The sequence below is a fragment of the Gobius niger genome (assembly GCF_951799975.1).
Source record: "Gobius niger genome assembly, chromosome: 18".
NCBI classification, from domain to species: Eukaryota; Metazoa; Chordata; class Actinopteri; order Gobiiformes; family Gobiidae; genus Gobius; species Gobius niger.
In genome coordinates this window covers 9675733-9736376 of record NC_136869.1, presented here as the reverse complement: position 1 = coordinate 9736376, position 60644 = coordinate 9675733, and the positions used below count along the sequence as shown (strand labels likewise).

General features: G+C 40.9%; 1 protein-coding gene across 3 annotated transcripts; it reads right to left on the bottom strand.

Annotated features, from left to right (window-relative positions):
- Positions 1 to 5497: 5497 nt before the first annotated feature.
- sh3kbp1 (SH3-domain kinase binding protein 1) lies at positions 5498 to 56589 on the bottom strand. Of its 3 annotated transcripts, XM_079576584.1 has the most exons (19): positions 56239 to 56586; positions 42973 to 43130; positions 26285 to 26402; positions 24114 to 24220; positions 23900 to 24038; positions 22445 to 22524; positions 22044 to 22136; positions 14390 to 14453; positions 13599 to 13693; positions 12039 to 12140; positions 11895 to 11946; positions 11747 to 11818; positions 9974 to 10112; positions 9820 to 9890; positions 8445 to 8551; positions 8101 to 8220; positions 7415 to 7620; positions 7269 to 7332; positions 5498 to 6241 (listed from the first exon to the last, which is right to left on the bottom strand). In XM_079576584.1, the coding sequence occupies exons 1-19, from the start codon at positions 56240 to 56242 to the stop codon at positions 6203 to 6205; spliced, it is 1830 nt and encodes a 609-aa protein (XP_079432710.1). In that variant the 5' UTR covers positions 56243 to 56586; the 3' UTR covers positions 5498 to 6202. The 3 variants fall into 3 exon arrangements, with proteins under 3 accessions (XP_079432710.1, XP_079432711.1, XP_079432712.1); XM_079576585.1 differs by lacking the exon at positions 11747 to 11818; XM_079576586.1 differs by lacking the exons at positions 9820 to 9890; positions 9974 to 10112; positions 11747 to 11818 and having other exon boundaries at positions 56239 to 56589.
- Positions 56590 to 60644: the final 4055 nt, after the last annotated feature.

Below are 60644 nucleotides of genomic sequence, written 5' to 3'. Positions count from 1 at the left end.
TGGGACTCCAAAAAAAAAAAAGACACATAAACAAATCAGGACCCCCAAATAAAAAAAAAATGTTAAAGATATTAAAAGTTAAAATACTGGAGTTACTGTTCACATTAAAACACTTGGACGCCACAGTGTGTTAGATGTTTTTACCAGCAGTAACTCAGCAGCTAACGGAGCTGTTCCACCGCTTTTTTTCTCCACTTTTTATACTGCTTTTAGCTAATGTTAATCAATGGAAATGTATGCTTAGGGGATCTCCATGGTAACTGTGAAATTTCCGGAACTCTATTATATTGAGTTCAATATGTTCTTGCTTCAGCTCCTTTTGAGCAGAATGTGAACTCAAATAAACAAAACTAAGTTATTGCGCCTTATGCTACTTTGGGCGGGAAAATACTTAGGTCTACATACTTTTAAATTAGCTTAAAGGGACTACATGCAAGTTGGTCATTTTTATACTCACTACTGCCATCTCAGTTCTTACGTATAACTGCAGGTTCTATATTAAGCTCATGCATGATGGCACTTCAGACTGACAGTGCAGGATTTTAGAGGCAGTTGTGGTAGGTCTGGGCTCATGTCCTACACATTAGGACATGTAGGGGGAGGAAAATACTTAGTTTTAATTTTCTCAAACTCTGTATAGTCCCTTTAATAAATATTTAAAGTGTTCATTTTTGGTACCAGCTTTTTTTTTTTTTTTTTTAATCTTGAAATCATCTGGGGACTCCCAACCTATAGGCAACCCGTCCCCCACTTTTGAAACCACTGGTGTAGCCTAGTTTTAGGTGTATTCATTTTGTTTATTTTAATTATAAGTAAATTGGATTCAAAGTGTTCAATGTTGACCCAATTATAAAATTATACTGCAAAAAAGATTTTTTTTGCTGACATGATGACTGCAGCGTTGTACTCTATAGTTGCCTGACTCACCGCTGTATCCCTCTGTGTATAAAATAATATAAAGGGGTATCATTCTTGTCTCACCAGGCTAATACTCTACCATGCATAATTTTTTTTTTAACTTTTGCTGCAGAAATTGACACAGATTGTAATTTTTGAAGCGGTATAAGAGGTTTGCAGAATTCACTGCAGTCATGGCATCAGTGTTGTCCTGCACCACCATGCAAAAGACAATTTTAAGGCACATGTTGTCAATAAGCCCTTAGACAAGACACTTCTCTCATCACTCGAGCCTGATTCCTTTCTAACTTAAATTAGTCTTAATGTTTCTTTTCTTTTCTTGTAGTTCCAGTGTGGTCTCTTATCTTTAAAAAAAAAAACTGGACTGCAGGTTTGTGTTGTGCTGGTGCTCAGTGTAGCTGCTGGATGCACTTGCACTCCCCTCTGAAATGTTATCTGTGTCCGCTGTCTAAATATAAACAGCATGACCTTATGGCCTCAATAAACTGCCCCCAAACGGCCATACTGAGTTTTGGTCACTTTCAGGTCAAATGCTTATAAAATACAACTAAAAATATGACTTTTTAGAATCCATTATTGGCCTGTGATGTCATATTTGAGAGGGATATGTTGCCGGACTGTGCTCTTGGATTCACTCGGTTACAGATCCATTTTTACACCGTTAATACATCTGTTAAAGTTTTGTAAAAGATACATGTGTGTGTAGTCACCCACTTAGGTTATTAAGTAACAACATCAACAAGTGATCTCATTACAGTAAACTGGAAAGCATGAGAAGTGCTAGGCTACTATTACTATTGTGTGAGTATAAATAGAGGGATGGGTAAAGTGCACAGTTAAGTCTGTTTATTTATATTTATATTTTCATTTTCATTTAATCAACCCATAAAATCAACCCTGGACTGATCATTGGAGGTTAAGAATAAGCCTCCCTTCCTTTTTATGCATTGCTGATAGGAGTCTGATTATTTGTCCAGTGACTAATACAATAGAGTGAATGTGACACTTGGGATTATTGTGAAACAGCAGACTGGGTAATTGTCGGTTAAAGGACCGGCTCAGTCATTACTTTCACTTCTGCTTTTGGAAACTAGAGAAGCGAGTTAAACTTTGTAGAGCAGCAATATTCACGCCCTTATTAAAATATTCTTTTCATTCTGATCTTTGTGCGTGCCCCTGGAAGAGCTTGGTCGCTTCTAACTTCACCCTGTTTGGAGCTATAGGAATATACTGCCAAATGCTAACAACGTCTTTGGTCTTTTTGCGTGACTGAGGGCACACAGTTCTTCCATACTGTGATATGTTCTTACCTGAGTTTAGACGAGTTGATGCGTACCTGTCTGGTCTTTGTGTGCATGCCCGTGGAAGAGCGTGGTAGCTTCCACCTTCACCTCCGTTTGGAGCTATAGGAATATGCTGGGAGAGGCCAAATGCTAACAACATCTTTGGTTGTTTTGCATGACTGAGCGCATGCACAAAGACCAGACTGTTATGCATCAACCCGTCTAGGCTCAGGTAAGAACATATCGCAGTATGGAAAAACGGTGGCCTGTTCCTTTACAGAGACTAGATGCAAGTTGGTATTTTATACTCACTACTGCCACCTCAGGTCTTATGTGTAACTGCACCTTCTATATTGAGCTTGTGCATGACAAAAACTTCTTGAGTGACAGTGCGGGATTTTAGAGGCAGTTGTGGTGAACAGGTCTGAGCTCATTCTACACATTAAGACATGGCTGGTACATGGGAGGAAAATACTTAGTTTTAACATTTTTAAACTCTGTATAGTCCCTTTAGCCATTTTGGATGAAACAAGAACAATTTAATTTCCCTTTTTTTTTACCCACATAAATTGGAAAGTTGACTATCATATTACTGACATATCAGTGCAACCTTTGGCTTAGGTATCCTCAGCTTTGTCGCTTCCTGTGCGACTGGGGAAGAATGTGTGAGACACTGACCATCAACACCGGAATCCCTCAGGGCTCTGCTTCTCTCCCTGCTATCTGAAATAGTACCTATTAATCCCAGCTCAGAGCTCTCACACCGGAGGTCCATTACTCTGTATAACAAATAAAGAGTCCCACACATACAGTACATAATAGCATCTTTATTACACTGAAATATAAAAGTATATATTTATTTATATATTTCACTATCCTGGAGAGAAAGAACCAACTCAAGAGAGAAGAAAACCATCTCGCAGCTCATTTGTAGCAGTATTTTTGAGTTGTGTTTGTGTCATATAAAAGAAAAGAAAAACAAACAACTAAAATAAAATCATTTTCAAACAGGAAGGCCACAGTGACGGGTTGCCATAGATTCTGTGCACATTGAAGGAAGCCAAACACTCGTCGATACACGCATGCATACACAGATTTTTTTTAAAAACACGCTATTTCCAGGACCTTTCCATGACTACATTCCTTGAACCCTGTGATAAATATTGTAAGAGTCACCCGCGACCCGAGAAGAGCTGCAGACGTGAAAAGGACAAAGACATCAGTTCAATCCTGGGGGTGGACAAAATGAGGTGCAAAAATGCAAAAAAGTAAAAGGCAATGACACGACATGTGTAGTTGATCAAATGCGTTCAAGTAGGTTTTTAATTTGCAGTCAAATATGAAGAGGGCAGTTTGTATTTTTCTGTGGGTGAAGGGGAAAACTCATAGGAAGCTACACTGTTTTAAGACTTTGTAAATGCAGGAAAGGCGAACAGAAACGTCAGAAATTGTTACTCAATAATATTAAGAGAAGCATTCCTGCACCAACCTAAAACATGCACAACAGGTTAAATCCTTCAGCTTGTCCCAAGATCTGGAGATGGTTCCCCCAGGTGCTACAAAAGCGTGCTCAATGCTCAGGTTGCCCCAAAAAGCATCAAACAACGGCTGAAACCGAAAGCTGATCTCCTCAATCCAATCGAACTTTATTTCAGACTCACTTTTAAAGGGGAGGTGTTATGCTTTGTCTTTATCACTATCTCACACTTTGTTGGTTAGAAAATGCTATATTCCATCTAAAACAGCTGAAACAAAAATATCCAGTAGTTTCACTTCCTGGTTTTCACGCGATCTCCTGTAAGCCCCTCCCACTCCCCTCCTCGTCGTTTCCTTTGCTGCGCAGGTGTTTCATTAAAGAGAAATAAGTCTGTGCAGTTCGTGTGGCTGTAGTGACCTATGGTGATTATTTTATATTTGCGATGAAATGATTAAAGGGACTAGATGGAAGTTCACATTTTTATACTCGCTACTGCCACCTCAGGTCTTACGCGTAACTGCAGTTTCTATATTAAGCTCGTGCATGACGACAGTGCAGGATTTTAGTGACAGTTGTGGTGAATAGGTCTGGGCCATAGATATAATATAATAAGGATGAGCGGGTCACATTCAGCCCCAGTCATTGTAAAGGTTCCCGAGTCGTGTGTGAAACTTAATGGCCGCTCTATCTCCTCCTACGCAGCCTGTCCCTTAAAAGGGCAAAAAGGCAGGAAGCCCTGCACTCGCGTCCCATTAGAATCAATGCTCCCAAGTGTCTCTTGGAGTCGCCCCTGGCCACCAGGGGGTGGTATTGCAGCAATGTCAGCTCCCCACCATGAGGACCAAAGAGAATATTCCTTGCCTATTGGTCTGGGCTCATTCTACACATTGGGACATTGCTGGAGCAAGTAGGGGGAGGATAATACATCACTTTAACATGTTTAAACTCTGTCTAGTCCCTGTAAGATAAACAAGAGATGGTGAATGAGGAAAGCATTTCCAGATGTGCAGGATCTCAGGAAGAGCTGTCTGGGAAAAGGACAAGCTTTTTGGGAGCTAAGAATAGCCACTGGAGAAGATTCTAAGATAAGGGATGTGCAAGTGGGTTGAAATACATGTACTGTATGTTTTTGATGAGAGAACAATATTGTAACAAAAAGCTGACTTTGCATAACACCTCCCTTTAAAAACAACACAGCTGACCAAGTGCATTACGCAGCCTAAGAGCAATAAAACAAGCAAATGGTCTAGTAGAACTAGATAAACTTCATTGTACAAGTGCACACTTAAATTGTAACAAATTAAGGCAGACATAAAGGCCAGTAAGAAAGTTAAAATGTTAGACTACCCTGTAGCACCCAGACTATTTAGTCATGATGTTGTGGTAAAACAGTGTGCTTATTGTTTCTAACATAGGTCTAATATTTGACTGCCAATTAAATATTATAAATAAAGTAAGACATTGCAAGTGTTGATGTTTCTAACTCACCATCCTGCAGTGTACCATATAGAAACATCTGTGCGTTGTTGGCGAGTTTACACACTGTTACAGTAAGGTCCTCACTCAAAGTCTGTTTGGGCTTTGTTCACACAAGAGGCACAAGTGGCCCACGTTTGATAATAAATGTTACCATGCCAACCTGCGTGAAACACTGTATCAACAGACTGTGGTTGAACGTACAGAGTCAATCAATGAATTAATCAATCCCTTAATTGTTCGTTGTCCCATTAATATTTTGTAGCATCAAGATTGGTTTTCTACAAACTTTTGAACTTCCTAAAATGAGTGAAATCTAAATTGGAATGACCTCTTTCAAAGTAATTTCAAAAGTAAGGAATACTTCATGATGATCGCTTATCTGTGTCCCTCGATACGAAGCACACAAATCCTCAGCCACTTGTGAAGCCTGGTGTAAACAAAGCCCTTCCAAATGTACTTCCTCCCTCTCGCAGACTGTGTACATTACGAGTTGAAGGCCTCTGAGTGGGCACAGAACAGCACGAAGTCTCCTGAGCCGCCCGTGGCTACAGTGGTCCATCACACAAGATTAAAAAACACTTCCTCCAACATGGTACCAGTGGGTTTGCTCTGTGGATTGTAATGCTATGGAGCCGTGTATGCAGAGGTGGAAGGTCCCGGTCTCTGAAATAGGAAGCTTTTGGGAGACATTGTTGTTTTAGTGCATTTTAGGACCTTTCAAAGTCTGTGAGCATCGGCGCAAATATCAGACTGTGTGGATGTAACAGATTAATTTTACTTATTATCAGTTCTCTTTCCACCTCTGCATATCGAGCAACCGAAACACTTATACTCAGTGTCATGGCGGGTCTCAGAGAGTAGTAAACATAAAAAAAAAGTGCTTTCTTATTAATAAAACACTTTAAACACAGGATAAGGCGTTCTTTTTTTCAGGGCAGGTGAGACGGAGAGCAGGAGTTGGTGAAGTTTTGGCACAAACTGAGATTTGGCTGAAGTTGATTTTGGCTGAAGAGTGACGACAATGACAGACAAGACGACGCCAGGCTCATTTCAACAGGGTCTTCTTTATGCGCTCGACCTCCATCTGAAAGAAGATTATCCATGAAAGAGAGTTATTTTACGTACTGCATAAATGAAACATGGCTGAGCAGTTTAAGTAAATGTAGTTACTAGTATCATGCAAGTATCATGAATTACTGACGCTTTTAAGCTCTTAACCCCCACCCCAAAGATGAGAATTTTTTTTAGAAAAAAGCCACAAAAGAGCAAGCAAAAAAATGACAAAAAAGTGACAAAAAAATTACGAAAAATGTGCCAAAAAGTGACAAAAATGCGATGAAAAAGTGATGAAAAAAATTACCAAAAAAGTGATAAAAAATGACAAAAATGCTACGAAAAAGTGACAAAAAATGCGACAAAAAGTGACAAAAATGTGATGAAAAAATGACGAAAAAATGTTAAAAAAGTAATAAAAGTGCGACAAAAACGCACCAAAAAAGCGTTGGAAAAAACCTGTCGACAACATGGCAAGGAAAAAATCCATTTAGATCAGTTTTGTAGGTCTTAGCTTTCAAATGAGGCGCTACACTGGCCTAGAGGCTCCAGTCGAGAAGCTTTTAGATTTGGGTAAAGCTGAACTGGATAAAATGCACTTGGTGAAGGTGGGGGTTAAGAGGTTAAACGTTTGTCTTTCTTGCAGCCCTTTGTAATTTACGTTTTAAAATTTGAAATAGTGTCTGTGTAAAGAAAAGACAGTAAGGAGAATGGGCTGATCAGGCCAGGACCGCCCTCTGCAGGCAGCAGTGGGAATGACATGTTATAAATCATTTTAGCTAATGGCTGCTGGTAAATCAATGGGACTTTGAAGGCAGACCTGCTCAGGACAGGTGTGGTGATGGATTATGGCCTTGAAAAAATGGGGAGGACAGTTTTGTCCAGAGAATCCAGCATTTCAGCACTAGATGAAAAGTAAACGACTGACTGCTACCCCATGTATGACAGCAGCACTACAACATGGTTAAAAGCTCAAAAAAGCCTATTATACACATGTGTCCATTCAGTTAAAAGCAATAAATCTTCACTATAAGGCCTCTACTTTTACTCGCACAGACCTGTAAACTAATACGAATCCTCTTCTCGTCGTCTAGAGAGGAGGCCAGCTGCTTCATCTCCAGTCTGGAACACAGAGATAAACAATGCAATCTGACTCTTGAACAGAATAAATAAGATTTAAATCGAAAGTATATTGGGTCCAGACCTGTGCTGTGTCTTGAGTTGCTCCACAGACGCCCGCAGGTCCCGCAGCTGGGTCCTGAGCTCTTCTACAGTGGGCGGAGTCAGAGGGGAGTGCCTCAGCTCGGGGGAGGGGCTCAGACCGGGCGAGGGAGAGGTGGGACGGATCGCAGCGCTCGGGGTGTTCAGGGACGTGGGTTTGACCGGAAGAGGCGCTTTATTTTCAGCTACCTGTAGGGGGAGACAAAACACAGGAACGTGTTCATTTTTAGGCATCTTTGCACAAGTGGAACCTTCTGCAGTTCTTGTTTCAATACCAGCCCTCTTTTAATTATTTTTGGATAGGGGAATGGGGATACTGGGCTATTTGAGCCAGCTGCCATTTCCTTACAGAAAGTAGTATTAATTTTACAGTCTATGGTGCAAACAGGGGCAGAGGGGACGAGGGTCGAAGAGAGACTAAGGGCTCTCAAGGACTGGGTACCATTTAACGATAACAGTAGGGCTGTTAAATGGTAACAGCCCTACTGCTACCATTTAACAGTAGGGCAGTAAGCACTTTCTTTTACTCAAGCCCACTATTTCAAAACATTCCTCTAAATACACTACAGTCTGTCTTTGCTGAACTGCACGTGAAAGTATGTGGTCTTATAATAGTCAATAGTGTGGCTCCCCCTGCTGGCGGGGTGTAACAGTTACAGCATGTCTTACTGAGATGCCCGGGACTGTTTTCCTCGAAGACCCAGAGTCCGACTCCTCTCTCCCTCTGTCTTTGTCTTTTCTGTCGTCTGCTGCATTCGAGTCCAGGAGTTCTGCTGTGGATAAGGATGACTGCAACAAGAAAGGGAAACAAATATGCACACTGGTCTACTTTTTTGTAAATGCTTTTATAGACATTACCAAGTCGCTCTGTAATTTTTAAAATGTTTAGTTCAATCCTTATTTAGACTAGCTTGAGAATGTGACCCGGTAATATGACAAGAAATCACTGTATGTGTGTATTATAAAATGTCATGTGTCCAACTACATATTCGGATCAGACAGCCATTACTCACCGGTGCGATGATTTGGGATCTGGGTCGTCTGTCTGTGACTCGTGGCCGTGATACAGTCGGGTGATTAAGCTTCTCTGTTGCAGCCACTACAGCGTCTAAATCCATATCTGCTCCAAAGCAAACAAAGAACATACATAGGACAGTGAAACGAATGAACTCCTTTCATGTAAAAAATGTCACTGAGGCTGTGAATGTTAAGTCTTGTGGGTAAAGTGAAAAAAACCTGATATGATGCCAATGTTTGATTATATAAGACTACTTCATCTTAGAACGTCATTAGTTTGATATGTTGGGTATAGTATATAGTAAAACAGCCATACAAATAGACTCTCTAAAGTGTACATGTTTTGTTTCTGAAGCAAATTTAATTACTATGAGCAGGTCCTGGACTGTCCAATGTCACCAAGCTTAAAGCAGAACTAAGTAACTCATGCCCCTAGAGGCCATAAGCGCCACTGCAGGTGTCGTAGCATGTTAAGTATTTTTACTCATTAATTGTCCATGAGAGTAAATGCTACGCTGACAGAAAAGACAAAGGGAGAGAGGGATATTGTACATCCAATTCCACAAAGGAGATAATTTTTTTCACTCAAACTTGGCTGTAAATATTGTTTTTTAAGTTGTGCTAGTCCGCAGTTAGCTTTGCCTGTTTGCCTGTTAGCTTCTTCTTCGTGATTCTATTAGTGTGTACTGGGGCCTCCGACCCGGTGCAGGAAAGTTGCAAGTGTGGTTTTCTGGCCAGAGACACCAGGGGGAGATGTAAGACCCCCGAATCAACCCGTCAACACTTGTATTACCCCCAGAGGGACTGCAAAAGGATTCATTAAGGTAAACAAGTTACTTAGTACTGCTTTAAAGTGATGATTATGAATTGTGATCACACTTTTCTTGATATAGGATTATTTCCATATGTTTCTATATTATAACTCAATGTGCCACATTCATATTTTTTTTAATGCATTTTTGTCTTGGTTTTAGTTGTGTTTTTGTCATTTTATGTTCATCACTTGATTTTTGACGGTTTGTTGTATTTTCATCCTCGTGTTCATCAATATTTTGAGGCTTTGATTGAAAATGTGCTTGGTTCAAGACGTCAATGATCCTTAGGTTTATTGTTTGTTCATTCATTAATCATTGTTTTAATGAAGTCCATAATACGTAATCTAATCATTGTTTTTACAGTATATTTTTTACAATATATAAATATATGCAGCACTTACGTACAATAGAAATAGGATTCATACAATGTTTTACCCCTTTTTTTGTACCCATCCCATCCCTGTGCTTCTGCTAGTGCTGCTAACTCAATTAATGACTTGTACTAAACGCAGTGAAATCAGCAGTTCACCAGGCTCGGTTCTCATTCGTTGCTCACCGGCGTCTTGTGACCTATCAGAGGCGGAGTCTGCGTTCGGAGCTCCGCCCTCAGTTTTGGGGCTCTCACACCTGAGCAGGTAAACAGGTCACATTAAGCGTCTCTGCACATTCTATGATCATGTTTGGCGCGTAGACTTTAAAAGTGTACTGACGATAATGTGGGAGGCCTTTCGGGGCGTCTCGGAGCGTGGGCCGAGGAGTGGGAGTTGGTGGTTTTGGGGGGCAGGGGTTTCTTGGGCAGGACAGACGGGAGGGAGGGCTTAGGGATGTCGGCGACCTTCAGATCTTCACCTGCGTGCGTCACACAAACACACAGGGTCAGACGACAACAAGGGAACAGCAAAATGGATAAGACACATGGGTTATAAATACGAGGAGAGTGAACTAAAGCCATGCTTTGCTGCTTAGGGAAAGATAAGAGGTTAGATATTAGGAAAAGATCTACAAGCAGGTGAAACGATATGAGGGAAAAGCCACTTTGGAGAACAGCATAGAAGAGTGCGGTGTTGATAGTATTACGATCTTTCAGTACACTGTTTAAACTCTTACCCCCCGCATTTTCTCCACTTCAGCTTTACCCAAATCTAAAAGCTTCTTGAAAAAAAAGTGACAAAATAGTGACAAAAACGGGACGTAAATGAGGATGAAAATGCTAAAAAAGGCATCAAAAGAGCGATAAAACGGCAACAAAACAGGCGTCAAAAAAGTGATAAAAAAGAAACAAAAAAAGAAACAAAAAAGAAACAACACAATAAAACAGGTGACAAAAAAGTGATAAAAAAAGCAACAAAATGCAACAAAAACGCAACAATGACGCAATAAAAGAGGCAACAAAAAAACAATGAAAAAGTAGTCAAAACACAACAAAAACACAGAAAAAAATCTGTCCAACACGTGACAAAAAACCACCAAAAATATGACGAGAAAGTGACAACGACACAAGGAAAAACTTAGAGCTGTTTTGCAGGTCTTAGCTTTCAAATGAGGCGTTACAATAGAGGCTGAAAGCTAGAGAAGCATTTAGATTTGGGTAAAGCCGAACTGGAGAAAATACACTTGGTTAAGGCGGGGATTAAGGGGTTAAACACAGTACGTTTCATTAAAGGGACTATACTAGACTATACTAGAAGTATTTTCATCCCCGTACATGTTACAGCCATGTCCTAATCTGTAGAATGAGCTCAGACCTGTTCACCACAACTGCCTCTAAAATCCCACTCAAAAAGTTGTTACTTCGGGTCCGAAGTGCCGTGATGCACGAGCTTAATATAGAAGCTGCAGCTACGCATAAGACCTGAGGTGGCAGTAGTGAGTATAAAACAACCAACTTGCATCGAGTCTCTTTAAAGATCAACAGAAATTGCACGTTTTCTGGGGGAAATTGTGTCAGAAAAAGACTGGTCCGTAACATGGGGCTAAAACTGAACGAAAAGACCTCAGTATTTTTGCTCATTATTGTGGCTTGCTTTGGTTACCCACTTACCCACTGACTACTCCAAGTGATTTGATTTTATCTGTATGAGTATGTAAATTGTGCAGATAAGTAACACAACACAAACTTTTCACAGAACGCTCAACGTGTCCAATTTGTGTCTGATTGTTTATACTAGAAACCAATCTCTACCTTTTCAAAAAAAATAATGAAAAGAAACGCAGAGTAGCACAAAATCTCTAAGAAATTATCCTGGCAGGCTCCAAACTGCTTGTGCGTATTTACCAGACACGCCAATACTTTCATTACCACTGCGATCGCCACTTTGTTAAATAAAAGTTTCACAATGTCGAACAAAGGCAAGAAAAATAAAACAAAAACAGGTACATCTATGGCAAGAATAGGCCGATAAGAAGAAGCAGTAAGAAGAGTTGCAGATCGAGGCGGTTCAAAGCAGGACCAGAGCAGGACCGGACAGTGGTCTAGACAGTACCTCGGTCCTGGTCTCTGTTTGGGAGGTGCTCGGGACGTTCGGGAGGGGGCTTCTTAACCTCAGACCTTTTCTCTATAGGCGTCAGAGTTCACAGGTTTGTCACTTTGGTTCGTTTCGTTACAGAGAAGGAGAAAATGCAGAGCTTTACCTGTGCTGAGCTTCGATGAGGGCGCACTGGGAGGAGGTGGTTTCTTTGGTCTCTGCAAACGGAGAGAATGTGTGTCAAAACCCATGCATTTCCTTGGAAAGACTGACAGAGCTACTATAGATAACATGAGAAAGACAAAATTACCTCTTTCTCTACTTCTGGCACGAGCAGCTTGACAAAGTTATCTGGAAAAACGCCTTGTCGTCCTCCGACCTCTCCCATCCACCAGCCTGCGTCTGCACACTCCTGAACATAAAACCCACACTTTAAAAAAACACCTTCATAATGGAGCCGAGCGATGCCTTAGTGAACACTCATTTGCAAAACTAGCTTTCCCACAAACAAATGCAGCCGACCACAGACCAACACACCCCGAGTGAGGGGGAACCTGCAAAGGCAATAAAGGTGATGCATGAGCTTCTTCTCATGTGGGAGTTTTTGCACAAATCTGATGTGAAGACTCAAGTTTAGTCCAGATTTTGATCTGGTTTAGGCTGTTAGAGCACGAGACCACGCAGGCGAAACAATCTGTGTAAATGTTGAAGTCATGTAAGCCTTAACCTGGAAACTAACCAGGATTTCTACAAATGTAATCCTTTCAAATGCCATTTCAATGACCAATAAAATATATTTGCTAATGCATATTTTACTGAAGATTTGTAACCAATTTGGATATATTAACAATTGGATACATTTAAAAGACTGGACACATGTAAGCAAGTTGTTTGTGTTGCAGTGTTTTGGACCATAAACTGTATTTTCACTGAAATTAACTAAAACTAAATGAAACTAAATAAAGTTGACCAGTTCAAAGAAATGTAGATTTAATGCCTATTGTGCTCAATTTTGGCACAGTTCATGCCAAAACAAAAGCTGACTAACATTGGCTGAGCCGGACTGATCATAATAATAATAATAATGCATCGGTTTTATATAGTGCTTTTCTGGACACTGAAAGGCTTTACATTGCATTATTCATTCACTCCATACTTGGTGGTAGTAAGCTACAATTGTAGCCACAGCTGCCCTGGGGTAGACTGACAGACGCGAGGCAACCAGTCTGCGCCATCGGCCCCTCCGACCACCACTCACTCAATCACTACATTCACCCAGGCCTCCTGGTGTTACCAAACAGTCTCCCATCCAAGTACCGACCAGGTCCTTCCTGCTTTTATATTAGGCTGTGGCTGTTTGATCTCTATTGACATATGATTATTGTTTGATTGTATCATGTGTGGACACCTGCTGCCTCCTAATATCCTTGGGGCAATAATAAAGTTGAACCTTGAACCAAATGAAAGTTCAAAATATATATATTTTTTCTTTCACTCTAGTCTAGAGACACGATCTCCTCTTAAAGGGACTAAACAGAGTTTAAAAATGTTAAAATTATGTATTTTCCTCCCCCTCCATGTTCCAGCCATGTCCTAATGTGTAGAATGATCTCAGACCTGTTCACCACAACTGCCTCTAATAATCTGCACTCAAAAAGTTGTCACTTCGGGTCCGAAGTGCCGTCATGCACGAGCTTAATATAGAAGCTGCAGTTACACATTTGACCTGAAGTGGTAGTAGTGAGTATAAAATGGCCAACTTGCATCTAGTCCCTTTAAATGAACACCTGCAGTGACCTTTTCACAGTGATTTATTGAGCTCCTCAAAGACAGAACAAACATCCAAAATCCATAATAATGTGTTGGTTACCTTGGTGATGATGTTAACGACTTCCCCCTCTTTGATTGACAGCTCGTCCTCATTTTGTGCTTCGTATGGGAATAGGACTTTACACTGCTCCCGCCCTGGGAGACCAAACAAATTCAGCAGACCGTGAGACAGATGTTTAGAGAATAAAAATGCTTTATAAGACGACAACACAAGAAGCTATTAAAAGTTTTAGTCCTACTCTGGGTAATATCAGCAGTTAAACGCTAAAAATGAAATGGAAAAAAAGGAATTGGCAGAATATTGTTCATAATTTATGAGCTTAACAGAAAACAAATTGCCCATTACTTTTCATTAAACTAAAGCTACAAAGGTAACAACATGTGGCTTATTCTGATAACAAAAACAAAAGCTACAACAACAATTACATCATATTTGGCAAAGTGTTGTCATATTGTGTTGGAGGTCACTTAAAGTCGCCAACAGGGCACCTTTTCAGCGCTTTCACCCTTGAGCTAAAATACAATGGGCCAATAACAGACTCTAATAGAATGAACGGAAAACTTGCACCAGACAAATAGGAAATGATGTTGAAAGCGTGGTATGTTGCTACGGGTCTGTGCTTTTCAAAACAAACACAAAATATCTCTTATGACTGACAGCTATCGATCTATGGCTTATTACAGTATAATACAATACAATATAATGTTAACTTGTCAGGCTGGACCAACTAAATTAGGACAATTATGACTAAAACAGACTAGGTTACTTTGCATTTTTGTTTTTGTTGGTGGTACACTGTGCAGCCGAATAAACTGTAGATTATTTGTCACCTCTTGTTTTGCAGTCTGGTTCTGTCTTCATTGTTTCTGATGGTGCTGCTTTCCCCTCGTTCACCTGCAGAAAAAAACAACAACAAAATCTAAAGTGAGTTCAATTTAGAAGCACAGAGACTTCTCAAGTTAGAGTTCTCAAGTTAGGGAGGGGCTATCTAGAGCAGAGGTGCCCAAACTTTTTGTCTCCAATCTATGCACATAACATGCTACAACAAATGCTAACTATGACAAAAGCCTTGTTTTAGTAGAACAAAATCAACTATTGCAGCAATATAGTGCAAAATGTAAACACATGTAGACTCCCTACAGTGACTTTACCTCATTCATAACTAACTTAAAGGAATAGGCCACCGTTTTTACATACTGAGATATGCTCTTACCTCACTTTAGCCTGATTAATATATCCCCGTCTGGTCTTTGTCCGTGCGCTCTGCCAGGCAAACGGAGCACATACGCAGCCTCTCCCACATGTCACATAGCTCCAAAAAAGCTCACGATAGAAGCTACCAAGCTCTTCCACGTGTTCCCTATTTAAATAAAGTTACGTGAAACGTCCGCGCAGTAACTCCTAAAGGCTATTGACGGAAGTGAGCGGGGCAAGTCTTTAGGAGTTACTGCGCGGACGTTTTGCTCCTCGTATCATTACGCCTCACAATATAGTCCCCCTTTTTATTTGCTTATAAAATCGACATGTTACATTTCTGGGTAAATATACTTCGCATGAAAACACTTCACGTAACTTTATTTAAATAGGGAACACGTGGAAGAGCTTGGTAGCTTCTATCGTGAGCTTTTTTGGAGCTATGTGATATGTGGGAGAGGCTGCGTATGTGCTCCGTTTGCGTGACAGAGCGCACGGACAAAGACCAGACGGGGATATATTAACCCGGCTAAAGTGAGGTAAGAGCATATCTCAGTATGTAAAAACGGTTGCCTATTCCTTTAACTAACTAAGAAAATGCCACATATGATCATTTTGACTCAATTTCTAACATGTACCTTTGTTAATATTCAATAAAAGTTGGAAAAATTGGAAAGCTAATGGTACAAGGCTCTGTGATTGATAAATACCAAGACACTTCATGTGTTTCTTTAACTTTGCGAAAGGGGTGAAACAGCGCCCCCAATTTGATGCTGGTGGCCAAAAAGTGCACTGCAACCACATTTACCATCGAGAATGAATGGGAGAGCGTTAGTATTGGCGTTAGTGGGTGCAGCTGCCTGATGCTCTCTCATCGATTGAATTTCTCCATCTGTGAGGGCCCCACTTGAGGAACCCAGCTATAGAGCATCTTTGCGCAGCTGTGCAGATTGCATTCTCGTAAGATTGTATTTTCAGCCTTGTTTTAAATTATTAGACTTTTCTGGAGGTTTAGAAGTAAATAGAGTTGAATAATGTGAAAAATGATATAATTGCACTGCTAGACCGGTTCAACAAAGCATGTTTTCAAAAAGAGCATCAGAAAAGTAACAAATAAAGCAATGAAAAAATGTCAAAAAAGTGACGACAACGTGGCAACAACGTGAGGAAATAGCTCCATTTTGATTCACTTTGTAGGTCTTTCAAATGAGGTGTGAAACTGGTCTATAAGCTTTAACCTTATGGATTTGGGTAAGGTTACGAGGTTAAAACAAATAATAATAAAAACAAATGATCCCCCCAAAAAAATTTAAAAAAATAAAAACTAGGATGATGCTGAATGGGACTAATCTTATGTCCCAAGTAATCTACAACGTCCCAGGATCGAGCATCACAATATCCTGCCTATTACAGCGCGCTACATTGAAAAACTCAACGATGTGAAAGCAAAAATCATATGTTTCTACTTGGCTTTGTGTCTATGAATCCACCCAGCATGAACTCCTGCACAAGGCCCGCAGTGTCGAGACTGTATTTATGGAACCATGCGGCGCGACTCTTCCCCCTAAAAACACATTTTGACAGTGCGCGGCCTGTCCCAAAAGCACACTTACTCCTCTGTTCCCTTTCAGCCGGGACATCCCACACAAGCCTTCTATCCCCGCCTCTGCCTGCCCCCCCCCCCCCGTCCCGCTGACCAGCCCCTCTCATGTCCGTAACGAGAGCCATGTGGTGCGAGGACATCGTTACAGAGTTTACAGATACAGCTCACAGCTTGTTACAAACACTTCAAGTTGTATTGGCCATAAATGGACACGGAAATGAAGCAAATCAGCATGTATCTGTTGATCAAGTTCAAGACCTTCAGACACTGTTGTTGTAAATGATTTCCTTATATACTGTAATTCAATAAATAAGCCAATGTCTCAAGTGTGTCTCCACTACATATTGATGTGTGCTGTAAATGACATTGTCCCGTCTATTTGGCTAAACTCTCTCAATCTGGACACATCGGAACTGCATCTTAGAGGCGTCCAATAGGAGCGGTCCCTCTGATGAAGTCATTCTATAATTTTAGTTATGCCTGTGCTTAAACAAGCACTTTTTCTCCAGTTCGTCAATCCCATATCTAAAAGCTACTGGGAAGAAAGAGTCAAAATAGTGGCAAAAACGAGACGTGAACATGGATGAAAGTGCAAAAAAAGACCAAAAAAAGTTAGAAATACTCAAAAACACAAAAATAAAGCAATAAAAATGTGAAAAAAGCAACAAAAAACTAAAAAAAAAAATAATACAAAAAAATGTGGAAAAAAAATACAAATATGCCTCAAAAAATATTTTAAAAAGGAACAAAAACGTGATGAAAAACTGCCAAAAATACAACAAAAAAGTGACAGAAATGTGGAAACAGCGCACGAGAATGAAATATCAAAACTGGAGGAAATGTGTTTGGTTATGGATATGGTTAAAGGGACGAGACGGAGCTAAAAAATTAAAAAAAAAATATGTATTTCCTCCCCCTACATGTTCCAGCATGTAGAATGTAGAATGAGCCCAGACCTGTTCCCCACAACTGCTTCTAAAATCCTGCACTGTCACTCAAAAACCTGTTACTTCGGGTCCGAAGTGCCGTCATGCATGAGCTTAATATACAAGCTGCAGTGACGCATATGACCAGAGGTGGCAGTAGTGAGTATAAATGACCAACTTGTATCCAGTCCCTTTAAAGTGACGGTTAAGGGGTTAAATGGTCAGCGCTCTTGTCTCACAGCAAGAAGCTTCCGGTTTTGATTCTTATAGACCATATGGGGCTTTCATGTGCAGAGCTTGCATGTTCTAGTTTATGGGTGGGTTTCCTCCAGGTGTTCAAATTTCCCCATCTAGACATAACATCATCATTCTCCATTCAGACTCTACGTTCATTGTATAAAAAAGACATTATACATACAACCATATAAACAGCCAGACAAAGACAAGACTCACATAAAACAATATATACAAGATTATAAAAGACAGCTACTGTATACCAATGTTTCCATCAATACTAGACCAATTGTAGCTCTGGTCAAGCTCTGGATATGAGGAAAAAAGGAACAAATAAGTATAATGATGTTGAACAGAAAACTTCCTTACTTACTTCTTCTAACAGCACCATTATTACAAGAGAAGCCTTTTTCACACTAAACCAATTCAAAGTGAAGATAAGAAGTGCACAAAAACTTCACAGCTGCAGAAATGTATGCAGTGCTAGATGTAATGAGTAATGATGACACACCTCACACCGTATCGTAACACTGCAGACTCAGCTAATCTGCAGACCGAGCGGTTTTGGCCTCACCTCAAAGATACTACAGCGGCAGAGGAAGCTGAAGAAGCAGCAAAAACAAAGAGGTCTATATTTAAAATGTTGAATAACGGAAACAAATCCAATACTTTCTAGCTTGGTTGAAATTGGGTGGTGGCAGCTGACAGGGCACATCAGCTGTGCTCCACGTGGTCGCGGGTGACTCAGCTCGGGCCCGTCCCGGATGGAGACTGTATTCGTCACCTCATTAGGACCTCAAAGGGAGCGCAGTCACTTTAAAGCACAGAGTTACAGGTGGAGCACAGCGGGACAGGCTGACTAACATCCTTCACACAAGCGCACAGGAGGTGGCTGTCTTGTATATACGTGTATGAGGAGACGGGGGGCGCAAAGTAAACGAGCAGCGAGGCGGAGACCGGTTTGAGGAAGGAAGGATAGCAGGGTTGCTAGGGCTACAGTTTTCTTGAGGAAATTTTCGAGAGTTTTTGGAGGTAAAAAATTGTCTGTGAGTTTTGGAAAGCTATTATCAGTATAAAATAAGTATGGCCAAGATGGGCAGCAACACAAACTTTCCACAATATTAAAACATTACATAGGAATAACGTAGTTAAAACATTCACACACTCGATACCAATTCAATTTTCTAGCCAGATTTAGTGTAGATTAACCATAGAAAAAAATAATAGACATCGTCTGCTCACTCCTCCCCATTTGCCATAATGACCACGTTCGAAAGGGAATCCATGGCGTAGACCAATCGTAAGGGCACCCGCGCCATTAGCTCCAATGCTAACGGCCTGTCAATCAAAATCCGGCCATAGTATACGAGATCTCTAAAATGTTCCAAAAAACAGCCTGGTTTCTTTAATTGTACACAGCGTGATCACAGGAGCAAAATCTAGCTGTAGAAAGTTTTAAAAAAATTAGAAACCTGGCTTTTAGTTGCTTAGAACGTGTGTAAAACAAGTCGTAGTTGGCACAATTGATCCTGCACTTGATCAAAAGCTGATTGAAGATACTGAAAGGCCTTTGCAGGGCCGGGAGCCGAACAATAAATCACTGTATCATAGGCGTAAAAGTGAAGTATTTTGTCCAACGCTATTTATATACAGTGTAAAAAGCAGGGGCCCAAATATGGACCCTTGAGGCACACCATGTTCTTAATAGCCTTGTTCTTAATAAAAATGTCAAATCTTAAATCCATTATCAGTGCAGCTGTTCCTGCATGAAACATCCAGTTCCTCAGACAGTGCCGTGGCTAAAACATGTAGGAAATTACACATAGGTTGTACAGAATTTCCGTGAGTTTAGCTGCTGAAACCTGAACTTCAAAAAGGACAATGGGGTTAGAGTTTGGTATGATACAGAACACGGACGCCTATTGCATCCACACAGCACAATAAAGACCAACAAAATCAAACCTCAAGTAAACCAACTCTCTCTTTTTGCAGTGTGGACTGATGCAGTTTAAACGGAGCTAAAAACAATATCTGCCATCTGGAGCGATAGAGCTTCACTATCTGGAGAAGGAGGTCACCAATGCCTGGCAATCAAGAGCAATCAAGAGGAGTTCTGCACTCGAAACACAGCGAGGAACGCCCCGTCTGTCCTTTTCACTTCCTCTTTTGTTTCTTCAGTACAGGACAGACAGATGTGGCCAAAGTGAAGTGAAAAAGGCCTGGGGTCAGTTACAAACAAAGCAGGGACCAAACCAAGGTCATCTGACTGAGAGCGAAATAAACTCTCAGTCAGATGTAAGACTTTGTGATATATAGTGGCTTCTTGAAATATGGATTTTGCATCATCTAACTAATAACAAACAATTCAGCAATGTATTGTGGAGCCCAACTTAACCTGTCTACTCCCACATGAACAAGACCTGACAAAAACATGGCAAAAGAAAAGCTACAAAAAAGTGACAAACATGTGACAAAAACATGACAAAAATACAACAAAAAAGTGGCAGCGTGGTAACATCGTGGCCTTAGCTTTCAAATGAAGCCTATAGGCTGTGAACTTTCCAGTCGAGAAGCTTTTAGATTTGGAGAAAATGTGCTTGGTTAAGGCGGGGGATAAGAAGTTAAAATACACACAAAGCCTTCGCAATTGAGTAGAGAATATGACACAAAGCATAGAAATACTCCCTACAAAGTACAAAGTATATTTCTTGTTATGACTAATATGAAAAAATGTGACCTTATTACATATTTAAAGACAAGATGCAGCTTGTGCCGCTTGTTGATCTATTCCCACGCCTCACCCAAAATGAATGTATGCAAAAAATCCTCTATGCCAAAAGCGCCAAAGTAAAATCTCACATAAATCTCTTGCAATATCACACACAGAGCATAGATATTGACATCCAAATACTGCTTACTAATAGCGTCAAAAGTTCCCTCCAAAAGAGTCCTACCTTTGCCAATAGAGTTCGCAGCCAAATGCAGTGAGACAGTTGGATATGTGCTACATCAGCTCAGCGCGGGCAGAGACACAGTGTGGATATGTAAACGTAAGTCAAAACCTCTCCCTCCCTCTCTCTCTCTCCTTGTAGCCTGTCTGCCCCGTGGAGCTCTCACTTCTGCTTTGCTTGTCAAATCTCTGCAGCACTTCAGGAGCGCGACCGTGGGGGCCGACTTGAGACCGCTTCCTGAGTAGAAACGGGGAGGGGATCGCGGGGCCCGAGGCTTCCTGGTTGGTACAATACAATGATGAATCACTTTTTGTATGGGTTTTTAATTATTTTTTGGGCTTCTTCCTGTTCTTAGGCAGAGATGACGACATAGCACGTTTTAAAACACAAGATGTTCTTATAAGATACAACCGAGAAAACCCTGTGCACAGTCAGAGCAAGAACATGTTTGTGGCTTTTGGCTTCTTCATGCTGGTACAGAGGGTATGGACATGATGTCAATATGATGTAAATATACTTCCTGGACACACTGAATACTTTGAACTGTGTTTCTGCAAATAGTAATCTAGTAATCAAAGTAAGATTATCTTGAAATGTGTAACCCTTATTTGAGTAACTAATTTCAAGAAATCTGCCCATATTTCTATTGTTGAAAAAAGCCCCATTAAAACGCACATGTGTCTTTTCGTCTCCATGGAGATGCTGACTCAAAGCAGCCAAATATGAGATTAAAATAGCCAACCAAACCTTTGATTACCAGTAGTAACAGTAGTAGTTACTCAAATCAGGGGCACATTTAATTTCAAGAAAATTGTACTCAGCCTCTTAACCCTCACCGGAACCAAGCACATTTTTCTCCACTTTGGCTTTACCCAAATCTAAAAGCTTCTTGAAAAAAAATCTTGAAAAAAAACCCACAAAAATGAAACGAAAACATGTCAAAAAAGCAAGCATAGAATAACAGAAAACTGACAGCAAAGTGACAAAAACGCAAGGAAAAAGATCTATTTAAAGAGACTAGATGCAAGTTGGTCATTTTATGCTCACTTCTGCCACCTCAGGTCTTATGCGTAACTGCAGCTTCTATATTAAGCTGGTGCATGACGGCACTTCAGACCCGAAGTAACAACTTTTTCAGTGACAGTGCAGGATTTTAGAGGCAGTTGTGGTGAACAGGTCTGGGCTCATTTTACACATTAGGACATGGCTGGAACATGTAGGGGGAGGAAAATACATAATTTTTACTTTTTTAAACTCCGTATAGTCCCTTTAAATGAGTTTTGTAGGTCTTTGCTTTCAAATGAGGCGCCACACTGGCCTGTAGACTCTCACCTTTTAGATTTGGGAAGACTGAATTGGATAAAATGCACTTGGTGAAGAAGGGGGTTAAGAGGTTAATAGTATTTAGTTGAATTTCGAGACTTTTACTTGTTTAGAACTTCTTGAGTCATATTTTAGTTTGTTATTGCCTTGTTTAGACTTGATTCCCAACTTTAATCCTGGTATAGTCCGGTTATAGACCAGGCTTTGATCCCGAGGTAGTTTTCTTTTTGACCGGTTGTGAGTTGATTTGTACCTTGGCTACTTCTGCTCCATCCACTTCCAGGGATCGCGGTCGGAGCTTGATGGGCTGGTCTTTGAAGATGTCGCCAAAACCAAAGCCTCTCACCTGCAGAGGAAGAGAAAAAAACAATAATATGAACATAAATGTGAAATTGTGATTGAAAGGAGAGAGTTGGCTCCTGTAATGGGCAATTGGCTGATCAGCTGTGGCATAAAAGGTGGTTTATCTTTTGTTTTACACGACGGCTGTAAAATATGCGAATATGAATCAACCGAGCATAAATCTGCCTGTGAAGCTGGGGCACGGGGAATAGGAGTAGCATGTCCTAGTTCAAGTTTAGAGACAACACCAATTATCTCAGTCCCGTTAATACCTTGGCGGTGGCGTCTGTATTTACTGAACACAGTCATTACCTTCTTGGGCTGGATCTCCACTGACCCCGTGTCTGAGCGGCTGTCTGCGCCGTCGCTCTCGCTGCCCGGGCTGTCCTTACCTGAAACGCAAAAACGATCATATCTAAACAGAAAATGAAAAGTATAACAATAAATCTAATGCATTTCAGGACATTCTTAATATTGCCTTCCCAACAAGCGCACTATGAAAGCTTTTAATAATGAGAACAGACCTTTCAGATAGTGACAGTTCCCCAAGCACAGGTATGTGGCTGCTCAATATATCGCCAAATTATTGTAATATCCATATAGACATTCCACCTGACTAACAACATCTTTGGTCTTTTTTTGACTGAGCACACGCGTAAAGACCAGACAGGTACACATCAACTTGTCTAAGCTCAGGTAAGAACATATCTCAGTATGGAAAAACGGTGGCCAGTTCCTTTAAAGAGAATAGATGTAAGTTGGCCATTTTATGCTCACTACTGCCACCTCAGGTCATACCTTCTATATTAAAGCAGTACTAGTAACATGTTTACCTTAATAAATCCTTTCCGTAGTCCCTGTGGGGGTAACACAAGTGTTTATGGGATGATTGGAGGGTCTTTCATCTCCCCCTGGTCGAAAACCATGTTTGCAACTTGACTGCCACCGGACCGGAGCAAGCAATACACACTAATGGAATCACGAAGAAGAAGCTAACATGCTAACGGGCAACGCTAACTGCGGGCTCACGTCACTTTAAACAGTATTTACAGCCAAGTTTGAGTGAAAAAAATATTTCCATTGTATAATTGGATGTGCAATATCCCTCTCTCCCTCCACCTTTCCTGTCAGCGTAGTATTTACTCTCCAAGACAACTAATAAGTTAAAAAATCGTAACTTGCTATGACACCTGCAGTTGCGCTTATGGCCTCTAGGGGCAAGAGTTACTTAGTACTGCTTTAAGCTCATGCATGACGGAAATTCGGACCCGAAGTAACACCTTTTTCGGTGACAGTGCAGGATTTTAGAGGCAGTTGTGGTGAACAGGTCTGGGCCATGGATCTATTATATTAAACGTTCTGGGTTCATTCTACACATCAGGACATGGCTGGAACATGTAGGGGGAGGAAAATACATAATTTAAACACTTTTCAACTCTGTATAGTCCCTTTAAGTAGAGATTTACACAGTTTGACTTGCGTTGGATGTTTGTTTCAATGTAATGTGTCAAAATGGTTCAGAAAAATAACACAATACGTTTTTGTTGCTCATTTCGTCGCTGTTTTGACGGTTTTCAGGTGGGAGCTAAGAGGTTGAAAGTTTGACTGTAGCCATTTTTTCAGCCCAGATGAAACACTGAAACTAGACTAAATGTTTGTCATCACTGAGTTTCATCAGGCTAAAAAAAATATTACCTACATTAGAAAACATAAATATATTGCAAAGCTGTATAGTTTTATACTTTTTAAAAATCTATTACGACTCACTTGTGCGTCCGCTGCGGAGATCCTCCTGCGATGTGTCCACAGACGGCGTCTCTGACTCCAAAACAATCTCTTTGGTGAAATTTGAAGGGAACATCCCAGTTTTACCGTGCAGCACTCCCTCCCACCAGCCCTCCTCCACCTGCGGGCAGAGATAAAACATCAATCACAGAAAAAAAACTCCTCTGACAGTGTCTCAGCACTCCCGTGTTTTTACCTCTGCGATGATGTCGATGATGTCTCCGATCTTCAGCTCCAGCTCGTCTTCGTGTTGCGGGGCGTAACTGAAGGCAGCTTTACACCGACGCTTACGGATCTGCTCCACTGTCAGATACGGTCACAGCAAAGACAGAAATCAGACACAGGGACACTCACAATGTTTCTGCAAACAATTCAGTCAAAGATACTCGAGTAAAGGTAAGTATGAGAAATTAACTCTTCTTTTAACTATAATTTCACAATGAATACTAAACAGCCCTAAGACATCTGAAGTATTTCTATTCACATAATGTGCAAATATATATATAATAAATATAATAAACATAATATATATATATGTTTGTTCATGTATATTTTGTATGTTTTGATGGATGTTGAAGCAGTAGATGTGCATATATGTATGTGTGTGTATACTTTTGTCTAAAATGGGTGGGATGGGTGGGTTATATACAGCAGAAGGAAAATGTATGTTAATGCTTTGGAATTTCTCACATTTCTGCCTAAATTGGTCATAAAATGTGGTCTGATCTTTATCAAAATCATAAAGATGAGTAAACAGTGTGTGCTTAAACTAATACCACCCAAACATTTACATGTTATCATATTTTTGATAGCCATACCATGTAAACATTCACAGGGGAGGGAGGAATAAGTAAGTGAACCCCTGTATTAAATAGCTGGCTGACCTTCTTTTGCTATGGCTGAATGGCAGATAAAAATATGATAAAATGTAAATGTTTGAGCGGGATTAGTTTAAGCAGACACTGTTCATTCATTCTTATGATTTTGATTAAGATTAGACCACATTTTAGGACCAATTTAGGCAGAAATGTGAGAAATTCCAAAGCGTTCACAAACATTTTCCTCCCACTGTACATGTTTCTGAGGAGTCTAATATACTTAATCCTGTGAAACGGTCATTGGCCAATTGTTAAACCTGTGCTTGAGGATTGAAAAAACAAGATGGTTAATCTCAAGTGGTTCTTCTCAATATGTAAATGTGAAATTTAGCCAGGGGGGCACTTCACTTTCAGAGACAAAGACAATGTGAGGGTTCACCGCTGTGCCACCGTGCTGCTATGTTGATCTGCAACTACACTGCCAGACCACAAAAAAAGTCACCAGCTAGACTTAAACTGTTATGATCTGGGTTGCGCCAAGTGGTCAGGTCGAGGTTCAGCGACACTATGTGCCCAAAGAATGAAATCAGCCGACAACATCCTAACCTAAGAGATTAATCACCAGGCTATTCAAATGGATTTCTCCTTCCCTAATGACATATTCCAAGATGACAATTCCGGGATTCTTCAGGCTTACATTGTGAAGGAGTAGTTCAGGGAGCATGAGTCCAGATCTTAACCCCAGTGAGAGTCTATGGGATGTGCTGGAGAAGGATTTGCACAGTGGTCACACTCTCCCATCATCAATACAAGATCTTGGAGAAAAATGAATGCACTGGATATTTTGTCATTGCAGCAACTTTCTTTTATTGCCAGGCAGTGTATTCTTTCTGCTTCTGCTGCACCTACTAGTTCTACTCCCATTACTTCAACTTTTTACTCGACCGTTGCTGACAAGGCTCTTCACCACAATAGAAACCAAAGTCAAACAGATCAGACTGTCATTGCCTTTCTTCTGAGCTTGGCAGCACTAGAGAGCGGCACACACTGACCCTTTTAATAACAAACCAGTGACAGTAACCAGCTACAACACCAAACTGTCCACAGCCTCCCGTTGCAGCGCTCTGGTGCCTAAAGCTCCTCATTACTCCTGACTCACTCAACACCAGCTGAGCTTAAACCGCTGCAGTGCCCTCTCTGTCCACTAGGTGTCCTCCTCCTTCCTCTCACACTCAAGCGCCAGGTTCAGGAATAGCTCTAGTGCATCGTTTATTCATGAGGCACTTGGAGTAGAGGCGCCAGCAATAGCAGTAGCAGCATATGTTGTGACTAGTTGCAGGAGCGTAGTTTAAAAGATTCAGAGAGGAGCCAGGATTAGAAATATAATCTTAATCTATTCTTTTATCATGAAGGATAAACAGATCACGCCCTGTAGGAACTGATGATGCAATAACAGGCCAAAAGGGAAATGAAATAGTTTAAAAAGCCACAAGTTTGAAGCAATTATTCCAACAAATTTGATCACATTGTTGGCCTTTGTGTTGTTTACCTTTCTTTCCCGGTCGTACCCCGGTGTCGGTGGACACAGGACTGGCCCGGCCGTTCGACAGCTCATTTTTAAGGAGCGTGGCCTGTCCCCCATCGCGCTTTCCTTCTTTCTTCATCTCCTGCAAGAGCAACACAAAACATGTCATGAGGGATGTATACCAAAGACAAAAGCCATGGTTTACATAACGCTATTTACAGTGAAAAAGGTGTAGTGACCAAATGTGGACTTTAAACCAAGGATCTTCCGTTTACAGGGCCATAGTTGTTCTTTTACTGAGCTTAATCACATTCAAATGACAATATCAGTCAGGATTAACAATGTACAAAGGCAGCCGATAATTAAATTTACACTTTTTTGTTGCTCTTTTGATTTTCTGTTGCGTTTTCATCCTCATTTTCAACACATTTCTGTTGTTGTCCTTCTTGGGATGAGACTCCCTAATCTGCATCCTGTCCTACCCCATGGGTTTTTAATGCCTCACACAAGGACACAGGTGCAGATGGGGGCAGTCAGACCCTAATCTACTAATCTACCTGGAACTGCCACCTTAACGTGGTGGAGGGGTTTGAGCACCCGAATGATCCTGGAGCTCTGTTGTTGGGGCTTTGTGGGGGTCTCCCATGGCAAACAGGTCCTAGGTGACAGGTCAGACAAAGAGCGGTTCAGAAGCCCCTTATGAGAGACCAACAGGCCCGGTTAGAACCATGAGGCCGTCCTTCTGTGGACCCACCACCTGCAGGAGGAGCCATAGGGGCTGGTGCAATGTGTATCTCTCCTTTGTGTATGTGCTGTTTGTAAGCTTTGTTTTTATGTGTCAATAAAAAAAATTAAAAATGGAGTTGGCTGAAGCAATAAAGCTTATAAGAGCCTACCCCATATTCAACTCAATATACATTTACTACTTTGTTCATCTTACTTTTGAAGATGTAATTACAGATTAATCAGAGGTTTACACTGTAGTTCTTTCAGGTAGGCTCCAATACCAATCTAATGACATTATTATCACGAGTTTGCCTTGCACAACAATCCACTCCAAAAGGGGCAAATTTCCTCAGTCACTTGACCTAATACTGACTCAAAAAAATCCTTATTAGATTAGTCACAACCAGCTTCTATGACTCACGATGAAATTACTAAAATCAACCTTACCATATATTCCCTAAAATGGTCAAGCGTGTGTGGACACTGTAAGGCTCCCATTACCCGCATGAAGCTTATATAATTGCGAGATGAGTTGTTTATAATGCTGCAGATGGCCCAAAGGTAAACTGCAGCAGCCTGTGTTTTCCTCCGTCGTGTGATTTGGAAGTGGTTAAGCACTGGGCTCTGGTGGATAATGTTTTGTTAAGCTGTTACCGCTGGCTGGTTTAGGATGCAATTAAAATGAGAAAGCAATGTATGAAGCACACAGTAACGATGTCGGGGATGTTTAATGCGGGGATTATTTACAGTATACTGGACAACGCTCAAAAGCAATATATCCCATTATTATACCACTTCGACAGCAAGACCTAAATCAGAAGTAAAACATTGTAAAATTATGCTAAATTGGGAGAATCGTGACTAAAACGGCACTTTTGCACATGTTTCAGTTCTCGCACATCTATTGAAAAAGCATGTGTAAATCTGAGTGAGAAGGAAGGCCTTGGAGGAAACCCACGGGGACGCAGGGAGAATAAACAGCGAGCCCAGGAATCAAACGCCCTCACACATCGTGCTGCAAAACACATTTACTTCCTAGACGCATGATTGTAGATACACACACACAGTATGTAGTAGAAGTTTTCAAAGTCGTAAACTTGAATAAAAAGATGAGATTTTTTTTTTTTTCAATCTCGATTTAAAAGTAAATACATGTAGCCGATTCATGAACTTAGACAGAGCTTTTATACAAACCTCAGCTCAACCAAAAACAAACGCTTTCCTCTAGGAACGCACACAAATCTCTCAAACTTGGTGCTGTTTCTGCCAAAGAAACGGCTCGAGTCCCATGACGATTAGCTGAGGATTCTTCTTCTCCTCTTCCTTCTCTTTCTAGTCCTTCTTCCTCTTCTTCTCCTTCTCCTCCTTCTCCTTCTTCTCCCTCTTCTCCGCCTCCTTCTCCTTGTCCTTCTTCTCCTCTTTCTTCTACTTCTAGTCCTTCTTCTCCTTCTTCTCCCTCTCCTCCTCCTTCTTCTCCTTCTCCTTGTCCTACTCTTTCTCCTCCTTCTTCTCCATCTTCTTCTTCTCCATCTTCTCCATCTTCTTCTTCTCCATTTTCTCCTCCTCCTTCTTCTTCTTCTCCATCTTCTTCTTCTCCATTTTCTCCTCTTCCTTCTCTTTCTAGTCCTTCTTCCCCTTCTTCTCCTTCTCCTCCTTCTCCTTCTTCTCCCTCTTCTCCGCCTCCTTCTCCTTGTCCTTCTTCTCCTCTTTCTTCTACTTCTAGACCTTCTTCTCCTTCTTCTCCATCTCCTCCTCCTTCTTCTCCTTCTCCTTGTCCTACTCTTTCTCCTCCTTCTTCTCCATCTTCTTCTTCTTCTCCATCTTCTTCTTCTCCATTTTCTCCTCCTCCTCCTTCTTCTTCTTCTCCATCTTCTTCTTCTTCTCCATTTTCTCCTCCTCCTCCTCCTTCTTCTTCTTCTTCTTTTCCATCTCCTCCTTCTCCATCTTCTTCTTCTCCGTCTTCTTCTTCTTCTCCTCCATTTTCTCCTCCTTCTTCTTCTTCTTCTTCTTCTTCTTCTTCTTCTTCTTCTTCTTCTTCTTCTTCTTCTTCTCTTTCTTCTCCTTCTTCTTACTCACTAAAGCTGGTATATAAACTCTGACATCTCCAGGACTGCCATTGCTCCAGCAAGTTCATGTTTCCCCAAAGCCAGTCTCACTCATTAACCTCTTAACTTGACCATTGTTCTGGGGCGGCACCATTTGCATCGACAAAAGCCCTCCTGCTTCTATGGCCAAGATCTGAAGAGACAAATGTATAAGGGAACCACTAAAAATAGGCCCCAACCAAATCTGTTTCCAGTTGGCTCATATTTCCTCACAAACACTTCTTTTACTCCAAACCAAGTCATCTCCACATGTTACAAAACTCCACTGAGTCCAATTAAGTGTGTACTGATTTTGACAACATTCAGAAGAGAGAAAACCCAACTGTGAGAAAAAAACACAGATATCCTCTAAAATTCAGCCCAAAATTAACTTATTTTTTTTAGCCCCTGCTATTATTTTCCAGCTCTTTCTCCGGCGCACTTTGCCCTTTTCGCCGATGCCATTTTGAAGCCACAGCAGTTTGAAATCCCGTCTCCTCAGAGCGTGCTGTGTTTACCTGCTGCCTCCGGAAGAGCTCATGAAGTTTGTGCAGAGACACAAACAAACACTCAGGCGCAACCTCCCATTACTGTCCCCGCGACTTTCACTACAGCACACAATAACAAGAAATAACAAGACCAAAGGAAATTGAGCAAGAGGAATGAGGAAGAGGAGGGGAGAGACGAACAGAGAAAGGAAATTGAAAGATGTGCCATGTGTCGAGAAGATCATCGTTTTTGTTATTGGGGCTGCGTTTAACAAGAGGGATAAGAATCGTGCAAGGATTGACGGCAACACTTTAGATTATATTTTTTTTAAATTATTATTATTAATACATTTAAAAAGGATAATGAACAGATAAAGTAAAAAATCAAAAGAGAGAATCAAAAAAACAACAAGAAAAAAAGGAAAGAAAAGGAAAAACAAGGAAGAAAGCAACCTCAGGCAGATTTACTATATTTGTACTGAAACATTTACAAAGCCATTAGAGAAGACATATACAGTACATAAGGGTAAAAGTGATCTTTTCATTATCACAATCGAGAGAAAGTCATTGCTGGCTTTTAGAGCAGCACTTCAAGGGACTATACAAGTTTGAAAATGTTAAAATTAAGTATTTTTATCTATGTTCCAGCCATGTCCTAATGTGTTGAATGAGCCCAGACCTTTTCACCACAACTGCCGAAAATCCTGCACTGTCACTCAAAAAGTTGTTACTTCGGGTCTGAAGTGCCGTCATGCACGAGCTTAATAGAAGCTGCAGTTACACGTAAGACCTGAGGTGGCAGTAGTGAGCATAAAATGACCAACTTGCATCTAGTCTCTTTAATGAATGAAAAAGAACCAAATAGAAAATTCAAGGCTTAGGTCGCTTAGGTTTATTATTTCAGAAGAAACAATGGCTGCAAAGACTCAAAGGACTCTGGTAAAGATGACAAACTTTGAGAAAGCTTGTGACTGACGCACATTTAATTCAGTTATGTTACGCCACGTTTGTCTCCCTGTAGCTTTGCAAAGGATGCCGGTGGTTGTCTCTCAAATGAACCTGCGTTAGCTCTCGGCGCAGACTCTTTTCTTTGACATGTTCCTCATGAGGGAGTTTCATCTTAGTTTTTCTTTTGCTGTCAATCCAAACAAAAAAATCCCACACCTCAGACTTTACTTTCTTCCGGGGAGTAAAGCCTGAGTAAAGTCTGAGTGTGGAGTTATTCACCGCCTCGTTGACTTGTTCACTCGCCCTGACAGCTGATTAGTGGAGCGGGACCACCACATCTCACAACCAAGGAACTTTATATTTAGCTACAGTATTATCTTCAGGAAGTCCGTGGAAACAGTGATGTGTCCACGCATCCAAATATACTCAGAGAATTTGCGCAGGTGCTCTTGGGAAAAAAGCGGCAAACCTAGGCACTAAAAGGATGTCTACATACTTTCAATGTGAATCCAGAAAGCCTCTCTTTGATTTGATGAGTTTTAAGAACCTCAATCCAGCTTTAACTCAGAGATGGCTGTCGGGGGAATATATACATACAGAGAGAGACGTTGTAAGACTGGACTGTAATCTAAGTGTTGCCGGAATCTCCCCAAAGTAAAATATAGGGTATAGTAACTAAAACGTAGCCCTGGACATGTTGAAAAAACAACTTTTCTTATGCACTGTCCGTTTCAAGGGGCTGCACTGTAGGAAAGTGACCCGTGTTGTGCGTACATTACTCACAAAGTAGGACAGTGTGAATACTCTGCTGCAAACAGGTCACAGCTCTGTGCCCTAAAACTGGATATAGAGGTCGGTAGACGTTATGAACAAAGTATCATTAATTCCTGTGCCGTCATACTATTTTCAAAATACATGAAAACATAGAGAGGTGGAAGGGATGTTGAAGCCTTCGCACGTTTGTAGTCCTTGGGGTAAAGATGGGCAACATTGGACAATATGCACATTTATAATAGCGGGTTTATTTCTAGAGCCTAGAAACCACCAAAAATCTGCCAAAACTGCTGACTAATCATTAAAATAAACTTGATGTCTTATCTCTCAAATTTTTTTATTAAGTTCTTTTTCTATCTAAAATAAGATGTCTACCAGCACAGTTTTGCTTATTTCTGATAGTAAATATCCCATGATCATCATTATCAAGGAAGCCTCCAAAAATACAGTATTGAGACATTAATTATAAGTCAATACAGTCCACTCCAAGCACCTTAATGACACCTTTGCTTACTTACTTCCATATAGGGGCAGCAGAACAAGCTAGTTTTCCATTAGAGAGCATTGCACTTTATACTCTCATTTCAAACAACTGTAAAGCCTGGTTTCTAATGTTTTAAGACTTTCTACAGCTAGATATTGCTTATGTGCACACGCTGGGTTAGTTACAATTCAAGAAACCAGGCTGGTTTATGTAAGGAACATTTTAGAAATCTCGTAAACTAATGAGAGCCTTTGATTGACAGGCTGTTAGCATAAGAGCTAACGGCGTGGTTACGACCGAACTACAAGCCCTTTTTAGGAACATGCTCGATCAAAGCTGGGTAGACAGAGTCTTTAAATCCAGCATAGATTCCCTTTCGAACATGGTCATTATGGCAAACAGGGAGGAGTGAGAAGACGCTGTCTCTTGTTTTTACAGTCTATGGTTAGACGGCCAGAAGCATGTCTGCACACATCTGTACCATAGGACCCTCCAACTATCTAACACTAACACCAGGCTACCTGATAGTACCTCAGGGTCTCCCTTCCAGATACTAACCAGGCTTGATCTGCTTAGTTCCCGAGATCTGATGAGAACAGACGACAGCAAACTTGTATGGCCATGCCCTGAATGAACAGATTTTTGTGAATAAAGTATGAATGCCCCTCCTGGAACCGCCACCTTAGCGTGGTGGAGGGGTTTGAGCACCCGAATGATCCTGGGAGCTCTGTTGTCAGGGGCTTCTTGTCCCTGGTAGGGTCTCCCATGGCAAACAGGTCCTAGGTGAGGTCAGATAAAGAGCGGTTCAGAAGCCCCTTATGTGAGACCTACAAGCCCGGTTAGAATCGTGAGGCCGTCCTTCTGTGAACCCACCACCTGCAGGAGGAGCCATAAGGGGCTGGTGCAATGTGATTTGGGCAACTCCAACAGCTGCCCCACGACCCGGAAATGGAAAAGTGGAAGAAAATGGATGGATGGATAGATGGATGGATGGATGGATGGATGGATGGATGGATGGATGGATGGATGGATGGATGGATGGATGGATGGATGGATGGATGGATGGATGGATGGATTGATGCTCAATTGTCACCAAAACAAATGATCAGGTTCAACATTTGTGAATATACTTTTGGGATATTTCCAATCAAAATACAATGTTATTGATCCAACATAGCAGGCTGAGTATGCCACATATAGCAGATAAGATGCACCAAGCCACTGGCACTGAAATCCCTATGAAATCCCCACAACCGCATTTCACATTTCAGCTGCACATTCATGGCGGCTTCATAATCCCCGGCCTGTAGCGTAAGGAGCATCACTGACTCAGACCCGGACTTGGTGTGGCGTGAAGTCTTAATGAGACCAGAATCCAAAAATACCAACAGCACAAGAGGTTTCCCAGACAACTGAGAGAGGAGCGGAGAGCAAAAGGTTACGCGACCAAGTAAACTGGGACTGTTTTTGTGTGGAACAGACGTGGAAATGAACCAATTATTTCTACTTAAAAGGCGGGATGTGTAGTATACTTTTTAACGTTTCATAAACATTATCTATTTGTGTCCCGCAGGCTAAGCAAGGACCAGCCTGGTTAAAATGCGTTGGCGTTCTTGTCTGCAAGACTTTTAATCTTGCTCAGAGTGCCTCGGATTTGTAACTTCGCCCATAATACAAGCGCTAAAGGCCATCGGCTGTTTTTATAAGTACCATAGTTGTTGTTATACCACTATGGTTGGCCAAAAATCTTGCTCAAGTCTCACTATTTCTTACTCAATATTGAAGATGCAGCACTTGAGCACAATTTGAGGTACGTTTCCTCTATGGATTTGACAAAAAAATCAGTATAACGTGTTCTTGTGAGCCTGCAGCACAGGCTGGCACTCAGCTGTGGAGACATTCCTCACAGCTAAGAGGATAATTCAATTGTGACACGAGGTTTGGCTGCTGCTTTCCCTGAAGGAAGTGACTTATTACTGTGAAATGACAAGCCATGCTCAAATACTTTATGATTTTCTGTCTCTTTTTTGCCACGTTTCATGCTAAGAGGCAAGCTTAGCAGATGAGCTTGCCCATACAATGTATACATTTTTTTGAAAATGTATGGAAAAACGGTGGCCTGTTCCTTTAATAAATATTTTCCGTGGTCCGTTTGGAGGTAATACAAGTGATTATTGGGGGGGGGTCTTTCATCTCCCCCTGGTGTCTCTGGCCAGAAAACCACAATTGCAGCTTTCCTGCACCAGGTCGGAGGTACAATACACACTAATAGAATCACGAAGAAGAAGCTAACAGGCTAACGGGCAAAGCTAACTGCGGGCTAGCACCAGATAAACAGTATTTACAGGCAGGTTTGAGTGAATATCTATGGAACAGTTTGGACCTGGAAGTACCTTATTATTGTGTGTGATGTCATACTCAACAAACGTATAAAACCGTCACCGGACGCGCTCTGAGCAGTTCTGCCATAAACCTGCGCTTATCACAGCACCATTGATTGATTAGCATGGTGCTAGCTGAAATGTGGCTTGAGTTTTGTTTTAGTTTGGATTAATTTCCCCTGTGTCCAGCAGAGGAGGCGTGTTGTTCTGGATGCACACTCGCTAAAAACAACAAAAAGCAAAAAAAAGTAGAATGAGATGCCAAGAAGTCACAAAAGCAGCACACTTGTAATTCAAAATATTGATCAACAAATCATTAAAAATTCCCTTGAGCTTCAAAACAAAAAGGCAAGATGGAGGCTCCATTATGTGTCCTCTTGCATAACTGTTAAAAGTTAGTATGGTGTATTACTACCACCTTGAATGCTTGCTAAAAATCGGCTTAAACTGGGCATCAATAACTAATTAAATAGTTGTTAAAGTTTGAAGTTTTTCCCTTTGCATTCTTAGTGGAAAATCCCTCTTTAAATTACAATAGTGTAGAAAGATAGAAACAGGGAGAAAAGTCAGCAGATTGTCCATGACGTACAAAGTAGGTTAATGCACTTTTAATGTCGAACAGGAGACATTGATTATTTACAGGCCGTGGTGCTTTATAATGCATGTTTGTATGTTCGCCAAATGAACGTAATTTACTGTGCGTGACTTCAAAAAAGTGGTTATCTAAGTGCTGCAGAATAAACACAGAAATTCATCATCAAGGTAAAAGGGAAATAGACCAAAAAAACAGAATTATCTCGATCCCTGGCAAATGCATGCAGTTGCTGTGTCCTTGGGCTTCACTCGCTTTGCCTAGAGTGTGGGGTGTGAGTGTGTGATAGGAGGTGACGCAATAACTCGGAGAAGCTACAACATATACTCTCTAAGCCAGGTCTTCCATCAAACATGCACTTTTTTTTTGCTGATATCAATAGCAAACCTCTGCATAAACCCCATGATTATTACAGCAAGCCTCATTGCACGATACAGATTGACTTGCGATTTTTGAGCAAGTATAGAATCCAGCTCGACTTCTGCACAGTAGCGAGACACTTGCATATTCATCGTGAGACAGCGAGAAAATGCTCCTTTTATCTGGGGCTGCCTACACAAACACTCTGCACGGCCTCATCAGTCAGTGCTTCCTTTATGAGAGCTGCAGTTCACAGGCTCTTTCTGCCATTGCTGTCACTCCAACAATGCCAAACATTTCATAATCCGAGTATTTAGACGTTATTGAGACATATTCTGATAATATTTCAGATTTACAGTCTTCATTGCATCCTACTGTAGTTTTTCTCTGATTGGCTCTAGTTCTTCCTTTGTCCAAGTTCATACAAAATACAGCACTTACTTTAACGCAAGGTTTTTCTGTTAAAATGCATTTGCTTAATCCCCACTTTAACCGAGCGCATTTTCTTTACCCAAATATAAAAGCTTCTTACAGCCTGGGCCAGTGTAACGCCTCATTTGAAAGACCTACAAAACGGATCTAAGATTTTTCCTTGTGTTTCCATGTGTTGTTGCTACGTTTGTGTCACTTTTTCATCAGTTTTTTGTGGTCTGTTTTTGTTGCGTTTTTTTTTTATTTGTTGCCGTTTTTTTGTCACGTTTTTGTTGTGTTTTCATCCTCATTTACATCAAATTTCGCTGCTATTTTGACACTTTTTCAGGAAGCTTTTAGATTTGGGTAATGTCTGGATACCTGGATAATAACTCAAGAAAATGTGCTTGTGTAGGTTGTCTTTAAAGGGACTATACAGAGTATAAAAATTTGAAAATTAAGTATTTTCCTCCCCCTACATGCTCCAGCCATGTCCTAATGTGTAGAATTAGCTCTGACCTGTTCACCACAACTGCCTCTAAAATCCTGCACTGCCACTCAAAAAGTTGTTGCTTCGGGTCCGAAGTGCCGTCTTGCACGAGCTTAATATAGAAGCTGCAGCTACACGTATGACCTGAGGTGGCAGTAGTGAGTATAAAATGGCCAACTTGCATCAAGAGGTTAAAGTGGACCTTTCATGCATATAGCGTCTAAAAATAGACTTAAAACATTATTATGGGGGCCTCATTGTTGAGATTTTATGTTTTAAATTTGAAATGATGTTGCACAATTTACATACCCCTCCTGGAACTGCCACCTTAACGTGGTGGAGGGGTTTGAGCACCCGAATGATCCTGGGAGCTCTGTTGTCGGGGACTTCGTCCCTGGTAGGGTCTCCCATGGCAAACAGGTCCTAGGTGACGGGTAAGACAAAGAGCGGTTCAGAAGCTCCTTATGAGAGACCAACAGATCCGTTTAATCGTGAGGCCATCCTCCCGTGGACCCACCACCTGCAGGAGGAGCCATAAGGGGCTGGTGCAATGTTGACAAGTGGAAGATGGATGGATGGATGGATGGATGGATGGATGGATGGATGGATGGATGGATAGATGGATGGATGGATGGATGGATGGATGGATGGATGGATGGATGGATGGATGGATGGATGGATGGATGGATGGATGGATGGATGGATGGATGGATGGATGGATGGATGGATGGATGGATGGATGGAGGGAATTTACATAGTAATAATGACAGGCATTAGCGAAGACTTTGACTAGGGCTCCTCCAGCTGTGGGAATAATTTAAAAATAATTAAAAACTAACTTTCAGTTTTGATTTACACCATGGTTTACAGCTTCTGCACCATAGAAGAAGACATTTAAACAGCTTAACCAGAGGATACATAAAACTGCAAATATGTAGTGAAATACTCCAGGCTTGTCTTTGACGAGGGAACAACTTAATCAAATGGGTTTTAGCTCAAAAAAGTTGATTTTGCAAGTCTCTGTTTAATCTGTACTGAAAACAGACACTTGCTGTGTGCCAGTGTTAGTTTCAAGTTATTAACAACAAACCAGGTCAACACTATGACACACACAATACAACTTTTGAGCAACCGTTCCTTTATGACTATTGTAGCTATGAACAGAAATGCATTGCAGTCGCACAAAGGGCAGTGTGCGAGTGAAGAACTGTGTTAGTGTTTCAGAGGAAGCCCACAAGAAATGGAAGAGGAAGACAACAGTGATTCATCATCTCGAACAGGAAACACCTGCATTACGTCTCTGTTTACTTGAGTTCAACGCCAAACCAAGGTCAAGCACAGGCATTGCTAAAGCTTTTTACAAGACGACTGCCCTAGATACACAACGCTGCCTTAATGAGTCCTGTGCTTTGTGAGGGATTTCCATTAGACTACACAAAATAGAGGAAATAGCATTCATGACATTCCAGAATTTCATGTTATAACTTCAGATGGAGGGCTGAGGTCTGACATAAATCTATGGGCTATAGATACAGACGATACTGTATGTTTTGGGAAGCACAATGTGTCACTCTTTTCAGCCATTTTCTGGCGGAATGTAAACGTATTATTAAAAAACAACAATAAAGTCAAGTCAAAATCGGGCTCATATTTCACAGCAGATTGTTCAGCAGAAGCGAAAAACAGCAGTCGTCGCTAGCGTTAGCATGTAGCATGATGTTAGCATTCTCCGTTATTTTATGTATTTATGAGCTGTTGAACTATTTTCCTCCTCTCCATGTCTTTGTATCTTTATTGGGTAGAAAACTACATCCATAATTCAGCATTTGTTAAAGTTTTGGAGCAATTACAGAAAGTTAAGTCACCCCTTTGTTTTCCTTCTCAACTGCTTCAAACATGACCATATATGGGCAATTCCAGAGATGACAGTAAGCCTAAATGGAGCTGAAGATTGTATCATTAAAACTGCTAAGATTTCAGGGATTCTTGGCACATTACATAATAATAAACCAAAGAGCGATTTGCAAGTTGCTCGGCAGTTTTCCCCACTTTTCTTGTGATTGTTTTTAGCTAATGTTAGCCTGTGGACAATGTGGACACATGTCAGATTTCGAAGGTGACATTTGTAACATACTTGACCACATGATCATTGCAACAAGTTATAAGGTAAGATGGGACTTTATTGATGTCATAATGGAGAAATTCCCTTGTTGCAGCTGCTCTTAAGAACACACAACAGGGGTGCAGGTAGTCAGAACAATGTGCAATCAAAGAACAAGATATAAGTAATACTAAAGATCCATGTCATCTATATCAATCATCCACATCAATTATTTACTGCAGAAGACATGAGTAAATTGAGTTTTAAGCAATCAAATAGCAATTTTTGAACAGGTAGAAGAGGTTTCCCTGTGGTCACGCAAAAGATCATTTACTTCAGAGACCTTTGGGTTGGCTGCAAACTAAACAATGAGGCAAAGCTTCTCCACTTATAGATGCTTCGTCATAAACAATAAGCAAGTGAAGGATGAATTGCAAAATCAGCTCTCGTGAAGTAAGTCTGGATGTTCCTCATTGTCAAGAAAGACGAGTGCGAGAAATGATTTCAACCATGTTTATGATGCTTCTGCTTTCATTATTAAAGTAAAGCCGCATTGCGTTATTTCCACATTAAACCAAAAACGGTACAGGGGAAGCGTTAACAATGGCTTTTAACTCATCTGCATTGCCTTTAAGTTCCTCCCATGAGACGTCTCTGGCTCTACAGACCAGCGCTTCATTTGTAAACATGGCTTTTTCTGCATCGCATACTTTGACATTTTGACCCCTCTCCCTTCCATTCACGGTGATAATGGAGCTTCCTCTGCGCTGAATGCTTTAGAAACACTAAAACAAATCAGTCGCAGTTAAAAGCGGCGCTGAGGGAACCGTACAAGCCGCCATAATGAATGCAGTGAACCGCCATTGTGTTCACAGATTTTCAAGCCATTCAAACATTGTAAAGCAAATTCATGTCAAGGTTGTTTCAAATCTCATGAACTCCCATGATTCACAGAGGACTACAGCACAAGTATCTTTACAATTGTCATGGCAAAAACTCAAGCTACGGCTGTGCTCAGGATCTTGTATCGACAACATATTGTTATGCCTTTTGTCAAGAACTCGGTATCGTATCGAGGCACCTATAGGTAAATAAAACCAAAAAAAATCTATGTTTCACCACAGACTTTATTAAGAACGTTTCTCAATAACTATGTAATATAAAACAGAGGAATTTTCATCGTAATTGTGTTTTGCATTAAAGGCCCTGTACCAGCCTTTTTTTTTTTTTTTTTTACAAACAATGGAAGAGGAAGCCATAAATTTGAATGTTAGCTTTGGTCCAAACTCATTCCTAAGCTACCCAACTCATTAGCAGCATCCCAATTCTCTATAGAGATGAGTTTACAGACACATATTACAACTTTCAGGGTCACTTTTCAGGGTCACTTTCATAGAAATGCTAGAAAACTATCCTGTGTGTTCATGACATTGATACAAATGCTTTATAATAAGATGTAGGGGAGTCCGGGGCTATTTGTCACAGTTTTTTTTCTAGAGTTTGTTGCTCATCAACAGAACATCCCACAAGAGTCAGACCTGCATTAAATGAAAGCTTGAACCCTTGACTTGAAGTAGGCTGACAAAAGATCACAAGTTATGTTCAGTCTGGGGACCACCAATTCATTTTCTTGTAGGAGAGGTGTGGTTTATGATTGTCCATAGCTGTTTATTCAGCACTACGAATGTCTATCATATACGCTTGCACGTCGCTATAGGCAATCGAATCATCATATCCGATGACGTATTTAGAACACGGTCTAAAGCTTGATCAACAGATGCCGTGAGTAAAGTTAAAAAAAAATTCAAGCCATAAACAAACTACAAGCTTCCGTATGTCGACTAGCGCATCATTGTCTTGCCGTCCTAAGTGCTGTCAATACGAGCCTATAGGCCAAAACATGAACTTTCCCCTGTATATAAATAACATTGCAGTGCGGCAGCCCCCCAGAGGTCAGCTATCTCCTCCAGCTGACACTGTGGGGTCGGGGGAAGCCTGTTTTAAATGCCATCACTTCCCCCTCCCTTTTTTTTCAACCTGTCCATCCCCCACTTCCTGTACATTCCCCCGGCCTTTAATGTCATCCATTCCCATAAGAGAAGTCTTGTGACACTGCAGCATTACGCACAATGTGGCTCTGTCTACAGCAAGCTGGCTCCATTGTGCACCATTGTCTGTAAATGATGTTGAATGGTGAACTGTCAGTCAAGTCAGGCCTTCACACCTGACAACATGTGGACATGTGGAACCAGCTCTGTGACAGTGGGAAAGACTCATTGGTTTGCGGTATGTTTCCGCTTCCCTTTCTGAAACGTGTGGCTAAAAAATACTTCCTTTTTCTCACTATGATCATAAACACTAATGTTGCTCTTCGAATCGTCCATAACTTGATTTATTCAACAACTCCTGCCGTCGCTTTACAATGTGGAGGAAACCCGAGCAGACTTTGACATTTTGAGTTGTGTTTGCTGTAGACATTTCAGAATATTTTTGCCAAAATGTTTTGTGAAGTCAGACTAACCACACTCTAAAATAATCTTATGAAAGTAGAAGTAGAAAAAAAAATAGTATTTCAAGTCACGCAGACATTAATCTCTAATCCCCACCTGAACCGAGCACATTTTCTCCAGTTTGGCTTTACCCAAATCTAAAAGCTTCTTAAAAAAGGCCCAGTGACAAGAGAGTGACGAACATGTGCCGAAACAGCAACAATAACGCGACAGAAATTGGACTAAAAAGTGATGAATAAGCCCCCCCAAATAAACAGAGAAAAGCAACAATAACACAATACATAAGCGATAAAAACACGACAAAAAAGAGAGGCAAAAACGCTTCAAATATGTGACATAAACGTGGCAACATAAACGTTACAAACAGCTTTGTAGGTCCTAGCTTTCAAATGAGGTGTTACACTGGCCTATTGGGTAAAGCCGAACTGCATGTAAAGCTGCGCTGGGTTGAGGTGGGGGGTAAGAGGTTAAAGCCACACCGTGTAAAATTGTACCCAATAAATAAAATTAAAAATACAAGCATTTATTTTATGAGATTGAAAAATAAACTAAAATGTACAAACAAACATGAGCCTTTGCTGTGAGCGGCTCAGCTTTACTAAGACATAACTGTAACTTTACCGGGAGTGGGTGCGTCTCCAGCTCGTCTCCATGGAGATGTGACTAAAGGCAGTAGAAATTCTGCTTTAAACAGGTTAGGTCCTCATCCAAATCTATACGTTTGTTAAGTGGTGACGTCACAGCTCTATTTCCGGGTCCGCAGATGTGCGAGAAACTGCAAAAAACTCTTTGATACCACAATCAATATTTCTGTAACTCAACAGAGAGTTACTGAACATACTTATTTATCAGGCCCATTAGCCAAAAATTCTGTTCCTACTGCCATAAAGTAAGTAATATTAACCAAAATCGGTACATCCGGGAGAAAAATGCTAACGGCGCAGCAGCTACGCTAACCCAGGAAGTAGTGACTTTAGTAAATATCACTTTTTTAGCAGTAGGTGTGGCATTTTTGGCTAATGAGTCTGAGAAATAAGTAGGTTCAGTAACTCTCCGTTGAGTTTCAGAAATATTGATGGTTGTTTTTAAGAGTTCTTTATGGTCTTTTCCCGCATATTTGCCGGTCTGCTAGTACCCGCTAGCGGAAGTCGTGACGTCACACTATTCTTTGATGACTCAGTACAGAAATGTCCTGTGTCAAGCTGGTCAATGGGAGCATATATTGTGTTGATGGCAACAGTATAGTCTAAAATGTTTCCTAGTGTGCCTTTAAAATCCTAACTCAAGATCAAAAGAGAACTTGTTTGTCTGATTTATTTTGTAGTTGTGACTTAATGTAAAACTATAAAAGAAAAAATCTTAGAAAGGCATAAAACGGACTGGTAAGATCTTTTATAATTCAGCACAAAGTTTTTCATTTGTATTTGAGTAACAGAGTATTCCCCACCTCTGGATATACAAAGCTACTTTTCATGTTGTCGTCATACATTAGATTACACACTTTTAACGGTGTCCTGACAGTAAAGGTCTGACTCTGGAGTGACCTATTGTGACATTTTGGAAACGGCCAAAGCAAAACGAACTGCGTAATCCCCTTTCTTCTCGATCAGCATTTACCGAGCAAAGTTCACGTCACATGAGCCTGGATTAGCCGGTTTAATGAAGACTTTGTATTGTTTTGAACTGTGTTTTGAGCTCATGTGGCCAAAATCACCAAATAACCCTGCCATTATTCAAGCTGTGTCCCCGTGGGGCCTTATAAAAAACTCTTCTTGCTGTATTTGCTTTGCAGTCAACAGCCTTAGTCTTCACTCAAATGTTAAAGCAATGGTACAAAATGCTCCAAGAAGGATCTGTTTATCTCTTAACCACAAACCGGGACACAGAGTCCTCAATTAGGTGTTTTCCCCAGTCCTCAAAGATATGCAAGCTTCACTCAAACGGTAGCTGACTTGCGGTACTAAGTAAGTGATATATTTATGCATGACATTTAGATTTCAGGAAGTACACGGCGTCTGATCAAGTGTGATTTCCAGGCAATGATGTCATCTGCAGTGACTCAATGGGCACGAGACGTTTAAGCGGGCAAGCGATCCATACTGAAGACTGAGAGACACCAAATTACATGCAAACTTGCTCTGACAAAGGGCTACTCTTGAACCACAAACACATGAATAAATTGATGCCCTGAAACATGCCCAAAAACTATTACCAGTGAATTCGCTATTGCTTTCAGGGGATTAGGAATAAAGCTCTTTGTTGTACTTGAGTCTGTTCCTATTGACGAATTGTATATACTACTTCACATATAGAGCAAACAGAATGAGTGACAGTGTACAGTAAAGTCCATGCTGGTCACTGACCCGTACGAAGTTGTCCGGGAACAGGCCTCGGCGCCCGTTGAGCTCGCCCTCCCACCAGCCGCCATCGTCTCTGCGGATGTTCACGATGATGTCACCCACCGACAGGCTCAGCTCGTCGTCCTGCTGCGCCTCATAGTCGAACTCCACCACGGCCTCCACTGAAGAGGAAACACGGGGGAAAGTTAGTTACCGTTCCACAAACGTTCATTTAAACCCAGCCTTTATCATATTGTGCAGCGGCGAGTCAGTCAAATTCTAAACACAACACGACAAGCAGGATTTGGAACTGGGCGCCTCAAAAAAATGTATACAGCGCTCTCAAATGAACAGGCTTTTGGTTTTCAAATGGTGTATAAGATAAGATAAGATGGTACTTTATTGATCTCACAGATGGAGAAATTGCATTCGATGAGAGAGCAATGCAGTGGTTGCAAATAATAAGCTCAGATTTACATTTTTATTAGTGTGATCAGAGCCTTGGTATTGAGGAGCAGATGACGCTTTGAATAAGTCGTCCTCCTCTCAGACGTTTACGCACAAGTTTTAACACATTTCTGTTGCAAAATTCGTGTTACATGAAGATCATGTTTAGTTTAGATCCATTTATCCTGTAATCTCACATTTTTCCCAACATAAATAATGTGCAGCCTATATATAGGCTCTGTAAATGTCTTTAGAAAATGCTTATAATGAGATGGTTCACTGTAAACATCGTCAACTGCCAATTAAGGGGACATCGCCCAACCCTAGTCTATGGTTGGGACCCACCTTCACCCTGCCATGACAAGCCACGACCCAAGAAACAACTACATTTTTTGTATATAGCTAATGTAAAATACAAATAAGAATTAAAAAACGGCCTAAAAATCTGAGATAATGATATAAACAATCTGTGAACAGTAACTTTAAGAGACTCAGGATGTGTTTCTTTACTATTTCAATATATAAATATTGAAAGACACGCTCCCCGAAAGGCTCATAACCATAGATTTAATAAATACTGTAGAGATCGGCGGGTCCCATTCTGGTCCCAAGTGGTCTGTGAAATTGCTGCCCAATCTCCTCCTACAAAGCCTGTTCCTTAAAAGGGCAAAAAGGTGGGCGGACCGGCTACGAGCCTCCACTCAAAAGGCTTCTACTTTTTTATTGCTGATGTACAAAAACCAGCGTGGTTAAAAATATGCACCTACCCGAGCTTTGTCACATGGGTCATAGCGATTTTTAGAAGAACTAAAACTCTTTGGAGCCAGGCTTTTAAGAGCTCATAGGAATGCTGTCCAACAAGTGTCTTTTGGAGTCGGCCCTGGCCACCAGAGGGAGGTACTGAGCGCGTTCCTCGTCCATTGCTCACGACCAATGGGCGCTGGCTGCTCTGCTTTGTGACCACGACACTGGGGGCCGCCATTGCTCCGCCATTGCTGTAGTACCTCCATATCGCCACTAGGCCCCCATTGAAAAGTATTGGAGTTTAGACACCTTAAAAACAACTTTAACGCCTGGTTTCAATTTTTTCAACACTAGACTAGGCTAGATATTCCTCCTGAGATAACGCTGGGTTAATCACAATATATGAAACCAGGCTGGTTTTCGTAAAAAGAATTTTTGAAGTCTCGTACTTAATGAGGCTCGGACTGTTAGCATTGGAGCAGCGCGAGCTACACGTCATGCAAGGGCCGAGTCTACGGTGAAGATCCCGCCCTTATGCCCTTTTTAGGAACATGCTTCGTCAGAGCTGGGGAGGGGGAGTCTGTAAATCCGCTATGAATTCCCCCACGACCGTGGTCATTATGGTAAACGGGGAGGAGTGAGCAGAAGCTGTCCATTATTTTTTAAAGTCTATGCTCACGACTCACTGAAAACACTGTCACACTTTTGGGTCCCGATTCACCAGTTGAAAACCCAGCCTTTCTATTTGAAATCCTCATTGAGATGAATTATGCAATGTTTCTGAACGAACCTTAAAATGTTGCAGGGTTTGGTTTTGCTATCAGGCTGGCAAATGCTTGACATTAAAGAATGCGGAGAGAGTAAATTACTAGAGTGGCATGTTTTGAAAAGCCAGCCTCTTGTAAAGCAACAAATACAAGTCATTATTATGAGTCTAACAACAATCACAACGCTACTTTGAGGCATTGAAACCATCACTCCTGCTACTATTCAAGAAAAATACACCTTTCCCTCCTTGTCTCCAAACACGGGAGCCAAACATCACATGACGGGCGCGCAGCTGCTAATGCTAATGCCTTTAAAAATGCACTCAACGTGTCACTTTTTTTTTTCCTTCTTAGAGCACACAGGGGAGGCCAAGGTCTAATCTGCTTTGTGGTTTTCTGGAAGTAGCAATGACTCAGGAAGCAAAGGCAACTTCCCGATAAATTACATCCTCCATAATTTATACAGGGCAATGAAAGTTTAAATGTTTAATTAATTGTGATATTGATTGCGCCGTGAAAAAGCAATTGTGTTCAGATGATGTACGGGGCAATTATAGCGCTAAGATAAACGGCTAAAACAACTGCTGATCAATTTCATAAGCTATTTTGTGACACATGTTCATAACACTTTTACAAACAGGATGATTCAAGGGAAAGAACAGAACTGGAGATGTTTCTGTTCTGCTTGTTCATGAAGACGATGTCCAGGATCAGAAATTAGCACATTAGAGAGACACGTACATTATGTTTCTGAGATAAAATCCACCCGATGAGTCATTTGTTTGGACATGAAATATGGATTACAAACTTTTTTTCCAGATTTATAAATTGGCAAGTTATTAGTGAAGACGATTTTGGAAACGGGTAGTTACTTTTTGTTTTTCTTTGGCCAGACTAATACAGTAGAGAGCCAATACAATAAATACTAGGAATGAGAGCCTTACGTTGCCAAGCAGTAACCTTTATAGAAATGTCTCACTTGTGGGAATAATACATTGTCTTCTGTCTTATCGTATGGCATTTAAAGTTTAAGCAAAACGCCCCGATTCAGCTTTTTTGTTTCCGATGCCGATACTGGGGGTTTGAGTATCTGCAGCTGATATCTGAGATTAACCGATACCAAGAGATTTTTCTTCAAGTGGCTTTCTCTGAGTGAAAAGTGAATGGTCCTCTTATCTCTGACCCAGCCTTGCTTAGTTAGCAATAGCATGCTCCCGCTAGCTTTAGCATGCTGTTGCTAGCGGTGGCATTTTGAGCGCCTATTGAAAATGCATTAAAATTAACTCAGTGCTCGAATTCTCCAGGTTCTTAGCTTCAAAATGACATACATGCCCATATTATTCACTTGCATTTATTCTGGAAAGATTATGTTTTCAGGTATCGGTTCAGTATCGTATATTTGTAGCCGATACCCGATATTGTATATTTTTCAGTGTCGGTCCAATATCCAATACAAGTATCGGATCGGTGCATCCCTACCATTACCATTATTTGAAATAATCTGTTGTAGTTGTTTAAAGTGGACTCATTAGGCATAAATGAAGCTTAAAAACCTTCTTTTAGGAACAGCTTTGATTTTTCCCATTTTAAAAGGTGAAATGTAAAGAAAAAAAAAATCACAGTAAGGGGTGAAAGACTGGGGCAGGTTAGGATTGCGGAGTGCCCTCTGCAGGCAGCACTGAGAATGACATGGTATAAAACAGTTATTACACGCTTTCAGAAAACGGCAACCTAGCAAATCGATGTCAATGTGACGAACACACTTTTGCCGCAGGATGGATCTAGTCTTTAAAACATGTGGAGGGTGGTTTTCTGTTCCCTCTGACACAGAAAAATCCAGGAAATACACTTCGGCGTGCTGCAGAAGTAAGCAGAAACAACCAGCTTGAACAGAAATACTAAACGAATGAAGGAAATACAATGTTTTTGATGATGGAACAACGTACAAAATGCTCAAAAGCTACATGATATATATGTATAGCAGCGCTACGTTACGAAAAGGCCCTTGCACTCACATATAAGTAAGCGCTATACAGTAAGTGTCCTTTACCGCACCACACTGCCCAAGGTCATAACTCCATCTCCTCATCTCACGCCTAGTTAAGATACACTCACACTTAATCTGGCATGAGGAGTTAAGTGGGAAGAAGACTGTGAGACATTAAAATGTGAAGCAGCTGAGCAAGCATCTCCTGCTCCCAAGTTTCAGATGGAGAGGAAGGATATGGATCTGGCACTGCTAAAAGAATGTTTGGATTTAGACAGATATAGTAAATTAATTGAATTCAGCTGAGTTTATCTATCTATCTATCTATCTATCTATCTATCTATCTATCTATCTATCTATCTATCTATCTATCTATCTATCTATCTGATATTGCTTTTTATAGTGCACAGCCAGACAGATAGATACGTGGCAGAAGTACTAGCTGAAGATACTGGAAAGGAAGTGTGGGTTGTGAAGGCTCCAGTACAGTACAGTCTATGGGGGAAGTGCGTTGTGAGTTGATTTGTTGTGGCACTTTTCTTGCAAATCGCATCAGTCTCAGTTTGAAACTTGGTTGTGGGTGACGCTGGTGGGGGAGTGTAGTATAATAGGCCTGTAAGCAACCCACATATGTAGGTGACTTCGTACAGTACAGCGTGCCATGGGTTGCTTCCGATTTTACCATTGTGAGCTCTTGGTCCAGGATTTCGACTAGTCTAGGGCATTGACTGACTAATTAATAAAAATAAAACAATTAACGTGCTACATGCTCTCGGTAGATTTTCATAGTGTCAGTATTTGTGAAAACTGCAAAATTGAAATCGTGACGTCCCCACGGTGGAGTAAACCTAAGATCATGCCGACAGCTTGTGGCTCGGTACGCAACACCAGAGTTAAAGCCAAATGTGCTGCAAAGAGGAACTGTGGCTGGTGTGAAAATACTCTGTTACTGCAAACTGGACAGGCCCACAAAGCAACAGTGGGACAGTGAGTTCAGGATGATTAGCTGCAGCACCGTTTTTGTCTGTAGTTGAAGGCAGAGTGGGAGTCTTTGTACTGGCAGTATATCAGTCAAGATCTGGCATTTACCTCCTAGAAACGTATGACGTCCCAATTAAAAAACACAGCTGTTGTTTTTGTTGTTCCCTTTTTTAACCTGCTTCTCAACGAAATGCATTCAGCAACTTCCAATTCAATATGTGGTAGAAAGTAATGGTAAGATTACAGCCTACAAGTTCCATGCAAAGGTACAGATAACCAGAAAGTGTTTACAAACATAACTAAGCAATACAAGGCGTAAGTACAGTGTAACAAAAATAAGTATGGTGTACAAGGCGTAAATAAGGTGTTCCAGGCGCAACTAAGGTGTACAAGGCAGAACAACGTGTACAAGTGTAACTATGGTGTACAAGGCGTAAATATGGTGTTCCAGGCATAACTACGATGTATAAGGCAGAACTACGTGTACAAGTGTAACTATGGTGTACAAGGCGTAGCATGGTGTACAAGGTGCAACTAAGGTGTACAAGGCAGAACAACGTGTACAAGTGTAACTATGGTGTACAAGGCGTAACTATGGTGTAACAAGGATGTGTGCAACAAAGTTGTACAAGGCACAAATACAGTGTACAAAAATGTGTGTAGCTATGGTGTACAAGTTTTAGCTAATGTGCACAAGGCATAACTACGCGTACAAGGCGTAACTAAGGTGTACAAGGCATAACTACGTGTACAACAAGGCGTAACTACAGTGTAACAAAAATGTGCGTAACTACGGTGAATAAGGTATAACTAAGATGTACAAGGCGTAACTAAGGTGTACAAGTCGTAACTAAGGTGTACAAGGCGCAACTACGTGTACAAGGCGTAACTAAGGTGTACAAGGCATAACTACGTGTACAACAAGGCGTAACTACAGTGTAACAAAAATGTGCGTAACTACGGTGAATAAGGTATAACTAAGATGTACAAGGCGTAACTAAGGTGTACAAGGCGCAACTACGTGTACAAGGTGTGACTAAGGTGTACAAGTCATAACTAAGGTGTACAAGGCGCAACTAAGGTGTACAAGGCATAACTAAGATGTACAAGAATAAATACGTGTACAAGGCTTAACTATGATGTAACAAGGATGTGTGTATCAAAGTTGTACATGGCATAACTACGGTGTACATGGTGTAAAAACGTTACACCGTAGTTGTAGCCTTAGTTGTACCCCACAGTTATGTCCTGTACACCTTAGTTACGCCTTGTACAGCTTAGATACGCTTGTAATTGATTTCTTGTTACCAACGTGATTATTATTGAAAGGATTTTAGTATCACCACGACCATCGGTTTCCTCATACAGGCAGGTCTGTGTGGACATTACTGCCTTTTACACTTCGACTGAGACTTCAAAATCGATCGTACCATAAGAAGTACTGGGTCCACAAAAGATTTTCTCTGCCACAGATCACCCACATTTAAAGGTCCTGCCTCTGCTTTAAATAGACAGCCAATTTACCTGTCTAGACAAATTGTACATCAAAAAGACTGACCAGCATTAACAACAACTATAAATATATACTGCAATAGAATGATGCATCAAATATGGAGGACATTGAAGGAGAATTGGTAAGAGCTACTTTGAAATATGGCATTGCTTTCCCGGTATAATCCAGAGCAACGGAGGGGTTTGCAAACATAGCACTAAATCCGTATTTCCTTAAGATGTGGAGAGAGTCGCATGGAAAGTGAGTCCTTAAAAAGAGCGGATAATAAATGTGCTACTTTTTCACAACACAACCATATGTATGATTATGGGGGGAAACTGCAGTTAACATTTCTCATAAAGTACAGAGTCAATCAATGTCATTGGGAACATTGTATTAACATAAATCATAAAAAGGGAAGTGCCAGATCTAAGTAGTGTTTTCACAATACATTTCTGACTTTGATTGAACGTTTTGATTAAAAACAGCATATTTTAGTGAAATTAGGACAAATATCTAAATACAGAATCCAAACGAACAGAGGGGGGGGGGGCATGAGTTGTTTAATGAGAGATTTTGGGGGTCGTGGCCTGAAAAGTTTGGGAATCCCAGTCTAGTGGATTAGAGCACAGCCATGTTCAAGGAAGTCCCGGCTCCAATAATTTGCTGACCGTCTCTCTCCGTTTCTAGACTGCCTGCGCTTCCCTTTCCCATAAAGATTACAGGCCAAAAGAGAAAGAGAATACAGAAAACTATCAATACTTTATAAAGTATAGATGCAGAATAGTTTTACAATCATTTAGTATCTGAGCATTGATTATTTATGCGTATACTGTTCATTAAATCTGACTGCTTAACCCTTAGTTTCATAGTCTGGCAGCTGTGAAAATGGTTTTCTATTTTCGGCTTTCAGGAAGAAACCCTGTTGTGTTAAAAAATAAAAGTGAATAGTAAAAGCGGTTAAAGCACTAACAGGAACTGAGCTGGGGCTCCTGCATGTGACCATGCCACACTGCTCATAGGCTCCGTGCAGAAACTAAAATTGGACGTTTATTTTTAGAAAAAATCAAGATATAAGAGACTAGACTTCAGGAATAAAAATGGCAATGTTGGGCAAAAGATCCAAACATTTCCAATGGTTGCATCAGTATGGCCATGGATTCACCAACAGCGTGTGATATGAAGGACTTTGGTCAAGACATTTCCTCAAAACTGGCAGCTAAGGACAAACATATGTTAATATACATAGATCATTAGCTTCAGGCTGTTATAAATATTCGCACAAATTTGAAAAAAATGTCTAGTTGCGATTAAATATGCTAATGTTCTGATAAGTAATGTGGCCGCTCACTGCTGGTGACGAATTTGCCCCAATGACACTTAACGCTCAAATGTAGAGCTGCTATGAGAAACAAACGTGACGTGGGGAACTGTCTTGAATTGTATGACAATATTTTCTGACAGAGGTAGGCAAGATCTCTTAACGGAGGGCCAATTGTTTAAATTGTTTAGATAAAGATACAAATGCTGATGCCAATGGAACGAGCATAAAACCCACTTTGAAATCAGACAAATGAAATTTTACTTTTAAAAAGATTTGTTTTTCACTTGAAATTACACAATATAATCTGAATTAAGAGAATAATGACTTGTTCCATTGGTGATAAGATGTTTTATCTGATCTAAGACCAGACCAAATCTATTCAAACTTCAGATTGAATCTCTTAATTCAAATAGGTTTCTGTCATTTCTTCCTTAAAATTATTATTTTTCCAGTGCACTTTCTACAAATGCCAGAGTTGTACATAACATGACCTAATTGGGTGTATTGACAGTATTTCTCCCATTTAACCCGAAAAATGTTAAAGCACTTTCTGATTTGTGTCATTTTGTTTCTCAAAATCATCTTGAGGGCCAGAGGTTCTGTGCTGGGGGGCCGGATTTGGACAATTTTCTATCAAATTGTGTCAAAACAAGAACAGTTAAATCATGATAAAACCAAGTTCAAATGGACCTTAACTAGAAATAATACAAAGTTCTGTGGTGATTTTGCGAAACATTATTGTGAGTTCTTGGATACTGTGTTGCCTGACTCTTTTGTGATACTGTATGTTCAGCCCAATGCAGATATAATGCAATTACACGGCTAACTCCAGCCTTCTAAATGCATCCTATTGTTGTTTTGTTGTCGTCTGCCCACAACTGTTGTTAAAACTTGACCGTGGCGTTGTGAAACTAGCAGCTCTCCCAAGCATATTTTAAATTCATCACTACAACTATCTAAAAGCGAGCATTTAAATAATAGCTCGCAGCCGCACAGACCTTGCCGTGGATCTTGAGCGCAGCTGCGTATATCTCTGTGAAGCATTGCAGTTGGATTGTGGCCCACTGGGAGTCAAACCCACCCACTCCTGTCCTGTCCCGACTGCTCCTCTCATCATAGACATTCTCACCACTCCCACACATGTACAGGGAAAATGCCCGAAATGTTCATTCACGAGCCACTCCGAGACCAATTTGTGAACCAAACTAATTTTTACGTCCTTCCTTGCATAAAAAAGTACAGAACTCTCGGATTACCCACAATGCCTTCTGCTCTTCTCACAGCCCCCAGATGGGACGTGCTGCATTCATGACTGGGTTTTTTATAACGTAGGTGGGGAGTGAGAGAGTGACAGCAACGGCAAGAGTGCAGTTTCAAGGAAATCCTTAGCTATGGTTGTTATGTTGGGCTGCAAAATGTAAAATGAAAAGAAAAAAGACAAAGTAAATAATTTCTATCAACCATAAGGTAATAGTGAAAACATTTTGGGGCCGAAGAGACACTTGACTAAACAGAAACAATCTCATGGATCCCCCCATCGTCAAAAGACCAAAATCCTCCAATTGTAGACAAATACCCCCACCAGTGTTGGACATCTTACATGGCCTAAATGGGTGTTCTGCTGAGAAAATGTAAAGCAAGTTTCTAGAGTACTTTAACAGGCATTTGATCCTCTGATGTGTGTAACAATATTCTACAATGGAGGGTCAGTTTTGGCCCCTGGTCCTAGGCAAACCCTTGAGGGAAAAACTGTGGTAGTCTGTTGTTTGCTGCCTGTTTATATCTTATCTGTCAATGGGATTGCATGAAAATTGTGAATGAATGGTTGAGCCAGTACTTCCCATTGATAAAGGAGTCTACGCCCCTTCTAAATATGTAAAAAAGAAGACTGGTTAATATTAAATAAATGGATAAAAATCTGTTAGGCAAGACATTTAACCCTGCATAAACCCATCCATCCATCCATCCATCCATTTTCTTCCGCTTTATCTGGCCGGGTCGCGGGGGCAGCAGTCTCAGTAGAGATGCCCAGACTTCCCGATCCACACACACCTCCTCCAGCTGTTCTGGGGGGACCCCGAGGCGACATCAGGCCAGCTCGGAGACATAGTCCCACCAGTGTGCCCTGGGTCTTCCACAAGGCCTAGTCCCAATAGGACATGACTGGAACACCCCCCAAGGGAGGCGACCAGGAGGCATCCGAAACAGATGCCCGAGCCACCTCTGCTGGCTCCTTTCGACGTGAAGGAGCAGCAACTCTACTCTGAGCTCCTCCCGGGTAACTGAGCTCCTCATCCGATCTCAAAGGGTGCGCCCAGCCACCCTGTGAAGGAAACTCATTTCGGCCGCTTGTATGTATGATCTTGTCCTTTCAGTCATTACCCAAATCTCATGACCATAGGTGAGAGTGGGAACGTAGATCGATCGGTAAATTGCGCGCTTTGCCCCGACTCAGCTCCCTCTTCACCATAACAGACCGATATAGCGACGGTGGTCAGTTACTATGGCACAGATACAGTCGTTCTATGTGCTATTTAATTAAAACAAGCGTGATATAAATCGCATTATAAAGGTGATATGCAATGTTGTAATGATCATTTTTGCAATATACTGTGCAGTAATAATGACTCCACTGTGAGGGCGCCATGGTCTTAATCTCATTAATTTTAATTAGACTTGGCAATTTCGTAATGGCAGGTTATTTGGAAACAGAACATGAGCTTACGAAAAAAAAGACCTGTAATAATCCTGTTAAACGTATTGATATGCAGATGATGTCCTTCACCTTAATTATGCAGGGAACACCGCTGCTGCAAAAGATACACTGATGATTGTGATGCATTTATGACCTGGAAGTACAAAACCGTGTCAAAAACAAGAGCTAAATCATGGAGGGTAGAACTTATTTATCAGGTTGCATAGCTGATTGATTTGACTTTTGCTTTGTTTTTGTTTTTAGTGCCCCTTGTGCATAAAAGCTGAAGGTGGATAACAAATTAAGCCAAAAACATAACTTTGAGAGACAAGAATACAGCAACTTTCACGGCTAAAAGTAGTGTTCGAATACAGTTGCTCGCTTGCGTCGCCGTTGCTTAGTTTTGGCACGTTTCTTCCCGCAAACTGCACTTACAACACGCAGAGGGTTGTATCTTTATCTCACATCTTTTCACAGGAACAAAGCAAGTAACACATATTATAAGCAAGCAAGCTATAGGCGCCCGTTGCATGTTTCTCTCTGACTACATGACCCTGTGCACCTTCCTTGTTTTAGAATAGGGAAGAGTTTGAAAATGCAGCTTGCTTGCGGCTTAATTGTCACACATTTTGAGCGAAGCGCCAACTCCGGAGCTAATTGATTGTCCAGCCTCTGTTCCCTGGACTTAAGTTGATCCGAAGGAATGCTTGAGCGCATGTGACAACCAATAAACTGCTTATAAACAAGCGACTTTTCCACTGAGGCTTACAAGTGTTACCCTGGGGTTTTTGGAGCCAGACAAATACATTCTATATATAAGTGAGGACAACCCTGTTAAACATAGGCAATGCTACAGTGTAGAGATTGAGTTGTGTTGCCGTAAGTGCATTGAATTCTCATTTACTGTAATGTTAAACCAATGGATAATCTGAAAGGTAAACCCATATGAGGAACACCAGGCCCTCCATTGCAGAACCTTTGGCCCCATGATTATTATGACACTTATGCTTGTACTGACCCAGCAGAGTTGTTCCACCGCTTTATTGTTTACTCTTTTCATATTGTTTGGGTATATGTCACTCTCTGGAGCTGGTGTTTACTGCACTAAACCACATTTGAATTAGGGCTAAAAAGAGGACTGACTCCAGATTACACAGAGAATAGACCGGGATTAAACCAGAACATTACCAATCACCAGGATATTAGGATTGAAATAGCCAAAGGGACACAAGAGCAGGGTTAACCTCTTACCCCCCGCCTTAACCAAGCGCATTTTCTCCAGTTCAGCTTTACCCAAATCTAAACCTACAGGCCACTGTAACGTTTGACAGCTAAGACCTGCAAAACTGTTGCCATCACTTTTAAAACACTTTTTTAAATCACATGTTGTCACGCTTTCGTCACATTTTTGTAACTTTTTTTGTAGCTTCTTTGTTAATTTTTTGTTAATCTTTTGTCACTTTTTCGGCGCATTTTTGTCACTTTATTGTCACATTTTTCGTCATATTTATGTTGCTTTTTCGTCAATTTTTGTCACATTTTTGTTGCATTTTGTCCATTTTTTGTCACTTTTTTGTCACATTTTTGTCACATTTTTGTCACTTTTTTGTCGCTTTTTCGTTAATTTTTTGTTAATCTTTTGTCACTTTTTCGTCGCATTTTTGTCACTTTATTGTCACATTTTCATCATATTTAAGTTGCTTTTTTCGCCAATTTTTGTCACATTTTTGTCAATTTTTTGTCACTTTTTTGTCGCATTTTTGTCCCTTTTTTATCGCTTTTTTGTTAATTTTTTGTTAATCTTTTGTCCCTTTTTCGTCGCATTTTTGTCACTTTATTGTCACATTTTTCGTCATATTGATGTTGCTTTTCCGTCAATTTTTGTCACATTTTTGTTGCATTTTGTCAATTTTTTGTCACTTTTTTGTCGCTTTTTTGTCACTTTTTTGTCGCTTTTTCGTTAATTTTTTGTTAATCTTTTGTCACTTTTTCGTCGCATTTTTGTCACTTTATTGTCACATTTTCATCATAGTTAAGCTGCTTTTTCGCCAATTTTTGTCACATTTTTGTCCATTTTTTGTCGCATTTTTGTCACTTTTTCGTCAATTTCTTTTGCTTTTCTGTCGCATTTTGTCTGTTTTTCGTCGCACTTTTGTCACTTTTCCGTCGCGTTTATGTTGCATTTTCATCATCACCCTTGCCATTTAAATGCTTGTTTTTGAAGAACTTAAGTTTGGGTAAAGCCAAACTGGAGAGAACGTGCTCTGTTCAGGAGATAATAAAGAGCTGCATGTGGCTCTGAAACCACTGCCGTTGCCATAGTTGAAGAGCAAACTTTGTCACTGGACATGGACGGGAGGCTCAGGCTATACACTGGACTGGGGGTAATGCTGCTATTAGCAATAACACAACCAGATAACGCCACGGTCAGCCATGCCTCATTGAACAAGTCACCCGACCGCATTACGCACAGATAGAGAGTCACAATGCAAACGTGTCAACATCTGCAACTCATCAATGACCGCTGGCTTCGCTCTCTTCTTTGCACGCGGCTGCAGCTTCTCCATTCTTGACCATAAACGCACTGGCCATATAGACACACACACGCCCACGCTGCCATGCCCTGCCTGTGCTCTCCCCCCGGTCATCATGAATAAAAAACGTGCTAGCTTGGTGTGTGTGTGTGCTGCCCTGCGACGCTCGGGGAGGTATCATAGTCAACCCCATACAAGAAGGTGTGGAGGATGAGGAAGCGCATCTGGATCTATAGCGTTTTCGTGAAGGGTCCATCCAGATGCGTAAAAAACCACGAAGGCGCAACAATGAGAGATAGGAAATAGCGACGCGACTTACCCATTTATGTGACTCTGTGGAGGTATCGCAGGCTGGCAGATAACGGTGCTGCTGAGGTACTATGGTTGGGGTTATTATTTATTTTTGGTAGGTGGCTTGAGAGCACGGCAGCGGCGGCGCAGTTAAACGGGAGGAGCGTCCGATGTAACCATATTCCTTCCTCTTTCTCTATCCAGTGACACGACAGAGGGAGGCAGAGCTCGCAAAAAACAGAGGAAGAAAAAAAGGCAGCACAGATGAACAAATCTCTCTCGCTCTCCGTTCTCGCTCGCCCTCCGCTCCGGGTGCCTCGCTGCCTTCACGCGCCCTGCGTAAAATCCAAATATCCGCTCGTTTTACAGTAAGAGCTCGTATTGTTCACCTCAGTGCGGTGTGTGTGGTGGGGCGTGTGACTGACGCATTATGTTGAATCACACATTTTTGATGGGAAGCAGGGCTGAACAGATGGCACCGACACAATAGGGTAACGGGAGAGGAGCTCGAAACATATAGGCTATTTCCATGTAGCCTACTTTTCAGTCTAGTTTTTGACATAAATATTTAAAAAAAAAAACACTAAGACAATCAAACACAATATAAATACTCACATCTATGTTAAGGATGTATAATGTCCCAATTTTGAGCCAACATTTTTTTCCTGACATTCTGTGAAGTGAACAGTGCCAGCATCCGATCCGAACACCTGCATCCCAAATCTCGCGATAAACACTATAATCCTAGAAATCACTGTAGTTGTAGTTTAATGAGAGGTGTGCACTGTCAAAACAAACATGTGTCTGTAGCCAGTGTGGGGAGTCACTAAACACATGTATGTAGAATACACATTTAGAATACTCATTTTGAGCGACTGTATTCTGGTAAAGGTACACTTTCATTTGAGAGTATTTAGAATGCAGTTACTTTCCAAATATGAAAGGAATACGTCCCAGTAGTCAATCATTGAACTTTTAATAATACGTGGTTTCCCTCCTAAAATAATATAAAGATTTAAAACGCCTTATGGCACAGTTCATGCACTGCACAACACTACTACTACACATGATGTTGTATCTGCTGCTCCAAGAGAGTTTTTGAGTTCCCAATTAATGGTGAGCTTATAACAGGTGTTCCAACAATCGTAGTCTTCATTTTTGTGATTATATGCCATATTTATACATCAATATAATGACAATCAGTGTGAAAGTATTCTAAAAGAAGCAGTAAGTGTATACAGTACTCTGATTAGACAAAGTAACAGAATACATTACAAAATGCATGTTGAAGAGACTAGATGCAATTTGGTCATTTTGTGCTCACTACTGCCACCTCAGGTATTATGTGTAACTGCATGACGGCACTTCGGACCCGATGTAACAACTTTTTGAGCGACAGTGCAGGATTTTAGAGTCAGTTGTGGTGAACAGGTCTGAGCTCATTCTACACATTAGGACATGGCTGGAACATGTAGGGGGAGGAAAATACTTAGTTTTTACATTTTTCAACTCTGTATAGTCCTTTTAAGGAAAGTATTCAGTAACTAAATGCAACTTTCAAAGTATTCTCCCCAACACTGTAGGGTGTGGTTTTTGTGAACATAGTAACTAGTCCATATGTCCATGGCCTATAGCTGATGATCATCCTTATTAAAGTGACAATTACTCTAGCAGCTATTGAAAGTCTGGTGTTCCTGCTGAGTTTTATTTTATATGATGGAGCTTTGACTACACTTACGATGCTTCCTCTCATGGGGAAGCAATGATTCATCTGATTTCAAATTGCAATTATAAAAGACAAATTATAATTGCTGCACCAAAATAAAACAATAAGTAGAGCTCATGTCAGTAGCCGCTTTCATTGGGCAACTGAAGAGTCTTGCCCTGAGGCACAATAGTATGCACCAGCTTCTCTGGATAATGCCGCTGTTGCAAATTGAAGGATGAGACAAAAATGAGGAATTTGGCTCAAACTGTGTGCACAATTAACCAAAGTCAAGCGTGATCAATCATGTCATACAGGGTGACAACATGTCTTACAAGTCAGAACAATACATTTATTTGAATTGACCATTTTTTTCACCAGGAAAGCCCCCATTGTGATGTAAGAATCTCTTTTTTGGTAAAGTCTTGGCCCATGACGGGATTGTGCAGATCTACAATACAAAAAGGAACGAAATAAACAATAGCTACAATAAAACATGGAACTCTCACATGAGAAGCACAAGTCCTGCAGTGCCCATAACCCTTTAATGTCATCCCCACAACCATTAAAGAAAACACAAATTTGGGAGACAAAAAGAATTTTATTTTTTTTATACCGGTCCAAACCTGATCTAAATCAGTATAAACCAGTATACACCAGTTAATACCGTCTAAAAAACGGTAAAACGTGATCTAAACCAGACTACGCTTGATCTAAACCAGTCTACACTTGATCTAAACCAGTCTACACTTGATCTAAACCAGTCTAAACTTGATATAAACCAGTCCAAGCTTGATCTAGACCAGCAACACTTGATATAAACCAGTCTAAACTTGATATAAACCAGTCCAAGCTTGATCTAAACCATCAAAACTTGATCTAAACCAGTCTAAACTTGATATAAACCAGTCCAAACAAGCATAATCCAGTCCAAACCAATCCAAGCCAGGTCTAAACCAATCCAAACCAGCATAAACCAGTCCAAACTAGTCCAACCCTTATCTAAACTGGATATTTTGAGTATTACACACTTGATAGAGAATGGTAGAGATAGGCCAAATTAGCAACAATACATGATTCACTAAAGTGTGCTCTACCAAACGCTTGAGCAAACTATTAAAGGGATGATGTCCATGTGGCTTTTCCTCCTTCAGGCTGCTTATACGCTTGCACCTGTGTGTCCCCACTCCCCATCACACAGGTCATTGAAGGGGGATTCTCTGACTAACAACAGCCTCTTGGAGTGTGGACTCCGAGCAATTATATTTACTTGTAATTTGTGCAACTTTTGCTCATGTCACACGACCTCCTGTGAAAGCAGAGATAAAAAGGCACTCAATTAGGCATTTGAGCTGAAGAGACTGTGCATACTACACATGTTTAATTAAATTTGCCTCAGTCTTGTTATCGCTGCTAACGCATCCCCATATTTGCCAGTGACTAAACTTCTATCCAAGTGCTAAAACTCTTTTATTTTCAATCACCTGCACTTGTAATAACTTTTGAAATCTTGGGTCGCTTTTTTTTTTTTTTCCTCATTATTGAGCCCCCTCAGTTTCACAGCATTGGGTTCTGCGACATCTCATCTTGATGCGTTGTTGCTTAGGAACCACAACACAATCTCAGAACGTGATGTTTTTGACCAGAGAGTGTTTCACAAGTCACAGGGTCAAGTGAGGTTGTAACTATCGGCTTATTAATGTTTATAATCTACATCACAACAGAGAAATTGGATGAGTTGCCAATTTATCAAGGCAAATATATCAAAAGGATCCAGCAAATGTGAAAATTGGGATTGTTGCCATGGCAATTAAGAGTGTATGTCAAGTATTGTCGGGGTCTTCGGAGTGGGATCCTCTTGATAATCTAAGGCTAAAACAAATGGATCAGTATCAACATTTATAAACCTTGTCATCTTTGGCAAAGCACCACCCACTTTTTGGTTCTGACCCATCAGCCTCTGGTCGTGAACCATCAATGTCGAGCCTATAAATGGCAACAAATTGAATCTGACATTGACTTGATTTTATATTTTCACGCTTGACAGCCGCCTGATAGATCCACATTCAGAGTCTTGGCACACAACTTATAGGAGCCCCTGTTCGGAATGTTCTGAATTTGGCTGTTCTGCTTTTTTCGACGTGATAAAAGCAGAGATGGCATCATGAGAAAGAGAACTTCTTCTCTGACACTTTAATTACAGAGAATGTCAACGCCTTATAAAGCCGACGGACCAAGCAGAACAGTAACAAACTATAGCCTATAGATTGATGAAGCCCGTGAATGAAGTGCCAAATGAAATTAGATGGCTTTACACTGATATAATACACAGAAAAAAACAATTACTTCATAATGTAGTGTGTGTGTCGAGGTGTCTTTAAGTAAGATTAATGCTGCTAGATGTAAAGGAATAGACCTCTGCATGGATTAAACAGTCTTGCCTTTCATGCAAGCTCAAGAGTGACACCATGTGGTAACAAGCAGCCAATGCACTCAAAGGCTATTTTTATTCAGGTTAAGCCTCCAGGTCCCAAGAGGAGGAGGAGCATGGCAGGTCAAGCAAGGCCACTGCTGTTTTTCACCGTGCAGTTTATCACAGCATTTACAAAGTGGCATTCAGAGTCGAAATATTTGGCATGTTTCACGCTCATCCTCGACACCACGTGGAGACAAATAACAAGGCTGTAAACCTCTCTCGAAGGAGGGGTCAGAAAAGGTCAATAAAATGG

Excerpts from the sequence above, each read along its gene's own strand:
- sh3kbp1 (XM_079576584.1), bottom strand. Across the intron at positions 22,525-23,899 it reads TCTCCGCAGCGGACGCACAA|GTAAGGACAGCCCGGGCAGC; the intron begins GTGAGTCGTAAT and ends TTTGCGTTTCAG. Across the intron at positions 22,137-22,444 it reads TGGAGATCCAGCCCAAGAAG|GTGAGAGGCTTTGGTTTTGG; the intron begins GTAATGACTGTG and ends CTTCCTCTGCAG.